At 52.6% G+C, this 69,991-nt stretch overlaps 10 protein-coding genes across 10 annotated transcripts; 6 read left to right on the top strand and 4 right to left on the bottom strand.

Moving 5' to 3' along the window:
- Positions 1-1,518: 1,518 nt before the first annotated feature.
- On the bottom strand, positions 1,519-3,407 carry MIND_00914900 (Glycoside hydrolase family 5 protein; the record flags this gene model as incomplete). The annotated part of the gene is made up of 10 exons (XM_037365784.1): positions 1,519-1,642; positions 1,694-1,896; positions 1,947-2,022; positions 2,074-2,229; positions 2,279-2,309; positions 2,359-2,371; positions 2,429-2,491; positions 2,542-2,950; positions 2,999-3,251; positions 3,305-3,407. 10 exons carry the CDS (start codon positions 3,405-3,407, stop codon positions 1,519-1,521), a joined length of 1,431 nt encoding a protein of 476 aa, XP_037217196.1.
- A 469-nt stretch (positions 3,408-3,876) lies between these two features.
- On the top strand, positions 3,877-4,876 carry MIND_00914800 (Glutathione S-transferase; the record flags this gene model as incomplete). Its single annotated transcript, XM_037365783.1, has 5 exons — positions 3,877-3,930; positions 4,075-4,378; positions 4,432-4,574; positions 4,617-4,667; positions 4,718-4,876. 5 exons carry the CDS (start codon positions 3,877-3,879, stop codon positions 4,874-4,876), a joined length of 711 nt encoding a protein of 236 aa, XP_037217195.1.
- A 460-nt stretch (positions 4,877-5,336) lies between these two features.
- On the top strand, positions 5,337-6,901 carry MIND_00914700 (3-carboxy-cis,cis-mucoante lactonizing enzyme; the record flags this gene model as incomplete). Its single annotated transcript, XM_037365782.1, has 4 exons — positions 5,337-5,455; positions 5,502-5,649; positions 5,698-6,030; positions 6,074-6,901. 4 exons carry the CDS (start codon positions 5,337-5,339, stop codon positions 6,899-6,901), a joined length of 1,428 nt encoding a protein of 475 aa, XP_037217194.1.
- A 4,048-nt stretch (positions 6,902-10,949) lies between these two features.
- MIND_00914600 (uncharacterized protein) lies at positions 10,950-12,266 on the bottom strand (the record flags this gene model as incomplete). The annotated part of the gene is made up of 5 exons (XM_037365781.1): positions 11,839-12,266; positions 11,763-11,789; positions 11,648-11,713; positions 11,539-11,598; positions 10,950-11,487 (listed from the first exon to the last, which is right to left on the bottom strand). Exons 1-5 carry the CDS (start codon positions 12,111-12,113, stop codon positions 10,950-10,952), a joined length of 966 nt encoding a protein of 321 aa, XP_037217193.1. The 5' UTR covers positions 12,114-12,266.
- Positions 12,267-20,814: 8,548 nt separating this feature from the next.
- Positions 20,815-23,037, bottom strand: MIND_00914500 (uncharacterized protein; the record flags this gene model as incomplete). The annotated part of the gene is made up of 7 exons (XM_037365780.1): positions 20,815-21,823; positions 21,871-21,938; positions 21,986-22,239; positions 22,295-22,429; positions 22,480-22,512; positions 22,570-22,775; positions 22,820-23,037. 7 exons carry the CDS (start codon positions 23,035-23,037, stop codon positions 20,815-20,817), a joined length of 1,923 nt encoding a protein of 640 aa, XP_037217192.1.
- Positions 23,038-35,900: 12,863 nt separating this feature from the next.
- On the top strand, positions 35,901-36,708 carry MIND_00914300 (uncharacterized protein; the record flags this gene model as incomplete). Its single annotated transcript, XM_037365779.1, has 3 exons — positions 35,901-36,011; positions 36,061-36,142; positions 36,191-36,708. 3 exons carry the CDS (start codon positions 35,901-35,903, stop codon positions 36,706-36,708), a joined length of 711 nt encoding a protein of 236 aa, XP_037217191.1.
- Positions 36,709-38,139: 1,431 nt separating this feature from the next.
- On the top strand, positions 38,140-38,559 carry MIND_00914200 (Carbohydrate-binding module family 1 protein/glycoside hydrolase family 5 protein; the record flags this gene model as incomplete). Its single annotated transcript, XM_037365778.1, has 1 exon — positions 38,140-38,559. The coding sequence occupies one exon, from the start codon at positions 38,140-38,142 to the stop codon at positions 38,557-38,559; it is 420 nt and encodes a 139-aa protein (XP_037217190.1).
- A 2,376-nt stretch (positions 38,560-40,935) lies between these two features.
- On the top strand, positions 40,936-41,512 carry MIND_00914100 (Glycoside hydrolase family 5 protein; the record flags this gene model as incomplete). The annotated part of the gene is made up of 6 exons (XM_037365777.1): positions 40,936-40,938; positions 40,996-41,008; positions 41,058-41,088; positions 41,138-41,293; positions 41,353-41,428; positions 41,474-41,512. 6 exons carry the CDS (start codon positions 40,936-40,938, stop codon positions 41,510-41,512), a joined length of 318 nt encoding a protein of 105 aa, XP_037217189.1.
- A 12,162-nt stretch (positions 41,513-53,674) lies between these two features.
- MIND_00914000 (tRNA-dihydrouridine(47) synthase [NAD(P)(+)]) lies at positions 53,675-56,432 on the bottom strand (the record flags this gene model as incomplete). The annotated part of the gene is made up of 12 exons (XM_037365776.1): positions 56,332-56,432; positions 56,032-56,283; positions 55,676-55,915; positions 55,462-55,624; positions 55,154-55,415; positions 54,785-55,105; positions 54,527-54,735; positions 54,376-54,478; positions 54,188-54,328; positions 54,064-54,136; positions 53,855-54,012; positions 53,675-53,802 (listed from the first exon to the last, which is right to left on the bottom strand). Exons 1-12 carry the CDS (start codon positions 56,370-56,372, stop codon positions 53,675-53,677), a joined length of 2,091 nt encoding a protein of 696 aa, XP_037217188.1. The 5' UTR covers positions 56,373-56,432.
- Positions 56,433-57,376: 944 nt separating this feature from the next.
- MIND_00913900 (uncharacterized protein) lies at positions 57,377-58,472 on the top strand (the record flags this gene model as incomplete). The annotated part of the gene is made up of 3 exons (XM_037365775.1): positions 57,377-57,534; positions 57,586-58,350; positions 58,412-58,472. Exons 1-3 carry the CDS (start codon positions 57,389-57,391, stop codon positions 58,470-58,472), a joined length of 972 nt encoding a protein of 323 aa, XP_037217187.1. The 5' UTR covers positions 57,377-57,388.
- Positions 58,473-69,991: the final 11,519 nt, after the last annotated feature.

Here is a 69,991-nt window from a genome sequence, read left to right as displayed (position 1 = left end):
CCCGATGCTGACACTCCACAGGAACTCACATGGATCCTTCCTAATTTTAGATTTTGGCACCAATAATGTCATATTAACATTTTAAAAAGTGTGGTGAATTATATAAAATGATATAATATCATCAAGAGATCTGATATTGACCAAAAGAAGACTACAAGAATACAAAATCGTGCCAACTACAACAATAAGTTAATAACTTCAACAGGGCATATGTCAATTTTCAAGGCATGCAGGCATGGAACAAGAACACACAAATTTATGCTTAATTGGCACGTGGGGTGACAGTAGGCACCCAGGTCGGAGGGATACACTGGGAGTAATAGATGTTGCGCTCGAAGCAGATTGATCCATCCACACACACTAAAACACAGCATCAGTAAATACTCAACTTAAATTGCAGGCTGAAGCGTGTGGCCACTTACCAGTTTCGCCAGTGTAGCCAATTCCACCACACTGTCCGTACATCTGCTGGACCGCGAAGGCAGGCAGACCGAGGGCAAGGAGAGAGCAGAGGCTTTGGAATCGCATCAGGACAATTTTGCGAAATGGCCTGGTTTGCGATGAAATATATAGCTCATTGCGGCGAATCGTCGCATGGGTATCGGTGGAAGGTGTTGAATGCGGCGCGTCATCCTGTGCGGACTCTGTTGTGCAGGTGAAACCGTCAACAAAACGAACATCCACACGTGAGCCGGTTGGTTCACTTCTCTTCGGATCCCCGATCACGCCATCACTCAATGAATGAACGGCCAAGGACTGGAATCGGGCTCAAAGCTCCCACGACGGCTCGTGCGGTACCGAAGGACGGGGAGGACGGCGTGCCAAGAGCATAACGCTGCCAGGAACAATGTTGAGAATCGTTGTCAGCCAAGCTTCTCGATCCGACCCTTATCGCTCTATGAATAGCCTGAAGCAGTATGGAATGATCCAGCTTTCGCAGTCGACCCCGCGGCAATGGGCATACAGTATACCTTTCTGGCCTGGACGAAAGTTGCCCTCACCAGTCCGACCCTCTTGCGATGATTCCCCGCATCGCAAACTATATCACTGGCAACCCAAGTCCAGGCTCAGACACCTGAGAGCCAACATGCACGTCTTTCTCCTCCTCGTTGCACTTGTCATATCCGCATCCGCGGGCACCGCTCCGCTGTGGTCACAATGTGGCGGCATAGGATACACAGGAGACACGGGTATGGCATTCGTTACCCTACAACGCAGGACGCTCACATGGCAGACAGAATGTGTGGACGGCGCATTTTGCGTGTATTATAACCCATACTACTCGCAATGCCATGTCGACTGGGGTAATTCTGCCAGTGCGGGTGCAACTGCGACATAGTAAGGTGTGTTGCTGGAAACATGATGGTCGAATGGCAGCTAACCTATGACAGCCGATGGGCGAAGAACAACCATTTCATGACATACTTAGTCGCGGCTTCTTGAAGTATTATGTCGGCAGAGCGTTGTGAATCAATCATTATTGGGAGGAAGCTACAATACACACACACACACACACATTCACCCCCGAGCTTTGACTGCGGCGGCATGCTGGCCAATCATCGCGTACACTGGGTCGCTGGGGTATATGGCATACCCATCATTCGGCGACGCGCCACCATTCGCTAGGTTCGAGCCTGCTTGCCTATCGATCGTGATGGTCAACAGCAGCCCCGACACCGGAAGTAGCACCTACCACACAAGATCCCCCGTCAGCCCGCTGCTCAGAACCGTTGAGTACCACGTTGCGTAGTTCCCTGCGCGCGTCGTTCCTGAGTTGGTTAGCCCGAACTCTTCCATGAGTACGGGCTTCTTAGTGCTGTTCATTACTGCCGCGTGGTCGTTGATCCATTGCTGGCCCCAGGCAACGTCGCCGGTGCCGGAGTGACCCCATGCATCCTGAATGCTCATGAACAAAAAGATTTTTTTGCTGAGGAACCATCACATACTGGATACATGTGGAACGTCCCGAAGTCGAGAGAGCTGATGAGCATGTTTGCCGCAAAGTCAACCCCTGCCGATCCCCTTCATAAGTTAATTCAAGTTGCTCAATCATGTGTGAAGGAATGGACGCACTGGTAGACGTAGTCGTAGTCGTGGCTTCCAGGCTGGTTGAAGAAACCCTCGTCGCCGATGGCCACGAGATGGTTCTTGTCAATACTCTTGATATACGACGATATATCAGCAGCCCATGTGGTTATTGTCGTCGTATTGCATGTTGCAGAAGCGACGCTAGAAGGACAGGTCAACGTTTGGATACGGAATATAAATCGGGACAAACCTCGTGCTTCCCGCGCATCTGGGCTCGTTCGCTTCAAAAAGATGAGTGCCTGGGATCCGAGAGCCAAGGCATTCACTGACCAAGCTCCCACGCCTGCACAAGGATGAGATGGACATGCAGACAAAATGCACAAGACCATATTGCACGCACCATAATAGTCGGCTCGTTGAGGTATCTGGTCACAATCGCCTGGATGTAGCTTTTGTATGCCGCCTGAAATGGCTGACGTCAAGACGGGCTCGGACTGGTATCGAGCGGCGTACGATGGTAGTCGGGTTCGTATAGAAAGTATCGTGCGGCAGGCCAGTCCCGAGAAGTTGATTCGTATAAACATCCATTCCGCCAAAGTCCGACCAGTTGTTCGTCAGTGCGACAATGAGGCGGATTCCGTGTGCCTTTGCCGCCGCGACGAGAGTGTCTTGCGCCCGAGTATCAGCTGTTGGCCAAGCGAGGAATGGGGAACGCTCACCAAAAGCGCCGAGGCCGTTCGCGCCGGTATTCACCGTCGCGGTCTTGCCGTTCCAGAGGTGGAAATAGATCCCGCTCGCGCTCGTCACCTCGTTGAAGCCCATCGTCCGGGTAACAGTCGCGCCGGAGTTTGCGATGTCGGCGAACGCCTGGTTGATATCGGCCGCATTGTATCCCAAGAGCGCGGGCCAGTACGCGTTGGAGCTGTTGGACCGTAAGTTATACTTCGTGTATACTAACAACAAAACAGACCCAACGACGGTGAACGGCGACCCGTTCAATGTGAAGCGCGTGCCGGAGGTTTTGACAAAGCCAGTTTGGGCAGGCTGTGACGCTGACGCGCTCGCAGAGGAGCTTGCTCGGGTGCTCGAGCTGGAGCTTTTCACCGTCGTGGACGAGCTCGCGCTGGATTTCGTTGCGCTGCTGACGGTTGTTGTGCCAGTTGACGGGACACATTGGTAGTAATAGTCATTGAGGACTGTGCAAGTTGTGCCAGCGACACAAACTGTAGAGTTAAGTGAGAATACGGTTGAATGCGACACCATACGAGCGACGCACCTGTGTCTCCAGAGTAGTTAATGCCGCCACATTGGCCCCAGACGTCGACTGCGACCGCAGCCGATACCCATACCAGGAGAGGAAGAAGGTCCTGTGAACGCATAATGCTGCAAAGCTAGACAAGACGACACAACGCACATATATGTCCAGCTCCGGGTAATTCTCGCGTCAGCGTCGGAGTTGGGTCGCGGTCATGAGCGCGGTAGTCAGCATTCGCGGTGCCAATAGGTGTTGGGCACGATAGCGGGCGCCGTATGCCTTGCGCTGCTACGCCAGTGGCTGGTGGTCCAAAGTGTTCGAAGGGACATGGACGTTTGCGTCAAAAGAGTAACGCGTCAATTTGATCCGAGTCACACCGCGCTGCTTCTTTTCTTACGCCATCATGACGGAGGCTATGGGCACACAACGACGGCAACGACGGGGGCGATAGGTGGGACCCGTGGACTCCAGCCTTCACGACACATGAAGTCCCGACTTTATGCCACCGGGAGGCCACTCTGTTGCCATCAGGCCTGAAACTTGGCGGAAGAAAAATTGTTTTCTGCGAGCACCTTCCCGGACACCGGCTATCTATGATGACACCGGAGCGCCACATCATTGACCCGCCCCCGATTTATCGCATATCGGTCAGCGACGGCGTACTTAGTGCTCAAAGCCCCACCCACTCGTCAACTCCGTGACCATAATGCTGGATTCCATCCCCCCAATAACCCTCCACTGGCTGAACGGCAGCCGCTCGCAGCGCATCCTTTGGCTCCTTGAGGACTCAGGAGCTCCACCTGCCATACACACTCAAGACCTACCAGCGCGACCCGCTCACGCGCCGTGGCGATCCAACCCTCAAATCGGTCTCACCCCTTGGGAAGTACCCTGTCATTGTTGTTGGCAACGCTGTGCTCGTGGAGCATTTCGGCGGCCGGGCCGACGCACCGGGACTCGTGCCGCCGCGCTGGGCCGCGGGACAGGAGGGCGCCGCAGGCGGGGAAACTGCGGCACGGCTGCGATACCGGCATTTGCTGCATTATGCCGAGGGTTCCCTGATGCCGCTGTTGGTTGTGAATATGATTGTCACTAGTGAGTTATCCTGCTTGTGGTGATGTTCTCAGTTCAGGACTGAGACCGTACAGACGTTCAGGCGCCAGAGGTTACGGCGACGATCCAGAAGGGATACACGGAGCCGAACCTCATGTCACACTTCCAATTCATCGAGGGCTTACTGTCGGACGGCGGCCATACCTTTGCGGATCGACCCTTACCTGCGAGTTGCCTTGTGAATGAGTCTGATACATGTACTTACAACAACGGCTTGCAGGTGCAGATATTCTTATCAGCTTCCCTCTCATCGTCGCTGTCAAGGGCAAAGGTATTCGCTCCCTCAGGGATGAACTTGACTTGAAATTTGAATGTTCACAGGCCATCGACCGAACGTGCTCACTCTGGACGCACATCCACACATCTTTGCCTATCATAGCCCATGTGGAGCTCATTCAGCAGGAGGCAGGTTATCAGCGTGCGGTGAGCAAGATAGTGAGCGTCCTCGGAGAGAACAAGGTCACGCCTGAAGATGACTAGATACCTACTGTATTACTAGTAGATATATTGATTGAATGCAATCTAGTCTTACGGAGACTTGTAGCTTATCAAGATGGTCATCTGCTACTTCAAGTTGATTTTTATAGCGCCAATCTACTGAAGTATTTTTGGATTACCTCCCAGATACATGATTCTCGCCTCTATAGAAGACCTGAACCATCCAGCGTTGTCCAAATCTTCATTTTTGCGTTGGCCGTTTGACTTGATACAGATATGCGCGCTCGCCGAGCACGAGCAGGGCCGCCAGTCCCCGCCACACATCCGGCGCATCAGTCCGATCACCGTTACGTATTCTCCTCATTCTTGCCTCTTCCCATCATCATCATCGCGTCTCCACGACGGACATCCGACCCAGCACCCATGACCCCGGCACTGACGACTGTGGGTCCGTCCTGGGAACCCCATCGCTCGCTTGACCTCCCGCCACGTCGACACCCAAATGCTCTGCGCGCTCCCTCTTTTCACCCTCGCAAGTGTCGCTGCGGGACTCGCCGCCCATGGTGCACAACCTAAACATGGCCAAGCGAAGCACCATGTGCTAGTGGGCAATTTCGGAAGGTACGTCATCCAGCTTTGCTCTCGTATGCCGCTCATTAGGTGCCAGCGAGTACAACGTCACACTCATGCTGGACGGCACACAGGATGTCGGGCTTGGATTCCTCTACGCGCTCGAAATTGACACGGAGAAGAAGAGTTTGGAGCTGGTCAAGACCTCCCCCGCTGCTGCCGCCCACCCGTGGCTGTCTGTCAACGTGCGTGGCCGCCTTTTTCCGTCTTTCCCTGACTCACTCTGTCCGCAGCGCAAAGCGGGGGTCGTCTACGGCTCAGGCTGGTCGAAGCCCGTCAACGGAACGAGGACATTTAGCTCTTACGCCATCCAGCCCGACTATTCCGTGTCGCTGCTCAACACCGTCGTTTCCTGTGGCACGAAACCGATCGCCAACGACTTCGTCCCTGAAGCAGGAGAGCATGGCGTCCTCTACGGGCTGGATTTTGTGAATCCGTGTGGTGAGGCGTGGGCGGTGTCGAAAAACGGGGCATTGGAGCGCCAGGTGCAGGCGCTGGGCTTTGAGGAAGGGTCGACGCTGCATGGGTTCGTGACGACACCGGATTTGAAGTACATGTACATCATGGTGCGTGTTGGTCATTGTTTCTGATCGCTCTATGTATCCACAGAACTTGGGCGGCAACAACGTCCACGGATACTCTCTCTTCCTCTCGAACGGCACACTGTCCTCACTCGCGCTCTACCCGCCCTCCGAAGTCGCAGCTGGCCCACGCCACGCCGTCATCTCTCCGTCAGGCGCCTACCTCTACCTGATCGACGAAGAAGGCCTCAGAGTTGACCAGTTCGCCATCTCTCAATCAAGAGGCGCACTCGAATTCACCTCGGTCTCGCTTGCTGTAACGCCCTTCGGCCTCGCGCCTGCCAACGCAAGTTTATACTGGGGCGATGAAATCGTCATCTCTTCTGATGGTCGCACGCTCTATGCCAGCACGCGCTCGCGTGTTGCTGGCCCAACCACACCAGGCTACATCTCTGGCTGGGCGCTTGACGCAACGGGCGCGCTTGTGTCGCAGGACCCGCTGTTCGTCAAGGGCACCCCGGGCGCCGGCGGCACGAGCAATATTCTCAGCGTGTCGCCATGGGGTGATGCGAGCAAGGACATGCTCGTTCTCACAGACCAAGACCAGGACTTTGTCGCGCTGTATGAGCTGCAGGGAAGGGAACTTGTGCTTCTCGACCGCGTCAAGTATGTAGCAGTTTTTCTGAGTCCCCTCGCGGATCCAGCGGCTTATCGATCTTTCGTAGTATCACGGGCGTCAACTGCTGTTCGGGGTCAGTGTGGCTGGATTGACCTGCAAAGATGTACACGTGTCGAGGTTAAAACAATGACCGGTTGTGTCGCCTTCCGGATGCCGCCCGGCTCCCGAATGCTGGATTCTAAGAAGTCTCGGAAGGCCACGGCCATCACCGCATTGGTGTTATCGCCAGCCTTATGAGGAGGCTTCGCCGGTAGGTGCTTTGTTTGCACGGCTACACGCCTTCACCTTCGCAGTTATGTTCATACCGGAGTGCTGCATTCAGAGGATAAGGGGTCCGCGATAACGAGCGACGCACAAAAGAAGTTGGATGTCGCCCTGCTTTTGCAAGCTCCGGGCAACGAGCATGCGCGTGCCTTCACGGGTGTTGGGGTTTCTGACGCCGGGACCAGTAGATGCAGAGCGCCATCACGGGCCCTGGCGCACCCCGCGCGCTCAAAAGTGATCCGCTCGCCGCATCATGGGCCATGGTGGCGACCAACTTGGAAGTGCGGCGCGTGGTCCTCCGCTCCTGCCGACCTACCTTCTCGACGTCGGAGTGCGAGCGCGCTGTCATGACTCATCCCGCCAGCGGCCCACGCCTCCCTCTGCGGGTGTAGGTTCTTTCCGAATTCTTCGTCAACATCAAGTTGTTGACCGTATATATAGAGGACGCTCGGCCTGGTGGTAGAAACTACCTCTTATATTGCGACTGATGGCATTTAGTGTCCCGGTCGAGCTGCTCTACAGCACCGAGCTCCGCTTCCGCGTCGAGCCTGCAGCAATGTCGCCAAACAACTTCGTCGTGGATATTGCGCCAACCGACATCATGACACCTCAGCACTTCGACGTTATGCAGAGCGGAACTCACCTACAGATCCGAACGGTCCAGGATGCATTTGGACTGTCGGTGGTTCTCTCCGCCACAACGGACCGGGTTGGGCCGGCATGTGCGGATGACTGGTTGCACGTGAACGTCGGTGGCTTCCCGTCTTCAAGTCCGCTTGCAGACATTCGGCGGTTTTCTGACTGTGCGTCCAGTACGAATTTAAAGACCAAGGTATTTGTCTGCTCACCGTCCGTTTTGCAGGGCTCGATGTCACGGTGCCTCTCGCAGCTTCATCGGAATGCCTCCCAGGGAGTCAAGGTGCTGGAGGCTCGATACCGTTTTGTGAATTTGAAGGTGCGGGCGGTTATAAATCCATCCGGTGCTTACCGGGCAATTAGACTCGGGTGCGTTCCAGCACGACAAAAATACTAGCTATCTGTCGCATTTCGCCATTGGTAGGGAGCCAAATCATATGTTAAATTTATGTAGGCGCCGCTGACAATTTGGTCCCAGATCCTTCAGGTTTTCTGGATGTGAATGCCTTCCTGCCGACGCCGAGTTGGACGTCCCCGTCCACTGCGAGTAGTGTCCTGGACAACGACGCTTTCGCATCCCCGGGACAATCAAACGCCAGACTGCCCAAGGACTTCCCGTGCACGGTTGGCTGCGCGCGGCGATTCTCGCGGAAGCACGACCGGTTCCGCCACGAGGTTACGCAGCACGGACGGCGCGCCACGTGGCGATGTGCCACGTGCGCCCGGTTGTTCTCGACGGCAGCGACGCTTGGACGGCATAAATGCAAGCTCCGTGTATTAGGGTAAAATGGTTGTTTAGACCAATGGCATGCATATATTGTCAGCGTACTTGTCAGGCAAAAGATAATCGTCAAACCACCGGCACAAGCTCGTGCTCAGTCAGCCAGGCCAGCAGGTGCTCCCACCGGCCCCCGTCTTGTCCGCCGGAAATACGTCGCGCACCCTGCCAGTATTATACTGTTCAGATCATATATTGATACATATAATCATAGCATTCATGGGGAAACAGGCATAATGTGTAGGATATTCTATTATATTAAATTTTAGCAGTGAAGGCCTTAAGTCATAAGCCCTTACATAAGGGCTTACATTACTTAAGGCTTAATTGGTGCCTGTCAGGAGCCTTAAGGGCTTAATGTCACATGTCACATCACACAAACTATTTTAAAACAACTGAGATGCCTTATCTTACTAGTGAAACTTGATATACAAGGGAAAAGCAGTTTATTCCAGAGTTTTTTTCACAAAATCTTCAAGCATAACTTGATATATGGGCCAGGCTTGTGGCTGCAATACATACTACAACTGACCTACAGAGGGGTAGAGCTTCTACCAGTAATTCCAGCTAGTATGTGGGTAGGGGAGAGCATGATGTCAGCCTAATTGCGGTGGATCATTAGCTGTAGCTGCACAGAGGGCTTTCTGAAAATTTCCTTTTTAGGCAATTAAGTGCTTAAGCCCTATGGCTTATTTAAGGGCTTAAGGCTTACTTAAGGCTTAATCGATTTTGGAGCCCCAAATTAAGGGCTTATGAACATCACTGAATTTTAGGACCCCAAACGACTTGTGGCCGTTTGCTCACATGCAAACAGCTGTAAGGGCAACCCTGGAGACTCCGACGAAAGCCTAGCAGGGGAGGATCCAAAGCGTGAATAAGACTACAGGAAATACACGGAGGGACCGACCTAGCAGGGGAGGATCCAAAGAGAAGAAACTCTAAGGGTCCGCCTGCTAGGGCGCCAACTATATACTGGTCGTCCGTAACTGCCGACGTAGAGCGCAGAAGGCCTGAGCGGCGTCGCAGGCTCTGTCCCAAGGTGATCGTTGGGAGGGTCTTGACGGATCGGTGATTGTGCGGGCGAAGGAGGCCGTGGACGATGGTCGGGGTGGGTCGGAGTGTCCGAGGGGGCGCCGGTCGGATGCGCCTCGGATGCGTTCGGAGGGTCCGAAGGAGGCCGAAGCGGGGGTTCCCCCTGACAACAGCTGTCAACTCGATTCACACCGGTGTGCAACTCGTATTAATAACTCTTCAAATCAAGTTGATACGAGTTGGTCACACTGCCTTGGCTCAACTTACACCCAACACTGATGTTGTTGCCATGGCGACTACTGATGTGATCAAAAGTGGCGCATAAATTCTTTTTTGTTTGATTTCAGGCAAATTTTAAGAACCAGTTTTTTGGTCAATGTGAGTGCTGACACTTAATCAAGATAGTATGCTTGTTCCATCTACAGCGAAGTCCTCCTAGTGCCCCAGGCTGCCGTACTGTGTTTGCTGAAGTATTGGGTTCGCGAAACCCGAGCCATCGCCGGCTGGATGACATTAGCGCCGGACCGCCATCATCGACGCAGAGCGTCGGGATTGTTCTACAAGATTCCATTGACTCATTAGCTAGAACTTGCTAGAGTAGTATACGTACTACTGTGTTACTCTGTAGTGGACATTGATCTTCCTCCTTTTCCTTCAACAGTGTTGGAAGAAATAAATTGCTAGTATTATAAGTGTTGTGTGGTGGTTGCCTGTTCAACGCGGGCGCTGACTCGTAAACAAGAGGAGGGCCCAAGGGGGGCGCAAGATGCCTATCACGGCTATGGGGCAGGGGGGGGGGAGGGTCCAGAGCCTAGAAAAAAAACTTTTGTGTTTGGTGTAGGGATGCTTCAAGAGGTACTTAGGAGGCCTTAGGAGGCCTTTCATATGTAGATCTTCCATGTTAAATGCCATTTTATACCTTTGAATGCAGTGAAACCCAGTTTTTTTGGTGAAGTGACTAAACTTGTCACAGTCTTTGATAGCATCAACATATCATCATGATGCAAGAAGCAATACAACTTTATATGAAAGTTCATTTAAAGGCATAGGAACATTATAATAGCCTAGTTACAATTTAATTTAATCACATTTTCCATTTTCAAGACCTCTATCGATCATTTTGATGCGATTTTGATCGCATCAGTCACGTTTTCGTGGGAGATCATTACTATATAAGGCAGGAGGGGGGAGGGGGGGGGTCCAGTGGGCGCAAAAAAAAACTTTCAGCCCTATGTATGTAATTTCCACCTTGCGCCCCCCTTGGGAGGGCCTTGGAGTTACTTTTGGTCTAATCGTCTGGGCAATTTCGGTCCTGAATCGGACCTGACTCCTGATTCCCAGCGGGAATGGTGGGCAACTGAGGGCGCCCGGCGCATGACGTGCACAATTGTGCAGGTCTCTAGCGTCGGTGGTTGCATGTTCGAAGCAGGCTCAGACTAATAGGATGTTCTCGTGTATCATTTTTCACGGGCAAACAGGCGCCAAGGGACGATCTTTGCAACGACGTACATTCCACGCGGGTGGAAAACATTAAGAGGTAACTAAGATAACTCCGCCCTCGATTTCCCGGCGAGGCTAGCGCGCGAAGGGGTACGCGTCCTTCTCCCTGTCGCGCGACGCGTGCTTGTAGCGCTGCGGCGCGAGGTCCGCCGCGTACAGCGCCGGCTGGGCACGTGTCGACTGGGCGCGCGAGATGGACGACGCGGCGTACGACGACGGCGCGGCCGCGGTCGGGGCGTCGGTGGAGATGCTGATGGCCGAGCCCTCCACGGAGACGTCGTCGAACTCGGCCTGCAGCCCCGCGCCGCGCGCCGCGAGGTACGCGTTCGGGGGCGCCGCGGCGACGGCCGGCCCGGCTCCGGGCGCGGCGGCCTTCTCGGGGTCGTGGCCGCCGCCGGGCTGCCGGACCATGCGGCTGCGGTGGAACGTGACGCTGCGCTGCACGTCGGCGCGCGCACGGGCCCGGCGGCGGAGGACGAAGAGCGCGGTGCCGATGACCAGAAGGATGAGCAGAACGCCGGCGACGATGCCGCCGATGACGGCGGGTTTGAGCGCGGGGCCGGGGAGCGCGGAGGCGGACGGGGAGGGGAGGGACGGGAGCGTTGAGCTGCTGCTGCGAGACGGGGGTGAGAATCGAGCGGTGGGAAGGAACGGCAGGGCGCACCTGCTGAAACCGGCCTGCGCGGCGTCGCCGACGTCGTCACGGTCGTTGGTGGACTCGATGCTGCGTGACAGGGGTGAGGCAGAGGGACACCGCGAGCGGGACAACGCACTTGTTGATTCCGGTCGGCGTCACCGTGAACAGCTTGCTCTGCGCGAACACGCGGAGCGGGTCGTCTCTGCACCCCAATCAGCGCTCTCCCCTGTGTTCGGATGAGAACTACGCACGGGTCGACGGCCGATATGAAGAACGTCCTGCACCCGCACGCTCAGCCTCCCCTCACAAGAGAACGAGCACACGCACCCAATCGCGAGCGGGACATTCATCACCCCGCGGCCCGTGCTCGCGGGGACGTCCACGACGCCCGGGACGAGCGTCGTCGCCCCGCCCACGGGCCGGTTCACCATGAGCGCGAACCGGGGCGGGTCGCCCGCGTCCTGCGCCGCCGACCACGCGACGGGCACCGTGCCGCTCCCGACGAACGCGAGCCCGTCCGACTTGGGCGTGTGCACCTTCATTGCGCCGACCACATCCGCCAGGGGCATGAAAAGAAGGAGGAGAAAAGCATAGAAAAGCATTCCGGAGCCAGCCCGGGGAGAACGAACGGAACGGGGCCCGAAGGGGGGAAGGGAGATGGTGGGCGGAGGGAGGGAGGCTCGCTCCCCGCGACACACGACACAGCGACGGCCAAGCGCATCCCCGTCCCACGCACACGACCGTCGACAGCAACGCGTGGCGGTGTCCTTGGCGACCGCGCAACCGCGCCGATCCTGCTGATGCCAGGGCTCGCGTCACATGCCCGGGCGGATCTCCCACGCAACGCGCGTGGGCCTGGGATTCGGAATTGCGCCAGTGGCGTCGAGATGGCGAGTTCGCGAACTGGCTGGCCGGAAAAAAAGGGGACAGAAATTCTAGTGTTGGCCTGTTATAATGATATCACAAGGTATACTAGACAGGGCTCGGAGCTTTGAATATTACTTGAATAAACTGATTTTTTAATTATAAAAGAAATCCCACTAATTATAGAATAGGTGCACAATAACCCTGATAAATATCTGGTCTACTATGATCTACACAGGGAAAATTCAAAACTTTCTTTTCCCATTAAAAGATGAATTTAATGTAAACATTTTAATTCTTCTTTCTATAGGGAAGAAAGATCATATATCTGAATTAGCATAAATAGTTGCTTTTCAAAGATATTTCCCTTGTATGGAAAGGACCTGTTTCAGGAAAAACTGAAATGTCAATTGAAAGTTCATCTTTTCAATACAGATTTGTATACCTATTTCTTTGTCGTAGAAAGGAAATGTTTTTATTTTTTTCACAAAGAAGCTATTTATATTCATGTTTTCATGTCAATGAAAATAACATCTTTATATCTTTGGCAGAAAGGACATCATTTGTTTCCCCTTTCATACAAGAACAAAGAGCATCTTTCTGAAAAAGTCAGAAAGATGATGTTTCCTTACCCCTTTCATGTGATCAAAAAGCACACCTTTCTCTTTGTCTTGAAAGATGTTCTTTCTATCTGCTAACAAAGGTGCATATAAAGAAGACCTTTCTAAAAATGGCAGAAATATCATCTTTTATACCACAAATAAAGAGGAATATAAACCACATATTTTTGAAATGAGTGAAAATATATTCTTTATAGTACACAGAAAGGGGTATTCAAAGCCATATGGAAAGGTTAGCTTTTCAATAACTTTTCCATCCCTGTGAAAGACATTCTTTTTGTTCTTACAGAAAGCTTGATAAAGAAGAGTCATTTATGAAATAATTAATATATCATATTTCTTGGTTGAGGAAACATGTATCTAAATATGTACATTCAATACATGTTTAAAAGGGAAAAGAAATTTTTGAATTTCCCGTGTGCTACATAGATTGCAATACAAGTCAGTAAACTTTAGATACTTACTCATTGATTTGTGGGAAAATTACGAGCACTTAGTACATATCGAGGTGTCAGCATGGCAAATAGCCCCAGATATAATGTTTTTATGGTACTGGGTGCAATATATCATGTACAGCTTTGTATCCCAATTAGTTTTAGTCACATTTTACAGCTTTTGATACCAATTTGGGGTTTTAACAGCAGTAACTCCACAAATGGAAATGTGGAGCAAATGAATCGCTAAGGCCTGTGCCAAACATCTGCATACATTCACATAACATGTGCTTAATATAAGAGTAATAGTTGTTCTAGAAACTCTTCTCTCTGATTTTACAACACTTATAACTGGGTATTGTAAGGGCAACCCCAGAGGCCTGAGATCAAGGTCCACTGGTATAATACATACATTTATTCCTAATTACTTGGGGAGCTTTTCCCTGATGCTTTAGTGATGTCTAGAGCCAGGCCCAAGCCCAAGCCCAAGCCCAAGCCCCCGGCCGTGGCAAGCCCCACCCCAGGGCCAGTACTTTTTTTCCCATTCTTTTCACTGGTTTAACAGAAAAGAAAACAATTAATCTGGCAATTTAATCTTTTGTTATTTTCTTGGCAAGAGCAGTGCACATGCACCTGGACACACTGCAAACTTAAAGGCAGAGTGGCAAAAGACTAGTTGCTAGACTGTATTTATATATGGAACAGCAGACCAAGCATGTCCTGCCATGCCACATGGTCCTATACACCGTGCTTACTGTGCAGGAGAAAAGTCAGCCCTTTGGCATTCTTGTGGCATAGATGCTCCAATCTAGGAAGCTTATTTTTACTATATATTTCTTTCCAGTTGAAGCTGTGTGCGCCCAAATGACTGGCCGCTGCATGCACAGTCGTCCGCAATAATAGCACAGTATTTACATAGCCACCTGTATTATATTTAAGCCAGAATGTGATTCGTTGCCCGTTGCACGTTTGCAACGGGTTCCCTACTCATCTGGCGACTTGAAATCCAACACAAACACGCAGTATAACCCTTCAAACGACCACTCAGGCCTGCTAATCGTCTGGGGCGCCGTTTTATCGCTGATATACAATTGACGCTCGAATCATTCTTCATCTCATCTCTAATAACTGATGACTCCTCCCATGTTTCCTTTGCCAAGCTTAATGACTCGAACTATGCTTCCTGGGCTTTTATGATGGAAGCCCATCTTACATCCAAGGAGCTGTTTGATGGACTTGTGGAGATCACTGTAGACGTCCTCGACCGCACTGGGGCTGCACGTCCTCAAACTGACATTGATGCTGATATCGAGAAGAAGAGGAAGGCGAGGTCGGTGAAGAAGATGAACCAGGCACGTGCAGAGATGATTTTGCACGTGGAGCCGAGCCAGTTCGCGCATATGCGCTCAAAGGATCCTCTTGATGTATGGCTGGACCTTAAAGCTGTGCATTGCGCTCGTGGTTTTGTTGCAGGCTTGACGCAGAGAAAGAAGTTTCTTGCAATGAAGATGACAAAGGGGCAGAGCATGACCAGCTGGATTGGGAAGGTCAATGAGCAGGCGTTCAAGATGGGAGAGGCAGACATTAGTGTCTCCGAGGACGATCTAATTTTGGCCATCACAAGTGGTCTTCCACCGGCATATGCAAGCACTATTGCCACACTCGACACCATTCTTCTGGTGCCACGCACGCTAGACTATGTCATTGCTTTGCTGCTTTCAGCAGAGACTCAAGTTGGCAGCAATGCTTTCCCACCTACCTCTTGCACAGGCAATACAATGATCCTGGACACCTGAAGCGGAATTGTCCTTATCTATGAAGCACAAGGCAGCTGGTGGATTTGCCCATGCTGCCATTGAACTAAATTCAGATTCAGAAGCAGAGTGGTAATTTCCTGAGCTTGCGGGGGTGTGTTGTAAATCAAGCTGCGCGCACCCAAATTACTGGCCGCTGCATGCACAGTCATCCGCAATGATAGCACAGTATTTACACAGCCACATGTATGGTATTTAAGCCAGAATGTGTTCCGTTGCCCATTGCGCGTTTGCAACGGGTTCCCTACTCATCTGGCGACTTGAAATCCAACAGTTGCCACCTACTTAAGCTCTGTTTTCCAATAATAAGGATGGCCATCTTGTGAGATTACATTGCATATACTGTTATGTGTGATATCAGCATAGTTATGACTTCTGTATCTAGCCCTGTGCCCTGTGCCCTATATGCTGGCAAGTGTGGCTGGTGCTTCACTGCATTGAGCTTGGTTCACCACTGGGTTCGCCACTGTACATGGTTGTTCAGCCTCTGTGCAATGGTTGGTATTTCCCTTGCCACTTTTTTTTTGTTCATTTAATTGCAGTATGGGCTGGTAGGTTTAGGAGATGGGACAATGTCTGGGCTATGTTGTGGATTGTACTGCCATTTGTTCAGTGTTGACCTGTGAGCACTGAGATTGCACTGCATATACTTCCTGCCATGTGTGATATCAGCGTAGTTCTGATTTCTATATCCAGCCTTACTCTGGGATGTGCTTGTATGGTACGCACAGGGGTCGAATAAGCTTGTATTTTTCAACAGACCCAAGGGTCAGCCTGTAATGTACGAACAATCACTCCGGGCCCACCCGTTCGACACGGGCCGGTGACAGAAACTCATTGTGTTTTTTTTTCAGTGTCGTAGCTTTCCTGATGGGAGTGAAGAGCCGCTAAGTGGCGGGTGCCACACAGTGTAACTGCCCGTGAACATGGCATGCAGGACAATCAAGTATGTGAGGAAAACAAATTTTGCCCTGGGGATCTCTTCTGATGTAAGACAAGACAAAAGACGCGTGTTCTTCCTTTCTCTGTGCCACGCAACACGGCCGCCTGCGGGGTCACCGCCGGCTTGTCCTCGTCCTCCTCGTCGCCGGCATGGGCACAAGCATCGTCTCCGCAAAGCTGAACGACGGCGCGGGCCAGTGTGTGCCGTCCTTCTCCTCTGTAAGGGCAACCTCGCGAGGCTCGAAATCAGAGTCCTGAGCAGAGGGGGAATCCTTAGTGAAACTACTACAACAGGAAGGGATGCTACAGACTCACCTGAGCAGAGGGGGAATCCTTAGAGAACAAGCCAAGGAGCCCTCTGCTCAGGTGCACTACTATATACTAGTGACCAGAGTAATGATAAAGTGACTGCATAGCGACGAATGACACAAGGGAGAAGTCAGGTGTCGCCAATGGACCTAGGTGAGTGTTGAGTAGCCCTCGAAGCTCCGGAGAGGCAGGCTTGGGACCGTGATGCCAAGGGAAGAGCCCAGGCATCCTTAGAAGGCCCAGGAAGGGCTTCGGGGGGTCCAGACTGCCTCTGGGCGTCTCCGCTTGTGACCGTGACCGTGACAGCCGGAATCGGAATCGGAATCGGAATCGATTCCGGGTGTGTGACCGTGACGTGACAGCCGGAAACGGAGAGGGGAGGTGTGGAGTGGAGAGGGAAGGAGTTGGTCTAGCCCAAGGGCCAGGGAGTATCGGAGAGGACCAATGGGAATAGCGGCCAGCCATGACCACTGGAGGGTAGCGACAGGAGGGTCACTCGGAGACGTCCCCGGACGCCTCCAGAGAGGTGGAGGTGTAAGGGTGTGCAGCCCGGGGCGCTGCAGTAGGCACGAGCCTTAACGGCAGTAGGCCTCACCCAAAGGAAGACCCGATGGACGGGGGGCCGTGGTGGCGGAGTGGGGAGTGGAGCCATGGCGAGGCTCAGCTATCCGAACGTAAGCCTGAACGCTGACGTAGGTTGGGGACACCCAAGAGGTCCAACGGGTAGAGGTTGCAGGGAGACATCGATGAGCGACAGCCCAGAGAGGCTATAAGGCCATAGGCTCGAGGTCTCAGAGGAAAGCGGTGCGTCCACATCCAGAGAGGTCTCCGATGGCATTAGTGATCCCTGATAGTGACTCCGGAGAGACTCCCAGAAAGGGGGTGGCCATGCGAGTCAGAGGCTGGGGACCACTGGATGCGGGACGTGGTGGGAGAAGTGGAGGAGGAGCGTCAGGGTGCAGGAATACAGAGACTCCGGTGGAGACACAGAGATGCGAGTGAAGACACGGAGACATGAGCGGAGACGTGGCGCTTGATGGGATTAAGTGACGGCATCAGGGTTTCCCCTGACATCCTCTTGGCGCTGGGGCTGCAGTCCCGACTGGGCCAGGGCAGGGGACGTGCTCGACGCCGCACAGATCCGGCCCGGCGCGGGCTGCTGCACGTGTCTGTTCTGTTCCAGGTGTGTGTTCTTAGGAGAAGCCTTGCACAGCCTGGCCTAAAGTCTGACAGGTTGAGTGGTATCCAATATTTTACAACACTTATAACCACCCGTTGCTGTGACACGATGCAATCAAGCATGGGACTACCCACGGAAATGGATTATATCTGCCATGGGTCTACCCACCGTGGGTACACCCACGAGGATTGAAATCCCCTCCCCAAGGTTATGCCGACCGTGGCATCAAGCCGCTTAGACACCCACAAGCGCGCCATCATCCATCACTATTGCCCCCGCCTGTCGTCCACTGCCGATGCTCGCCTGCCGGTGGCGATCTGCCCGCCCCTCGTGTTCGTCCCCTGGCTGATCCGCCCGACGCGTGCGCTCGTCACCTGCTGATTTCCCCGCCCTCCCAGGCGCGCCCGTCACATGCCCGCAATCCCCGCAATCATCTTCTGGCTCGTGATTTTCGCTCCCGCCCGCGGTCCGCCCAGCAAGCGTGTCGCGTCGCGCCGCGCGCCGCTTGTGTCCCCACTCCACGCGCCTCACGTGCACCGCCCCCCCTCCGCCCTGCGAGCGGGCCGCCTTGTCCTGCCTCCGCTTGTCGCGCGCCTCACATGCACACCTCACTGTGCTCGTGATTCCGGCTCCCGCCCGCCCTACGCCCCGCGAGCGCGTCGCGTCGCGCGCGCCTTGTCCTGCCTCCGCTTGGCACGCGCCACACGTGCACGCCTCGCTGTGCTCGTGATTTCAGCTCACGTCCGCCCTCGTGATTTTCGCTCCTGCCCGCTGTCCGCCCATCTGCCTTGCTCGCTTGCCCCCGTACTCCCCCTCCCCCCGCGCCCCCACCTATCCTCGCTCGCCGCAGCCTACACTCACCATGGCCTGCCCCCTCTGTCTTCATTCACCATCCATGCGCTGATTATCAGTTGGCCAGACAACGACCAATGATCATCAATCACATGCGATAAGCAACGCCATGGCCTGGTCTGCGCGCTGCGCTGCTCACTCTGTGTGCTGGACTTCACACAGCGATGGGGCCCATAATGAAAAGTACTCAATAATTTTCTGTAAATTAAAAACAGCAAAAGAGAATTACAGACCTTCATCATCGTTTTCATCTTCATTACCAATTTCAATTTGCTCATCAGCCCCGTCCAGTAAATCCCGGACCAATCCGCTCATTGCCCCCTCGAGATTCTTACTCCACTCACATGGTAAAACGCTTCACCCAGTCGACGGTGCAAATCGACCTGTCGCCAAGCATACGCCTGTAAACCCGATCGGACCTCCGGAGAAACCCCAGGCTCGTCGTTTCGCCCATCGGCCCGGTCCTTCCACTGATCTTGTTCCCAGCGAAGGGATCGAATAACGCGTTTCATTTCCTCCCGCACCAGCTTGACTTCCTCGCGCCATCGGTCGCGGCGAGCCTTGGCTTTGGACCAATCAACGCGGACAGCTACAAGAGGGGATGAGAATGTACCAACAGAATATCAATCACCTACAATCATGCAAATCCGACGCCTTTGCTCCATCGGTGGTCCAGATCCACGACACCGTCTGATTTGCTGGAGTGTCTGCCGGCTGATTACGTGAAGTCCGTGACGAATCCGCAGTCGCAAGCCTTCGGAGTGAGGCAACATCGTTTTCGGCGCCTGGCCGACCATTGATATCAGAGTCGAGAAGGGGCCGATACTGAGGGGCCATCGCTGTGTCCTGGAGTGCCACGAGGGCTGCCTGCGCGTCCCGGTACTTTGCTGCAGCTTTGGCAATCGTCTCCCCGACACGGCTGATCAAAGATGCCGACCGTGTTGCGGCTCGCTGCCCGACGGAGTTTTCGTTCCGCCAGTAAATCAGATGGAGCGGGTGTGGCGCGGAGCGAGCGGGCGTCGCGTCGCGACGAGCTTCGGCGCAAGTGAGAGGGGCGGGTACTGGTGTGGCTTGGCGGGCGCGATGAGGCAGCGGGCAGAGCCGCCGAGGTTTAGCTTGGCGGCAGAGGAGCGATCAGCGGGCACACGGGCAGCATCGGGTGCAATCCCGAGAGGACCCGCCCATTCGGTCGCGCGCCATCAGAAGACAGCGATGCCGCCCCCTGATGGTCATTCGGACCATTATTGATGGTGGTGGGCAGGCTGCCGAGCTGCCGGGCAGGCGCAGTATAGGGCTGGAAGGGCCATGGGTGTACCCACGGTGGGTAGACCCATGGATGATACAATCAGTATCCGTGGCTACAGCCAGGGTCTGATTGTATCAGACTACAGCTACGGCTCTTATAACTAGGTATTGTCTGAAGAGGAGAGACTTTGGACTATGAACAAATAAGCGCAGCACAGACATATGCAATACCAACAGTGTACAGGAATAACCCTGCGCAGTGGCGGACCCAGGCTCCATGCTGTGCAGCAGCAGTCACACACATCCGAGGGAGCTAGGCTGGACTTGGCTGACAAGAATGTTTTGCGCTGACTGATTTTCGGCACCCACTGGAAAATACTGGAGAAGCTCTCGATGACAACTACCGAATTTAGCTTGTATTCATTCTACAGTATGGACCCAAAGGTCAGCCTGTAATGTAAGGAATCCCACACTGACAAGCACCTGAATGCCTGCTCAACACGGGCCAAAGGCATACCATACCTGTTTATGCATATCATGTTTTCTTCGGTGGTGTGGCGTTCCTCATGGGACGGAGGTGGATGCATGCTCGGTGGGAAAATAGAATCATGCCTGTTGCGGAGCTGGAGTCGTATGAGTATCTCGGGTAAACGTGCGTGCCTATGGCGTGGAGGACAAATACTCAATAAACAGAGTCTGCAGTGTCCGTACCGATGTTGATGCGATCAGCCTGGAATGCAGAAACCCCGGTATGACGAGCAGCACTGCGGGCCGGACGCCTGTTGTACCTCTGTGCAGATATGGTGCTTTTTTGGCATCGTGGATAGCTATCGCAGCGGGGTGGCGCACACGCATAATGATACCTGGGGAGAGGTTCCGAAACCGCGAGTGTGGATGCCCGTGGACCAGCCGTGGACGGGTACGCGATAAACAGAATTCTGCACTGGGGATCTCTTCTGATACAGGGCAAGACACGCGTGTTCGTTCTTTCTCTCCGTCCCTACGTATACGTACTACGTGTCTACCTCTTCGCCATCACCTGCCTACCCCCTCTTCGCCCCGGCGGCCGCGGCCCGCGGCGTCGCCGCCGGCTCGTCGTCCGCGTCCTCGTCGTCCGACGCGGGCGCGAGCATCGTCTCCGCGAAGCTGAACGACGGCGCGGGCGAGCGCGCCTCCTCCTCTTGGCGCTGCTGTTGGGGCTGCAGGCCGGCCCCGGCGGGGGACGTGCTCGACGCCGCGCGCACCCGGCCCGGCGCGGGCGCGGGGTGCACCGCTGGAGGCGACGCGGCGAGCTGCCGGCGCAGGTCGTGCGAGCGCGCGCCGCTGCGGTGCGCGTACGCGCCGGCGCCGTTGGCGTTGGTGGTGCGTGCGCCGGCGCTGAGCGGCGACGCGTCGGCCCACTGCCAGCGCTGCCCGGGAGCGCCAGTTGCGCGGGGGATCGTGATCCGGGGGGCGGTGGGGAGGGCCACCTTGGTGCGGAGCGGCGAGAGGGCGGCGGGCGGGAACTGCGGCGGGCCGGGGACGGCGGGGAACTGCGCGTGCGGCGGAAGCCCCGCGTCGGCGGGGTACGCCGGCCCGGCAGCGGCGGAGAGCTCGGGCGTGGGGGTGCCGCGGCGGGACGCGTTCGGCGGCGACGGCGACGCGGACGCGGGCGCGGGCGTGTAGCCGGCGGGCAGCTGCGAGCGGCGCTTCGGCGGCGGGGCGGGCGCGAGCGTGACCGTGCTGCCGCGCCGGCTCGGGGTGGGCGTCGGCCCGCGGCTCGTCGCGGCGCCGGCGCTCTCGGTGGACCGCTTGACCTTGTGCCCCGCGGCGGCGGTGCGCGGCCCGTCGTAGCTGTAGAACGACGCGTAGCCGTCGTCCCTCGTCGTGGACGGCGTGGCGGCCTCGGCCTCGGGCGAGAACGTCTCCGCGTGGAGGTAGACGAGCGTGCCGGCCTTGCTGGAGCTGGAGCCGGAGGAGGTGCTGCCGGCGGAGCGCGGCTTCTCGGAGAAGCTGAGCGTGCGCGGCGCGGTCTCGGTGTCGGCGGGGGCCGCGCGCGGGCGCGCGTTGAGCCTGCCATCGTCAGCACACGTAGACGAAGAAGAGAGGGTAGTACGTACAACGCCAGGAGCGAGCACACGTAGAGCATCGGGCGGGGAAACGCCGCCGCGAAGCGGAGCGCCGTCTTCTACTACGCCATCAGCTCTACACCCCTTACTCAACACAGGCACGCACCGGAGACGCCACGCCCAGCACCAGATCGAGCACCGCCATGAGGGCCGTCGGCGCGCCGGCCTGGACGGCGACGGCGGCATACCCAGCATGGGGGGTGCGCGTGAGGAGCGCGTGCGCGAGCGCGCCGGCGAGCAGGACGTCGCATGCCGCGCCCGCGCCGAGCCACACCGCCGCGGGGACGCGCGTGGCGGCGGCGGCGAGGTCGGCGAAAAGGGAGGCGTGGAGGAGGGACGCGCCGAACGCGAGGCCCGCGCCTGTGTTGCCCGGTAGTGTCAGTCTTGTTGTGTAGAGGAAGGCGGGGCGACGCACCGGCAGCCACGAGCGAGAGCAGCGCGATGCCCGCGGGGGCGACGCGCGCCTTGGTGAGCGCGTGCACCCGCGCGGCGGCGAAGAGCTGCACCGGGAGGGCGATGAGCACGGCGAGGAGCGGCGTGCCGGGGAGGACTGCGGGCGTCAGCCGGGGTCATGCACTCCCATGGCCGTGGGGGACGTACGTGTAGGAATCTGGGTCGCCGCCGCGATCGTCCCTGCGCCTCTTCAGCACCTTCTTTTCTTTCGACGGGAACACGAAAGACAAGACGCACCGTACCGCGCCACGAGCGGCTCGTACACGCTCCCCGCCTCGACCACCAGCGCCGCCGCCGCCGCGGCCAGCAGGTACACCACCAGCGCCGTCGTCCCGCGCGCACCGGGGGCGGCGGCGGAGCGGAGGAAGAACGTGAGCGCCTGCGCCGCGAGCACGCCGAAGAGGAGCACCGCAAAGAGCGCGCCGAGGAGCAGGGGGCCGAACCTGGGCCCGTCAGCACCATGCCTGGGAGGAGGGAGGGGGCGTACAGGAGGTCGGGCCCAGTCATCTCTACGACCAAACAAAGAAGAGGAAAGAAACGAAAAAGAAGATAAAAAGTCGTCGACCCGCAACACCAGCGCACCGGGCGCACGAATTCGGGAACGGGGGGAGGGAGGGGGGAGAAGGCAAGGGCCGCGCAGGCCACGCGGCGACACGACGGTGTGGGCACGCGCTTGGCGCGCGTCGCATCGCAGGCGATGGGCATGGGAAGATTGATGTGATATGTGATACATGATACGTGTCGCGACGACCGCCATCTGGAGATCGCCCGCTGGCTGATGGCCGATGCCGATGCACGCGGTCTGGACCCGACGTCCCGTATGTCATTGCACACACCTTGCACACACCACCCATCTGCGGGCGGCGCGTTCGACCCCCCGCCGCGTCCCGTATAAGAGAAGTTGAGATAGGCACCACGTCTTTTTTTTTTTTGCCATGGCCGCCCTCCGCCCTTTTGCGCTCATTCCGGTGCACACGACCGCCTCTCCTCTCCTGCCTCTCCCGAAACAAATTGATTAAAGCCAAGAAAAAGGCTCCCAGCTCGACACCAGAAAAAAAAAAAAGTGGGGAAGAACATACTCCTATCAGCCTAAACCCGGCCCGGCAGCGAACCGGGCCCGGCCAGTCCCTGCTCCCCATTCCCTGTTCGTTCCCCATACCCCTAGCAGCGCTCATACAGCCCCGGCCGTTCACCCCCAGCTGCATATACAGAAGTGTCGGCAGTATTTTTGCACCGGCTGACCCGCAAGCCGTCCCTGACGCCAGACTACAGTCACCAGATCTGTTGCAACAACCAAAAATGGAATAAAAATGGGGGGGGCAACGAACGGCTGTACCGGTACGTGCTGTGGCCCGGCCGCGAACCGCGCTCCCCACACAGCGCTCCAAGTGGTGTGTCCGACGGCACCCCAGGCCGGGACGGCTCGCAGTGTTCACTTGAATGTGTACTGTTGCCCCAAATATACCATGAGGCTTTGCAGTTTTTTTTTTGCACTAAATGAATTATGTCGCATCCCAGACACCGTCCATCTCCTGGCCCCCGACCTATGCTGCACCTACATGAATGAAAAAAGGGCAGCGAGCAGGGCGAAGCAGGCGATACCAACATTGCGCAGGCAGAATGACCCTGCCCAGTGGCGAACCACGCTCCCTGCCATGCGGTACCGCAGCGGCCACACGACCCAGGGAGCAAGGCTAGACACAAGAACCAGAAGCGTGCTGATACCACACGGGACAGGAAGTCCGCGCAGTGCAATCTCAGTACTCACAGGCCACCATTAAACAAATGCCAGTTGAGACCAAATCCATACGGCCACGGCACAATCCGCAACACAACCCAGACACCGGCCCATGCACCCAAGTAGCCAAAACAGGGCGGCAAGGACAAGGGCAATAGATGCTAACCATTGCACAGGCTGAACAACCCTGCGGAGTGGCGACCCAAGCTCTCTCCCGTTAGTGCATATGGCAAATGGATTTTGCTATTGAAGTGCCATTCCGCCATGGCAAATGCCAATCGCCAAGTTCCATCGCCAAACGGCGAATAACACGTGATTTCCCGATTAGGTAGTGAAATAAATTACAAAATATCAGAGATTTGCCACTTCTGCGGGCCTCCAGCGGCCCCATTGCGCACCACATTCACCTTTTGAACCTCCTCGCGAGGCACAACACTATCTAGTGCTGCCTTGATCAAGTCGAAGCTGTAAATCTCGCCGCCCATCAAAGATAACGTGGCAGCTTTCTTCTTTTTCTTGGCTGCGACAGCAGTGACGGTCAGGTGCTCTGGCATCTCATCCTCAGAGTCTGATTGCTCGTCACACTGCTCCTTCTCTGCTTCCGTTTCAGCCTCTGCTGCTAGTGTTGTGTCCAACTCCTCGAACAGCCCGTCAACACCACACTCCCCTAAGCAACTTGATATTAGCGTTGTCCTCCTGGGCTTGTGACATCGGTCTGTCGAAGGTGCCATCCAGATCGCCTTGCACAGCAGATTTCTTGGGTTTCTTGTTGGGCGGCTTGCCCGTCTCAGGGTCCCGGACAACGACGAGTGCGCCAGAGTGTTCACCATCCTGCTCCTCGTCCTCGGTAGCGCGCTTTTGGCCAGCCCTCTTGTCCCTCATCAGTATATGGGCATCGGTGCGAGCTGCTGCTGGTGCGTCTGGGCATCGTTCAATTGATGCTATATGCTCTGCAAGCCGGTTCTCGCGATGCTCAAGCTCGCTGCCACAGTGGTTGCATAGAAAGAACTTTCGTTTTGAGTGGTTGGTCTGTGCCCGTGACTCCTTGTAATTGTTGGTATAGAAAGAATTGAGTTTGCGTCCTCCGCGGTTCTGCGTTGCCATGATGCCAGATTGGAACAGGCCGGAACACCAGGATCACAGAATTTAAAGGTCAACAGGCAGTCACGGCATGCGGAACAGCAAAAAATACATTGTTCATTGATTTAGGAAGTACAAGTTACATTGTTCCATTGGATCATTGTCCACTGATCCTGGCGATTGCCTGGCGATTCGCCACTCCTCAAGTTTACCCCTCAGTATTGCCATGTTTTGCCACCAATTGCCAGGGTGGCACGGCGATAGCTTTCGCCAAAGCCAGCAGCACTATCTCCCGTGCAGCAGCAGCGGCCACATGTGCACATTCCAGGGTGCAAGACTGGAGACAGGGATCGCAATCATACACTGCATATACCTCGTGAGATGTGCCAGCAGTATTTTTGCACCGGCTGACTTACGTAGCCATCCCTGACACCAGACCACATTGACCAGATCTGTTGCAACAAACAAAAAAGGGAAAAAAAAAAAAGAGGCAACGAACGACTGTACTGGTAAGTGCTGTGGCCCGGCCGCGAACTGAGCTCACCCACACAGCACTCCAAGACAGTGTCCAACGGCAACCCTAGGCTGGGATGGCTCGCAGTTTTGACTTGAACGTGTACTGTTGCTTTTAAATAGATGAATAAAAAATATAAAGAAAAAACTGTTGCACAGGCCCTGCCTGACATACAAAAGGACTTTACCACCCTTTTGACCCTGCGTCCACATACATACCCACGGCCAAATCCCTGCAGGGAACACAGTGCCAACTACAGATCAGTCTCTCTCACCCCAAAAAGGCAGAAAAAAGATGGACAAAGAGGGTATCATCATAGGTGATATAGGCTCGGCCCCATAGCAAACTAGGCCGAGGGAGGGAGGGGGGAGAAGGCAAGGGCCGCGCAGCCCATGCGGCGACATGCGCTTGGCGTGTACCTGACGCCGGATCGCGGGCCAGCCATGTTGTGGGAAGATCGATGTGATACTTGATGCGTGATGTGATGCACGTCGCGAGGGCGGCCATCTGGAGATCACCCGATGGGCGATGGCTGATGCACACGGTCTGGGCTCACGGCTCGAAACTGAGGGCCGAGTGCACCAACGCAGCGCTGCGGCGCATTCAACCCCCCGCCGCCCACTATACAAAATGACGGTTACTCCCCCTCTTTTTTTCCCCAGCTTCTGCTTCCGCACATCCACAGCCACCTCTCCTCTCCTCCCCCCTCCCCCAAAAACAATACAACCAAGGAAACAGTGCAAACTCTCAGGGGCCAGATTGACACCAGCAAAAAAAAAAGAAAAATGGTACATAACAAAACAACATTAAAAATCTCTGCTATAGATATAGGCCTGGCCAGGAAATGAACCGGGCCAGGCTTCGTGCCCTGCTCTGTGCTGTATCTACCGCCCAGTGCCCACCACCTTCCCCAGCATCACTCATATAGCACTGGGCGCTCAATCCTGGCTGTATATATATCACATCACGAGAAGTGGTTTGCAATCTTTGCACTGGCTGACTTATATTGCTGTCCCTCTCTCCTGGTGCCACCAGCCCAGGCTGCACCCAAACAAACACCGTCCCATGCAATGACTCAAGACTGGCATCACGTCTTGTCGGGGCGCATGACCATCGCTCCGCTCCCGCCCCTCTGCATAATAAAACCAAGAAAAATGTGCAAACTCCCAGATAGCCAGCAGCAAGAAAAGGCAGACAAAGAATGCCATGACACACAGATACAGGGCTGACCGGCCTCGCAGCGAACCGAGCCCTCCCACAGCCCACCCCAGCAGTGTGTGTGCATATAGCCCCAGGTGTTCACCCCCAGCTGTATATTGGGAGCCATGAGATTGTGCAGCTTTTGCACTGACTGCTTTATATCACATCTGCAACACAGCCCAGACACTATTGCATCTCCTGACCCCCCAGCCCAGCCCTCACTACACCTGACCAAATGAAAATAAAATAAAAAGCAGAGCAAGACCAGACAGAATGACCATACGCCATGGTGAACCAAGCTCCATGGCATTTAGCATGGCAGCAGTTACACGTTCCAGGGGGCAAGACTAGACACTAGAAACATAATAATGCTCATATTATAGCAGTACGTGCAGTACAATCTCACAGGCCAACAAATGGTCATCTTCATTGATTGGAAAACAGAGCTGAAAATGTCATGTTGGTGGACGAGAAATCTGGGGAGAAAAACAGCTTAATGTGATATGATGCACGTTGCAAGGGCGGCCATCGGGAGATCACCCATCGCCCAATGGTGATGGCTGATACACGCAGTCTGTGCTCACTGAGGGCCGCACACAGTACACCCACGACCCCCCACCACCCCCATGTAAGAACTTGAGACTGGCATTACATCTTTCTGCCACCCTTCTGAGCCCATTGACTGCCTCTCCTTTCCTGCCCCAGCCCCCCCACAAAAAGATAAAATAAAACCAAGAAAAGGTGCACACTGCACACTTCCCAATACCTAGCAGAAAAGAAAAAGTGGACAAGAAGTGCCATGGCGCATAGATATGGGCCTGGCTAGCCTTGCAATGAACCGGGCCAAGCTCTCCCACAGCCTACCCAAGCCGAGTGCTGACATAGCACTGGGTGGGTGTTCAACCCCAGCTATATATTGGGAGCTACGAGAGTTTACAGCTTTTGCCCTGGCTGCCTTCAAGCTATGCCAAGTACCTCCCCAAAACTGTCCCCTCTCTCCTAACCCCACTGCCCATGCTGCACCTGCATTAATGAAGAGGAAAAATGATAATATCAATCTTTATATAACTGGTAAGAAAACCCAGGCTATATGCCATGCAGCAGCAGCCGCACATACCAGAGAACGACACTGGATACAGAAATCACCACTATGCAGATGTGTTTGATCCCTATTGCCTGCCATCCAAAAAGACCTTTGCCACCCTTTTTACCCTACTTGTACACACCTACAGCTAATGCCTGCAGAAAACATAGTGTCGACTACAGATCTGTCTTTCTCAATACCAAATAAAAAATGGCTGAAGATTTCATCAACTGGGATGGGCTTGGCCCAGCAGCGAACCAGGCCAAGCTTCGTATACTCACCCATATTGTCCTAAGAGCAGTGTGTTCAACCCTGGCTATATATATATATCGGTAAGTGTTGCACTTTTTTGTACTAAATGAATTATGGTACTTCCCTAAGACAACCCAGATACTGTCCACTCTCTCCTCCTAAGCCCACCTGTCTATGCTGCACTGAAAGAAAAAAAGAGTGGCAAGCCTGAAGGCAATACCAATGTTACACGAGCTGAATAACCCTGATGGGCTATGGCTGATACTAATACATGAGTAGTAAGTACTCATTAAGGACATTGTGTGCGGCTCGCACTGTGGACACCCACTACCCTCAAGGCATGTTCAACTCCTGCCTCGCTGTCCAATGTCTATAAATCAAACAAGCATCAGCGTTTTTTTGTCACCCTTTCCTGACGCTCGCGCACCACGACATGTCCATATGCAAATGTCCTCCCCCACCCCCAACAAAAAACCAAGAACAAAAGTCACTGATTGACAACCAGGAAAAAACATTAAAAAGAACTCCAAGAACTGTAGAGATGGGCTTGGCCTGGCAGGAGAAAGGTCAAGTGGGTGGAAAGGATATCTATAGAGACAGAGAAAAACAGCCTCCTAAATTGGAGCACCTATGCCGCAAGGACACTAATATGCCTACTCTTCTCCCATGTAGTAAGCATAGTGCACATTATAGTGCAGAATGCTTCACCTGCCATGAATTTTTAAAAGAAATGAAAATTGAGAGAAAAAAATGTTGTTAAACTAGATTGCAGGCCAGCCACACTATAAAGATTGATGTGATATGTGTTGTGAGGACAGCCATCTAGGCATGATAGTCTACGCATAGGCATAGTGAACTGTCCTTCTCTTTTGCAAAAAGTATGGGAGCTCCATAAGTCAATTTAAAAGGGTAAATGAAGCCAGACTTTTTGTCAAGGAAATCATAAAGGGTCTCAGGCCCCCTTCATAGAGCAAGTAAATATGGCTAATTGGGGGCATGGTATGGGATGGGCGACGGGATAGCTGTAAAATCATTCTCCCCAATTTTACTGGTTAGTCATCTTTCCAGACCCAATTCTGCACATAAATAGCTAACTGCCCTGGTGTTAAGTGCTGTGCAAGAACCAAAAGGAAGTAATGGAAAGTCCAGAGGAAAACCGAGTGGCTATCACAACACTATATCGGAGTGAGCGACTACACATCTTGCAGGCCGAAAGCAAGTCTGAACAAATACGTGAACTCCTGAGGATACATTTGGAGAAGCCGAAGGTGATAAGGCTTAGAACACGGGGAGGAGTCGGACGAGAGCAGAGAGCGAGGCAAGAAACATTAATAATAAAACTGAAGTACAGGAGTGTAGAGTATAAGTATTGATACTAAGTGGTAAACATAAGGCATATGACCTTACAGGGAGATCCTGCGGGATAAGTACAAAGGCATAGTAAGTAAGGGGAACGAGAAGACATACACGAGGCAAAGGAAACAAGGCAAACGCCTAAAGGATATAAGCAAACAAGCTCAAGTCCAAATGGGCAAAGATCCGTGTTGATGGGCCAAGAGTCTAAACAGGTCCGAGAGAGTCTGTGTGCAGATTAACTGTTTGAAAGAAAATGCTCGAATACCTTCATCGCGTAAAAACCCTGTTGCGCTCTAAGGATAATCTCGGAGTGTCCGAAGATGTACAGGATATAACACCTGGATTTTGTTCCAATTTGAACTGGATATTACATGCTGACCTTTCAGTGCCTGGTGTGATGCAACAATCTTGTGTCATCTTCGTAAACTACTGTACTATTTCAATCAACTGTCTGTGGCTGTAACGTGTAATGCAAGATGTCTGCCGGACAAGGTGTCCTGGTTACTATAAAAGGAAATGCCGGCATCAGCTGGAATAAAATTTGCCCTTTTAGGGCTGTTTTTGATCGCAATCCAGCCGCAAACGTGGAGCAGAGGCCACAGGTGTCCATGCCGCAACCACGTGTAACGTGTAACACAGACACCTGATTAAAATAGTACAGTAGACCAGAGCCTGGTATGCAGCTAGCTGATTGTTGGCGTGTTGATGCCTTGGACATTGTCCACAGATCTGGTGCCAAATGAGTCTTTTTTGGCAAGTAAATCTTTGATTTACTGTATTTACCTGTTGACCCATAGCAACGGCCATCACAGCCGTAATCTGACAGCTATTTAGTACAGCTTCAAACCGTACTATAACTGTCCCGTGGGGGACTCCACCAGAAGCTCCGAAAGTACGGTGATAGCCACCCGTTGATGAGTGCCCATTTATTACCCTTATTAAGATTTTTATAAACCCTCCATTTACCTTCCAAATCCTTAGGGCATGTCACATGTCATCACGAGACCTTGAGAGTCGCACGTGAAGATGGCGTCATTGGTACTCATCTGCTAACAGACTGATCGTCGCCTCTCTTCCTTGCCTATCTCCCTTACCTCCCCAGCGCTATCCAGTTCTCTCTTTCTTTTCTATTCAGGCTCTCCAACACAGTGTCAATTGCTATCTTCTCTCCTCTATGCATTCTTGTGTTTGGTTCAGTGTGTCCCCCTCTTTCTCGACTCCTGCTTACCTATCTTAAGCTTGCTGTAGTCACTGGTAAGTACTAGCAGTGTTTGTTCCCCATTTCCATCATCTGCATTATCCAAGGCATGTTAGGGATTTGGCTTTTTGATGGCAACCAAGGCCCTTGCCAATGGCAACAAGGTAGGAGATCATTGGAACTATCATCATGCAAGCACTGGCAGGTGCCAGGTACTGAGAGCCCTTTAGGTTGTCGCAACTCTCCGCAAGCCTGAAGTTATTGCCGATCTTGCTTCCCAATATTCCAGAGACCAGTTGCTCGTCCTCAAGCTGGATGTCGTCAAACTTGATAAGATCAAAGCTGGTTTTGCTGCTGCCAAGGAAGCATTTGGGCGGATAGACGTTGATCGTAGCCTAAAGTATACGGTCGATCGTCCGCTCACGTCATCACAGGTTTTCAACAATGCCGGCTTCAGCATTATCCATGAAGTTGAAAGCACGAACAAAGAGTTGACGAAGAGAATGCTCGATGTATGTTCGAAGTAAGGCTCCCCACAGTCAACGATGGTTCTATCTGATTTGAGGCAGGTCAACTTTTGGGGAGCAGCACACGTTACACAGCAAGCAGTGGCCTTCTTCTGCAATGTAAACCAGCCCCAGGGCGGCCTGCTGCTCTATGTTGGGAGTCGATACGTCCCCCAGAGCCGGATTTTATTGCGCGTCGTTCGTATCCTTCTATCGCCCCCCATTGCTCCGGCTGAACTGGGACAGGAAACATGCAGGAGAAGCTCTGACAGATCTCGATTTTATGCCCAGGCTGGTTCAAAAGTAAGCATTTGTCGTATGCATTTTGTCCGCTCACGGTGTTTTCCCAGCTAACATGACCACCGTGAATGCTATTTGCGAGGACCCACACCCGGCATATGCCAAGAATCCATCCATAGTACGTTCCAAGTCAGTTATTCCCAACCTATCTGAGACATCAAAAAGGTCTGGGGTGCTTTCATAGGTCTTCAGCGGGGTGATAGCCCATTGCTCCAAGATGCAAATAAACTAATCGACAAATTTTGGGTCATGATGTCATCAGTAAGCTTGAAAACCCGCCATACCGCATTGCCTTTGGTGAAGATGCTAAGGCTTGCTTCAAAGCAAACTGGGAGACACACAAGAAGAATTTAGAAGAGAGTGAAGAGTGGGCCAAAGACCTTATATTCTAGCATTATTAGATAACGGTCACCTTTGCAGCAAGGGGGGTTCAAGATTCTTATCAGGCACATGGGGTAGGGGGGAGGGGGTCCCTGGGGGGTAAAAAAAACTTTTTCTATATGAAACATTTTAGCCTTATATGGGTGTAAAGACACCGAAAATATAGTATATACACTCTAATTTCTATGGTTCACAACCATTATACTTATATCTATATACCTTTCAGGCCTATGAGCTTGGATAGCCTTATCTGTCATAGGCCCATCATCAGGTAATTGATGAGAGGTGAACATATTGAACAGTGATATGGCCTGCCATGTGTGTTTGAGGGTTCCAGGTACATAGATACCTACACATATACACATGCACATATATATAATGTTTTGCAAAAAAAAGTTTCTCAAAGATTGAATTTTTTATGCCAATTTTTGATCGCATCAGCGGTCACATGACGCGAATTGTGGGAACATATTGCCTTATATGGCAGGAGGGGGGGGTCCCCAGAGGGTCGGAAAAAAACTTTCCGACCCTATATCCATGTTTCGAATCTTGAACCCCCCTTGCTTTGCAGTCTTTCCGTTGGGGGATAAGTATATGTACTTTCGGTTTATCGTCTGCTTCCAAAAAATCCCTAAGAATATGTCAGGCGAAATGTGCAAATGGAAAGAGACTCGCACAGACAGATTATTGCATCTCACCCCAGTTTACGCGATTTTGGACATTTTTGCACAGAACATTACAGTATATCGCTGATATGTTTCCCTTCGGCCATGATCATGGGCAATTTCTTTCTACTTCACATCGTGATTCGGATATGTGGAAAGAAAGGTTTCTCATACTCTCAGCGACCCGATGGCCGCTGTACATCACATCACATTCGTTCCGTATATTGGACACAAGCCCAAGCCGGGGGCACAGAGCGACAGACGAAACACGTTTGTGTGTATGGACAATGTCATAATAAGATATAGATATAGATGTAACACGATACAACAGCGATTTACAGGTGGGGCACAACAACAAATGAAGGACGGATCCGGATAGATGAGGGGCTTGTGAAAGGATGGAAAATAACTGGAACATACGGTCAGAGCATGACCGCACCTTGCAGGTTCGACCGCAAGACAATGCTAAGGAAGACTCGTCAGTTATCATCGGCGCAACAGCAACGAAACCCCACTCTGTGCACCATATGAGCGAAGCGATCAGCGAAACGAAAAAGTGGGCGCACCTTCGACGGCAGTCATGACAACCCTAAGCAGTTGGGTGTCCGTCGCGTTTGTTATGCTACAGGTGCGGGATGCATCGGCCACGGTGACAACAAAACCGAGATCAACGTACTGCGTGTATACCTCCCGATTCCGTGTGCTCGCGACACCCGAAGCCGAAGCAGCCTTCTGCGCCTGGGCTTTTTGTGCAATTCGCCCAAACCGCTTCTTGAAGTAGTCCCGGCCAGCAGTCGCGGACCCCTCTTCGCCCTCGAAGTCCTTCGCGCCAAGTCAGCGTCCAAGCCCGCGGAAGACCGCCCGCAAAAACGCACGGGAAAATATGTCTTGACATGGGACGTGCGAACCTTCTGGCGGAAGAGGTCGTCCTTGTTCAGGAAGAGAATCTGATCATCAATGATTAGTGAGGATGCGCCAAGATGAAGGGCTAGTACTGACCAGCGACGTTTTCTTAAACCAATTAGAATGGCATATCGAGTCCCAGATAGTCATGGCATCCTGCATCTGGTTCTGATAGTAGCGCGCATCAGCATGCGCTTCGCCCAAGGGCAATCACGACAGGGAAGAGCAGACCACTTACTGCTCCGCGATCTTCGATCAAGCACTGGTCGTAGCCACTCAAACTGACGAGGAACAAGATGGACGTGACGTCTTGGAAGCAGTGGATCCATTTTCGCCGCTCGGTCTTCTGTCCGCCGACCTATTTGACAGACACCGTCAGTCCCACTCTCGAACAACAGATGGAACCAAAATGAAAAGAAGAACACGCACATCGACGACCATTAGCTCCTCGCCCCGCAGTTTAAACACCGTCTCCGTGATCCCGATTGTCCGCGCTCGCGTGCGCAGGATATCTTGCTCCGTCGGCACGTAGTCGCCGGCAAATAGACGCGCGATGGAGTCTATCAGGTATGGAAGACTAAGATTCGAGTCGGGGCGTCAGTGCAAGAATAGCAGCAGTGTAACACGGGGTACGTACTTCTCCGGTAGAGCCACTTCATTGGCGCGAGACCACGCTTCGCGGATGATTGGTTCTTCCCATAGACGCAGAACAGCCTGGAGGGAAGGAGATAGAGATCGTCAGCAACAAGTAAGGTTGGCAGGCGATGGACGCACCCCAAGATATTTCAGCGGAAATGGTTGGCCGTCGTGCAGGTCTGGAGTGTTCTCAATCAACGCCACGTCGACCTTGGCAAGTTGTGAGTGAGAAGGAGAAGAAGAGAAGTATCAATGCGCGCACCGCCAGTCTGTCGGGGAGGACTCCCTGTTCGTCGTGGGCCACGCTGTCCTCACTGCGGTTCTCATCGTCGTGTCTCTCGTCCCGGACATCTGCTTCGAGCTGTCTTTGCCTCCACACTTTGGCGACTTCGCTCCCCGAACCACCACACTCCCCAGGTGCCCAGCCTTTCACGAAGCCTCCACGATCTTCAAGGTCATTTTCCATATAGACGGCACTGTAGCCGGCGTCCACGTCGAGCACAAGCCCCAGCTCAGGCAGGGTCTCGAGGATGGTGAGCAGGCCACGCGTAAGATTGTCGAAAACCAGCTGCCGGAAGTGCTCGATCTCCTCTTGGGAGAAGGGCACGTTGTGGATGAGCCGCATCTGCTTCTGCACTGTCGACTTGCCTGACTCGCCGGAGCCAAGGAGCAGAATCTAGGCCAGCGTAAGCGTCAGCCTAGTAAGCAATAATGGACGACTGCGCACCTTGTATTCATGCGCGCGCTTCGCTTTCGCAATCTGCAGCTCCTTCTCCGCCGCGCGATGCAGAAGCTTGTCCTGCTCGGAACCTTCAGGCGACGAGACACATCCACCCATTGTCTAGCGGGACGTCTGGTGGCGAAAGGAGGGAAAGGCGGGTGGGTGGGAATGCGGTGCAGTCGGAATACGCAACAGCCGAGGCTGAATCGCAGCTGAGGCTATTAGCGTCCCGGGCGGCGACGTGCTTGACACCCTCGTCGATCCGATTCAAAGTCGCAGATGCCGGGTTGGTAAAGTGAGGCAACGTGAGATGGTGGGTAGAGGCAAGGCGGGTGGTGGGCCGTGACTCCGTCCCAAGCGCGCAGAACCCGTCGATGGGAATCGCCCGGACCATTCATCATGCCCATTGAAGTGGAAGGAAAGTGCCACGCGTACCATGTCACATCAGTGATATCTATGTCACAAACACGGCATACGTTTACCGCAGTTACTTGGATGACCGAATGGGTGCTCCTGACTTCCAGGTGGGATGAATGAGGCAGTGCGAAGGGCATACGCAGAGTATCGATGACATGGACAGCGGTGAAGACGTCGTGGAATACTTGTAATGGTGTAATCACAAATCTCAAAACCACATATGCATCATTCCGCCACGTCATCCGGCGTTAGGCAATTTAAATCCGGAATCTCGGCGCAGCCAAGCCTTGATAATCAGCGACTTGGTTTGGCCTGAAAAAGGAGACTTGCTGACACTATATCTGTTTTTGTTTGTTTTTCCACCTTTTGGTTGTGATGTTGCCAAATATGTATATTTCGTACTAAGTGTAAAGCTCAAATAATAATGGCTTGGAAAAGAAATGCTCAATGCGACCTCCGTGAATGAGATACTGTACTAGTAGTCTTTTTGCATTTGGACTTGACATGTAAACTACTTCGAAATTCTCATCCACGGCAAATAAGTATGACGTGGCGATTCCAGTCCCACACCTGTCATCCGCACCGTCTCTCTTCTTCTCACCTCGCAGGTGGCGGCCATGGCAGACATTGTCTTCTACGACATCCCCTGCAAGTCGACCCACGTTTCAGCGTCGTGGTCGCCGAACACAATGAAAACCCGCTACGCGCTCAACTTCAAGGGGGCTCGCGTACACGACGCGCTGGGTGGAGTTCCCCGACATTGAGCGCGTCGTTAAGGAGCTCGGCGGGCAGCCGACGCGCATGAAGCCTGACGGGCGGCCGCATTACACACTGCCGATGATCCACGATAAGGCTACCGGTGCGTCGTTGACTTCGCCGGTCCGCGGGGGCTAACGAAGACTGACAGGCGCGGTCGTGACAGACTCGTTCAAGATCGCCTGCTACCTCGACCAGACCTACCCGTCTCAGCCTAGACTCGTGCCATCAAGCAACTTCGCCCTTGTTCGTGCCGTCGAAGACGCCCTCCAGCCGCTCCTCGCACCGGTCTACCCGTTCGGCGTGCCCGCGACAGAGCGCATTCTGAACCCGGCCAGCGCGGTATACTGGCGCGGCACACGCGAGGCCATCTTCGGCATGTCCCTCGAGGAGCTGCTTCCCGCGCCTGGGAGCGAGCGCGAAAGCACGCAGTGGGCGGCTGTCCGGGCCTCGTTTGATGCCATCGACGACTGGGTGATCCGCGGATGCGACCGGTACCTCGGCGGAGCGGAGGTGGGATACGCTGACATGCACGTCGCGGCCTTTGTGCGGCTGGTGCGGGACGTGCTTCCGGCGGACAAGTGGGCGGATATGCACAGCTGGCACGGCGGCCGATGGGAGCGCTTGCTCGTCCGGCTGGCGGAGCACGAGCTTGTGCCACTCGTTTGACGATTGCCGGGCTTGTTCCAAGTGATTGTCCATCGTTTGCCTAATAAGGACGTTGATGATGCTGCGAGACGAGCGCCAGTCGCGTCAAGCGCCCATCCAGAGATGTCGCTGAGTGATTGGGCCAGCAACGCGCGAACGGGTGCTAGCGTAGGGCGCTTGAGGGTGTACGACAGGTGGAGCTCTTTCGAGGAGCCAGAGGATGTGCTGCGATCGGCTGCCGTTCAGTCAGTGGAGGGTTATTGGGGGGATGGAATCCGGCATTATGGTCACGGAGTTGACGAGTGGGTGGGACTTTAAGTACCGCCCCGATAATTTACGCGTAAGCTGACCGATATGAAATCGGGGGCGGGTCAACGATGTGGCGCTCCGGTGTCTTCATAGATAGCCGGTGTCCGGGAAGGTCCTCGCACAAAACAATTTTTCTTCCGCCAAGTTTCAGCAACAAAGTGGCCTCCCCGCTGGCATAAAGTCGGGACTTCATGTGTCGTGAAGACTGGCGTCTATGGGACCCACCCATCGCCCCCGTCGTCGTCGTCGTTGTGTGCCACAGCCTCCGTCGTCATGGCGTAAGAAAAGAAGCAATGCGGTGTGACTCGAATCAAATTGACGCGTTACTCTTTTGACGCAAACGTCCATGTCCCTTCAAACGCTTTGGTACAACAGATACTGGGAGCAGCGCAAGACATACGGCCCCCGCTATTGTGCTCAACATCTATTAGCACCATGAATGCTGGCTACCGAACGCAGCCCAACGTCGACTCAGAGTCTCGGACGCTGACGCGAGAATGACCCTGAGCTGGACATCCTATATTATCGTTGCGTTGTCCTCCCCAGCTTTGTAGTATTATGCGCTCACAGAACCTTGCTCTCCTTCTGGTATGGGTATCGATATATCGGCTCCCATTGCAGTCGACGTCTAGGGCCAATGCGGCGGCATTAACTACTCTGGGGCCACTGGTGCGTCGTTCGTCCGGTGTCGCATTCGACTCTATTCTCACTCAACTCTAAAGTTTGCTGCGCTGGAGCAAGTCATCTAGTCCGCAATAGAGACGTTGCGCCATGGCCATTGGAGACATTCAATGGCTCCAATGGCTCATTAAATCGCCACTTACAGTATTTATAGAGATTATTTCTTGACCAAAATTTGAGGTTGACTAGATAATAAGGTAATGTATTCTTCCCCAAAATCTGGTTCCAAAAAGGCGAAAAAATGCAGCCATTGGAGCCATTCAATGGCTGTGGCGCAACATCTCTAATGACTATTACTACCAATGTTCCATCAAGGCACAACGACTTCAACGAAATCCAGTGCAGGCTCGGCCGCCACGGTGAAAAGATCAAGCTCGAGCACCCAAGCAAGCTCCTCTGCGACTCAGGGCGCGTCAGCAGCTTACCCAAACTGGCTTCGTCAAAACCTCCGGCACGCGCTTCATGTTGAACGGGTCGCCATTCACCGTCATCGGGCTCGTTTTGTTGTTACTATACCCGAAGAATAGCTTATGGTCCAAAAGCTCCAACGCGTACTCGCCCGCGCTTCTGGGATACAACGCGGCCGATATCAACCAGGCACTCGCCGACGTCGCCAACTCTGGCGCGACTGTTACGCGGACGATGGGCTTTAACGAGGTGACGAGCGCGAGCGGGATCTATTTCCACCTCTGGAACGGCAAGACCGAAACGGTGAATACCGGGGCGAATGGCCTCGGCGCTTTTGGTGAGTGTTCCCCATTCCTCGCTTGGCCAACAGCTGATACTCGGGCGCAAGACACCTCTCTCGTCGCGGCGGCAAAGGCATACGGAATCCGCCTCATTGTCGCACTGACGAACAACTGCATCAGTAAAATAGCATAAAGGTCTTTCTGGTCTTTGGTCTTTGGGGAGGGTCTTTGGTCTTTGAAAGTAGGTCTTTCTGGTCTTTGGTCTTTGGTGCTTAATCTTTGGTCTTTTTTCAGAGTCTTTGGTCTTTTTGAGATTAGTCTTTTCTTGAGGTTGGTCTTTGTTTGAGATTGGTCTTTTTCAAGAACAATCTTTTTTGTGAAAGTACTTTATATCTGTATATGGATAGGTATAAATAAAAGCCCATTGTTTACAACTTTATATTCTACTTCAAGTTGAGCCATAGAGACAACTTGAAATGCATGGACAAGTCTAAGCAATTTGCCAGCATAGTGAGCACACTGTCCATTATAATATAAATGACCAAATACATACTACATTCAATCATAAACATGCACATGAACGTTCTATAACTTCTATTCCGCATCACCTGGGCTGTTTACTCGATGAAATATGCTAAGTCCGAGCCGAGGGTGATGACGAAGCTGCAATGACAAACCGGCCGGGTATGGTCCGTAGCATCACGGAAGCTCCGCAGTCACTGTCACACATCTACTTTTTTACTTCCTTCCCTCCACAATCCTCCCCCTCTCCGAACGGTGCCCAGAAGAAGTACAGGAACCGACATGGAGCAGTCCAAGGTGCGTACCACCCATAGAACGAGAGCATATACTGATATGCTGTATACCTGGTCGCCCGAGCTGGCAAGCGATACAGATCGCCAGCTGTTGCTCTGTGACAGAAGGCCAGCAGGGCCATTCCCTCGCCGTTTTCGGCCACATTCGGTGAGCGAGCAACACTTCCCCAATCCTGACTCATGTTACTACAGCACCATGGTCCTCGCATCCGCCGCAGACTGCCTGCACGTCGGGACCGCTGTGTTTTGCGGACAGTGGCGTTCTGGCTCATCTGCCGCGCTCGACCAAGCCTTCAGCGAGACAACGCCGTCGTTGTCCCGCAATCCCAATCTTCTTCCGGTGAGTGTATTCGCCAGTGTATTCGCCTTGTTTTTCAATTCAATTTGCTCAGCGCGTGTGTTATATGATGTTCCACCCCCACCGCCACGTCCCTCCTTGTCGCAGGCTCCGCGGCGCCGCGTCTCCTCACCCTTCCCGCCCGCGGCTGATGCGATGCGATGGGCGGGCCGCGCGTCAAATCTGGGGCCGAACCGGCCACGAGCGGGCCACGACTGGCCTCGTCCGGCCGAGCTCAGGCCTGTGGGCGGGGAGCGGGCGGCGGGAGACAGCCGCTTGCCCGTTCAGGCTGAAACATGAAGTGTTGGGAGCGACATGTTCTTCGCGCTCGACGCTGCAGTTTTGGTGAGAATCGGCGTCAAACTGGGCGCAGGGTGGGCGGGGAAGTCGACAGCTTGGGACATGTGTTGTCGTATGTAGTATGATATGTATGCAGTCATTTATGAATTTAATATTTCTTTCATTTATTGCATCCTGAACACTACTAGAGCAGCTTTCATGGGCTTTTATCAAGTCTTTATGGTAGTCTTTACAAAGAATCTAAGGTCTTTCCAAAGACCAGGACGCTGCCTTGGAAAGACCTAGTGTCTTTTGAGTCTTTTGGATCTTTCAGGTCTTTTTGGTCTTCACCAAAGACCCCAAAGATCTAAAAGACTTTTATGTGATTTTACTGATGTGATCGGACTTTGGCGGAATGGATGTTTATATGAATCAACTTCTCGGGACTGGCCTGCCGCAGAGTATATACGAGTTTGGTGGGAGTGGGACTCGTGCCAGTCCCACTCCCAGTGCTGTTTGACAGCGGTATCAGAGTGGGACTCAATGCAAATCATATGCATGATATCATAATCGTCGGGCGGCCGGGGTTTTCCACCCCGGACCCCGACCAGGGCCTTGCCCTGGACCCACCCTGCTGGGAGCAGCCGCTTGCCGCGGGGCCCGCTGTGCGGAGCAGGCTCTTCCCCCCTTTTCACATGGTTTTCACCAATATCAACTTCTTTTGCGGCGCCGGCCGCGACGGCCGGGGTTTTCCACCCCGGACCCCGAACAGGGCTTCGCCCCGGACCCCACGCTGCCGCGGGCTGCCGCTCGCCGCGGAGGCTCGCTGCGCGACGCCGGCTAAGTCCCTCCTCTGATTTTGCATCAGCCTGCCTTGGAGACAATCACAGCAATCAGCCATGAATCCCACTTTGATGGCGGGAGTCCCACCGATTGGAAGGGAGTGGGACTGGCACGAGTCCCACTCCCACCATTCTCGTGTACCCTCCCTGCCGCACGATACTTTTTATACGAACCCGACTACCATCGTACGCCGCTCGATACCAGTCCGAGCCCGTCTTGACGTCAGCCATTTCAGGCGGCATACAAAAGCTACATCCAGGCGATTGTGACCAGATACCTCAACGAGCCGACTATTATGGTGCGTGCAATATGGTCTTGTGCATTTTGTCTGCATGTCCATCTCATCCTTGTGCAGGCGTGGGAGCTTGGTCAGTGAATGCATTGAATCTCGTATCTCAGGTACTCATCCTTTTGAAGCGAATGAGCCCAGATGCGCGGGAAGCACGAGGTTTGTCCCGATTTATATTCCGTATCCAAACGTCGACCTGTCCTTCTAGCGTCGCTTCCGCAACATGCAATACGACGACAATAACCACATGGGCTGCTGATATATCGTCGTATATCAAGAGTATTGACAAGAACCATCTCGTAGCCATCGGCGACGAGGGTTTCTTCAACCAGCCTGGAAGCCACGACTACGACTATGTCTACCAGTGCGTCAATTTCTTCAAACATGATTGAGAAGCTTAAATTCTTTAAATTCTTTATAAAGGGGATCAGCAGGCGTTGACTTTGCTGCGAACATGCTCATCAGCTCTCTCGACTTCGGGACGTTCCACATGTACCCGGTATGTGATGGTTTCTCAGAAATCTTCTTGCTCATGAGCATTCAGGATGCATGGGGCCACTCCGGCACAGGCGACGTTGCCTGAGGCCAGCAATGGATCAACGACCACGCGGCAGTAATGAACAGCACCAAGAAGCCTGTGCTCATGGAAGAGTTCGGGCTGACTAACTCGGGGACGACGCGCGCAGGGAACTACGCGACGTGATACTCAACGGTTCTGAGCAGCGGGCTGACGGGGGATCTTATGTGGTGTGCTATTTCTTGTCTCGCTGCTGCTGTTGACTGTCGATAGGGAAGCGGGCTCGAACCTATTAGCGACTGGTGGCGCGCAGTATGTGATATGCCCCAGCAACATGGCATATGCGATGATTGGCCTCATATCGCCATAATTAAGGCTCAGGGGGTGAATGTATGTGTGTACCATAGCTTCCTTTTAAATGATTGATTCACAATGCTCCGAAATAACAAGTACAAGCAGTCGCGACTACGTATGTGTTTCATGAAAGACTCAGAAAGAGTTTCCGTTCGCCCAACGGCTGCCGTAGGATTAGGTTCCAATCGACCGTTATGTTCCCAGCAACACACCTTACTATGCGCGAGTCGCAGTTGCGTCATGCTCTTGGCACGCCGTCCTCCCCGTTCTTCAATGCTGCACGAGCCGTCGTGAGAGCCTTAACACTGGGGGCATGGCCTACGGCGTGCCGGAACACCGCGGGCCGGCCGCGTGGCTGGCCGCGCACCTACCGCGGGCTGACCTCTTTCCACCCTCATGACTGTGGAGGTTCACAGAGGTGTCAGCGGAGAAATTTATGAAAGAGAATGATGGCCGCATTTTCAGCATGCTGCCGACACATGTCTCGGTGTCAATTTCATGCTCTTTGTTGCAAAAACTACATTAGCTGAGATTTTATGAATTATGCTCCATATCCCATTCTCTCCCATGCTGTTCAAACGCAAAGCTTCACCAGAACGATCTTCTTCACCTGATGCTGCCACTTCCGAATCCGATCGACGAAAAGAAGCAACGCCCAGCTCCTCAAGGATCAACTGTGCCCGAGTCAGCTGATCCCGCTTCTTCGACATCTAAAGGTGGACCAACCTCCGCCCGAACGTCCTGCAGCCAGCGATGCCAAGAGAAAGAAGAAGAAGAAGGCGCGCAAACCTAAGGGACCTGCTCCCATTGTGCCTGATGACCAGGAGCAATTGAAAACACGAACCCAAGTGTGTACCATTCCATGTTAACGTTAATTTCACCTCTGACTATATTGTAGACCACTTTCCGGGCTTGTATCCGAGCCTTGATTGGTGCCTTGTCGGCGACGTCACCAGTTGGCCGGGCCGACGATGAGGTCACGTTCTTCAAGTCGCGCTACAAGGAGGTTGATAATCTAGCGGAACATGTGGGGCAGCTTGTTGAAGAGGCTAAGAAGCCGATTGGTGAGGCAAAGCGGAGGGCGCAGCACCTTCTTGAGGAGGTGAAGGAGAAGGCACAGGTTGCAAAAGGTCAGATTGCCAAGGATCTTTCTTTGATTCCCCATGAACACATCGGAGCTGCCTTTGCTGCCGTCGCAGGCGCTGGGCTTCGGCGCTTCCTTCCCGACGTCTTCGGCCCCTCTGGCTCCCCTTATAACCAACTCCACCGCCATCTTGCAACCATCACATTCCAAAACAGTGCTCGCGCTTTCCGGCCTCACGAAACTTGGTGTCTCCATTCGGATTTCTGACGACACAAACTTGCTCCACTCCTGGTACGACAACTATATGCGGTACCTTGGCAAAGTAAGTCGGCAACATGAACACAATCCTGATGCTCTCGAGTCGTCTGCTGACATGGATGCCCGTATCAAACGGGCGTAATACTGTTTGTCAATTTTTTTTACCCTTCTACAATAATCTGAACACATCATCTTAGCTTCGCGATGAACGTTACGCTGCTGCCAAGGCATTCGGAGTCCGCAAACCCCTCCTCCGAATGATCGGAAACCCGGCACTACACTCAGACGATGAGGCTCTAGACCCCCCAGAGGTGGTCATGAGACACAACGAAAAGCTCATCTACCGCTATCAGGCATGCGGGAAACCATACCGCCATCCTGCTGCCAGCATGATACTGCATGGGCTAGATGACAGGGTGATGGACAAGTGGAAGCGCAGACCTACAAAAGTGTGGGGCAAGCAGTGAGTAGTTGTAATTTCCGGGATGTTTTTCTTATTGCTATTCAGACCTCGTCTCCGCAGGACCGACACACTGAAACCCGCATCAAGACTGTCACTCATCCATCCCGAAGCTCAATATAAGCTGAAAGACTCGATTCCTTCTCCCCCGACTACTACAACAAGACAATGGATATTGACGAGAAGGCCCTCTTCGCAACAAATGGTTTAGCCTTTCCAGAACTCCAGTATTGCATTACCGAGCATGCCGACAAGTGGATTGCACTTGGTGCTGAGGCATTTGCGACGGAGTATACGGCTGGTGCATTGGCACAATACAAGATTCCAACACCGCAGGAGATCGAAGACGCACGCTTGGAGCGTGAGCGGGCAGAGGCAAGCGAGGATGAATATGAGACGGACTTAGATGACACTGATTTTGAAGATGCGATGGAGCAGGAAGATGTTGAAGCAGAGTTGCAGGATGAATAGCCTGAGAGCCGCTATATTTCTTCATGTGTTTGTAGACATTGACTGTAATTATTGACATGTCCTAATGCCATTGCGCTCTGCCACCTTGTTGACGTCTTCCAGCTCCTTCCAGCTCTTCAACGGGATATGTGAGGCACTCAACCGGCTCGGCCCCCGGTCCCGGCGTCTGCTGTGGGCTGCACGCATCGCGCGTCTCCTAGCTCTCCGCTCAAATGGAGCACGATTCCGTTGTTCTCTTCGCCCATGCTATCCGCAGCGCGAGGTCTCTCGCCATAGCTGACCTTCCCGATCGACGTGTTGCGCGTGAGAGCCTCGCTCGTTGCGGCGCCCCGTCGGTGGTGGTACCGGCGGAACCGTCATGGCGAAGGGATTGACTGCGAGCGTGCGCTGTTGCATGAACGTCGCTGGCCTCGGAAAGTCCCGGCCGGGCAGCGCAGACCTAAGCGCTGAGTCGTCCCGCGTGAAACTCGCTGGGGATGGAGGGGCATATTGCCTCGTCTCACCCTGGAGGTCCTGAGCCGGACGCGTGAGAACTCGGCCGACCGGCCCCGAGTTTCGCACAGCAGAGATCGGCGAGCGCAGGGCCAGCCGTTGGCCCGCTGATTTCGAAAACTTCAGCGGCTAGATGGCCACATTTGCTCTACCTGTGCTGAGAGTATATACGAGAATAGTAGGACTGGGACTCGCACAGTAGGACTCAGTCCTACTTTGATGGGTCCCAGTCCTACTCCCGCGGCCCCGGAATGGGACTCGCATCCCGCATATCAACCCCAGGTGATGGATCGACAACCATCGCATCAACGGGGTTGCGGCGCCGGCCTCGATCGACATCGCCGTCTTATTGCACTTCTGGCGGGCCATCCAAGGGGCGATAACTGGCCCGGCATTTGCACCGCAGCAAACGAAGCAGTCGAACTTGCTGCCCAGAAGATCCAGGTCAGCGCGGCGGCCGGGGTTTTCCACCCCGGACCCCGACCAGGGGCTTCGCCCTGGACCCACCCTGCCGGGGGCTTCCGCTCGCCGCGGGGCCCGCTGCGCGGAGCGTGGCATCTCTTTTCAGCTGATTTCATTATTTTTTGACAGGGTTGCGGCGCCGGCCGCGACGGCCGGGGTTTTCCACCCCGGACCCCGACCGAGGGCTTCGCCCCGGACCCCACGCTGCCGCGGGCTGCCGTTCGCCACGGAGGCCCGCTGCGCGGTGCGTGATCCATCTTTTTATGATTGATATTCTGATTTTCGTTGACTTGTTAGGGCTCGGCTATGTGTTCTCGGCGCCGCGAGAATGGGACTGGGCCATCAAAGTGGGACTGAGTCCTACTCTGTGAGTACCACTCCTACTATTCTCGTTACTGCTCCTGTGCTGAGAAATTCAACCCGAACGGACCAGAATTCAGCTCGCCGCTCACCGATGTTGTGCAAACCATCGTCAACAGCGAGCGCGGCTTACGCAGGTCAGCAGTGCGCGGGGCGCCAGCGCCAGCGCCAGCAGCTGCGGCGCGCTGGGCGGGGGAAGCAGTCGTCGCGGCGGTCTGCAGCAACGTCCACGCGCAGTGCATGGACAGTGCACGTGGTGATGTGGCAGGTGCCACGAATGGCATCAGTAAAACTACAGGTTGGTGAGATCTTTGGTCTTTGAAACAGATCTTTGGTCTTTGGAATAGGTCTTTGGCAGTCTTTGTCTTGGGGAGGATGATCTTTGGTCTTGGGCCATGGTCTTTGGAAATGTTTTGGTCTTTACAAGTTTTGTAAAAGAAAAATGAATTGGGCTGGAGATAAAGTTGGCTATTGGATCAATACACTTGATAGCATTCTTTAATGGTTTCTCCAGAGGTTGTATAGACAGAGACATGCTAATTATCATGCTGAATGGAGACATTGGAGCAATAGAGGGGATAGAGGGCCTGTTCACCACTCCCAAGAGCTAGGTTGGTTTTGTTACTACTGCCAATCAAGAGAGTGCCCCCAGACTTGGACTTTGAATCACTTGTACTGCTAGTGGTAGTGTCACCCTATAAAACAGGTCAGAATAGGGTGACCAAGACAAAAGGACATACAGCTTGATGCCAGGCCCACTGGCATGGGCCCAACACAGAGTTCTGGTCAATGTGTCCATTGGTTTTGCCGTGGTCACTGGTGGAGGACATGAGAGTTCGACGAAAAGGAATGACAAGTTATTCCGGGGATAGTCGGCTACTCCGGGCATCCAAGCCGTGGCCTAGCGTAACGACGGAGCTTCTGCTGATCATCAGCACATGGTGACGTGACGGACGTGACTAGTTTTTCGTCGCTCTTCCCTCTCTCCCACCACTTCCCCCAATCCCCCATGCATAGGCCGGTGCTTACCCCACGGTGACATGACACCGCTATGCTGAAAGACACTCACTGGCTGAGAATCTAGCGCATTGCAGCTATTTCTCGTGTGCGGCGCTATTTGCTCTTCCCTCCAAATCGTTCGCTAACCTGCTACCAGTGTATATTCTTCCCTGCCCCAGACATCTGGTATGTCTAAAACACCGCCTAGACGCTCACTGACGCTCCCTACCGCAGCTGCTATGCCCCCTTGGTGTTACCCTGACGCGTGCCGCCCCCTCCTGCTGCGCACGCTCGGCGTGTCTGCGCCAGTACCTCGACCCCCGAGAGGAACGGCTGTATCAGGTGCGTGTCTTACTGCGAGTCTGCGACGTGTCCATACATGTAACGCTGCTCAAACAGGTCGGGGACATCGTCAACCCTGCCGTCTCGCCGTCGCTAACGCCGCGGGCGCCGGTGCCATCATCCTAGCCGCTCTTTGAGTTGGTAAACGGGGTAAATGGTTCATCTTGAAGCTGTTGATATTACTGACTGAGTCTCCATAGTGCTCCCGGCGTTGTTGGCAGCCTGCATGGGATAGTGCAAGGTGAGCTTAAAAGTCCCTCGGCGCGCAGGTTTTGACATGTATACAAAGAAACCGAACCCCAGGGCGAGCACGGTGATGAATTGGGCGCTGTTGGGGACCCTGTGGACGGTTACGAGGGTCGATGCGGTTACAGTTAGATGCGGCCTGTCGTAGGGCATGCGTCGAGAGCACGGACTGCAGCGCCGAGTATAGTATGTCATTTACCCATGTAGAATACGTTGTTTGTATAGTAGAGCGTGCAATATATGAGCTTTTTAATTTACATATGGTCTTGAGACTTCCAATTAACATCTTTGGCAAGCCATTTACAATCTTGGTCAAGACCAACTAGGTCTTGGTAAGACCATTTTGATCTTGGGAAAGATTCCCAAGACAACTGAATCTGCTTAGCCCAAGACCGCGGTCTTAGGCGTCTTTGGCGTCTTAGGCATCTTTGGCATCTTGCCCAAGATGCCAAAGATGCCTAAGACCGAGGTGTAGTTTTACTGATGGGTTAGAGTATGCAAACGTGGTTTCTTTCATGACTCATTGTAAATGACTGTACTAATATTAAATATACCTGAACGCCAGTTATTAGACCTGAGCCCGCGGCAGGCCCGCGGTAGGTCAGATATGAGCCCGGAGTCAGTCACGGGGTAGAGCCGCGTGTTCCGGCACGCCGCAGGCTGTGCCCCCAGTGTAAGCCCGATTCTAGTCCTTCACTGAGTGATGGCGTGATCGGGGATCCGAAGAGAAGTGAACCAACCGGCTCACGTGTGGGTGTTCATTTTGTTGTCGGTGTTACCTGCACAACAGAGTCCTCACAAGAGTTTCGACCCCTTCCACCGATGCCCATGCGACAATTTTCCGCAGCATGCTATATATCATCGCGAGGCCACTCTAAGCTAGCAAAATTGTCCCGATGCGATTCCACAACCTATTCTCCCTCTTTGCTCTCGCTCTCCCTGCCTTTGCAGTCCAGAGTATGTACGGACAGTGTGGTGGAATCGCCTGGACTGGCGAAACTGGTAAGTGGCCTCAGGCTCCAAAGAGCCTGCAATTTCAATTATGTACACACTGATGCTGTGTTTTAGTATGTGTGGCGGGAACAATCTGCTTCCCAGTCAATCCTATTACTCCCGATATGGTAGCAGCTCGGAGATTGAGATGAAGGAGCGGGTGAGATTGAGAATTTGAGATCAAGGAGTGGGCGAGCTTAGAGGGACAGTGGTGTATGAGACTTAATACTGGTACGTACTGCTCCATGGATTGAAAGAAACCTGTGGGAGAAGGTTCTTATAGTTAGGAATCATTATCTCTGCTAGTACTATATTATTTAGAGACAGATATTTACACTGAATTATCGATGGATTTGGCTGGAACCAACCAGAACAATACATAATTATCCATGCTCTCAGTAGAAAATGTTTCTAACTTAAAAAAATTTGTATTGTTGGATTTTTCTAGCATTTACTGATGATTGCCTTTTTTGGAAGAGTATCATTGTAGAGAAGAAGAGGAAGAAATAGCTGCTTTCAGGTCCAATATGCAGTCTGAGAGCAACCCTGGACCAGGGTAAGATTAGTACTATTAGTCAGTACATAGACTGGGAAAATAGCTGTGATCATCACCAATGCGGAGCATTGGGAGCGTTCAAAAAATATTCTGTTCGCCAGAACCTACTAGAATACTTCATGTAGTATAAATAGCTATATGCTTTGTTTATAATATAGACTGGTTCTCCTCTCTTTTCTTCAACACACCTTACTATATTTGAATATCCTGTAACTATATAACATAAAAAAGGCAATCACCCACCAATACCAGAACTGTAAGGGCAACCCTGGAGGCCTGAGATCAAGGTCCTAGCAGGGGAGGATCCAAAGAGAAGAAACTCTAAGGGTCCGCCTGCTAGGGAGCTGACTATATACTGCTTGTCCGTAGCTGCCGCTGTCGGGCACAGAAGGCTTGGGCGGCGTTGCAGGCGAGGTCCCAGGGCGACCGTCGGGAGGGCGTTGACGGAATCGGAATCGGACCGGAATCGGACGCGTCTCCGGGCTGAAAGGGAGGTTCCCCTGACAAGAACAATAATCGAAGAATGCAAATTTTTTGAAGTTGAAAACCTTCTATACTGGTAGCAGGGATAAAATTATGTATTGTTCTGGTCAGTTGCAGCCAAATCTACCAATAAATGCAGTGTAAATATCAGTCTATAAATGTTGTAGAGATAAATTAAAAATTCTATACTGTTGTTTTTTTCTATAAATTGGAAATACTTTTCAAAAGCAGTGGGATCATTATGCATTATGGCCTTCACTTGTTGCCAAAGCCATCAAGAAATACGACCATACTGGGAGTACAGTACACTATACTGACTGTTTATCATTTGTGTTTGATCTATTCCTTATATTTCATATGCAAACTTATTGTTATTATAAACTGTACTACCAATTTGTGGAGAATGACAGGCACAATGCCGAAGTTTCACTCAGAGCGACAAGTTCTCGGGAGTGAGAGGTTGTCAGGAGTGACAAGTTGTGGGGAGTGACAAGTTGTGGGAAGTGACAAGTTGTCGGCGAATGACATAGCGAGACTTGTGGCAAAAAGAGCCCACATTTCTCGCAAATGTCAAAGAAGCGCAGAGTTTCTCCTCGGAGACCGGTCTTTTTTCTCGGGCTATTTTTTCCCCATTTCGAGCGCCATACACGTGCAAATTAAACATGAACCTGTATGTTCATCTTCCAAACCTGTATCAGTATGCCTTGAAAATTGACATATGCCTTGTTAAAGTTATTTTTGTCCTCTCGAGATATTCCTTTCAAGTTGGCACTATTTCGTATTCCTGTGGTTTTTTTTTTTGTCAATATCAGATGTTTTTGATAGTATGATGATATTAAGTATGCAATGGACACATACGTTTAGAACCAGTACTCCGACTCTACCGGCTCTGCCCGCACCGAAGCTGCCGTCTTGATAGATGGCCACAGGTGCAGTGCAGCCATACACATGGGCACCTGCAACGATGGTCTTGGTCGCTGGGAAGGGTTGACGATGGGAACCGGAAAAACTTGTACGTAATAATCGATTGATTTCACATGTGATACAAATGTGATATGCAAGATGGTGATTCCCAACCCGACGAACCATCATCCCGCGGCGCTCCCCGGTACTACCATCATTGCACGCACCTGGACCGGCGGGCATGCTCGCATGATTACTCATTCACTCAGAAGGAATAAGGAGCTTCGGGCATGATGACTCATGCCTCTGTAATCTTTGTGATCATCTGCCTGTTTAAAAGGACTCCTAGCCGTGTCTAAACTACTCCTCCAGGCCTCATGTCCGGCATCATCCTGTACGACATCCCCGGCCAGCACTCCGGCACCGTGTGGTCGCCGAATACGATGAAGACGCGGTTTGCACGGCACTGCTTCCGGTGCTTCTTCTGACGCGGCGCAGATATGTTCTCAACTATAAAGGGCTGGCCTATACCACCACGTGGGTCGAATACCCCGACATCGCCGCCGTCCTGCCAAGAGGTCGGCGGCGCGCCGACCCGGATCCGCCCGGACGGCAGCCCATTTTATATGCTGCCAATGATCAAGGATCTCTCAACCGGTTTGTTCTGTGTTGCTGCCGTGCTACCCTAACAAGTTCCAGGGAAAGTGATCACCAACTCGTTCGATATAGCGCGCTACCTCGACGAAACGTACCCCACCGCCCCTAAAGCCCTTCCTTCCGGCGACTAGGGTTTGCTCCGCGCCGCAGAAGACGCGCTCCAGCCGCTCTTCATCACTATCTATCGCTTTGCCGGCCAAGCGACACACGACATGCTCAATCCCGCGAGCCAAGAGCACTTTGGTCGCATGTATGCCACCGCGTTTGGCACGGCCATGCAAGACTCTGGGACCGCGGAGCAGTGGGCGGCGGTAAGCCAGTCCTTTGGTACGATAGATGGATGGCTCCGGGCTAGCGGGACAGCATATTTCGGCGGTGGGGCGCCAAATTACGCTGACTTTCTTGTTGCGGCGCATTTGCTATTGTTGCGGACGGTGTTGTCAAAGGCGCGCTGGGATGAGATGCGGAGCTGGCACGAGGGGAGATGGAATAAGTTGATGGAGTGGATGAGGACGTACGAAGCCGTTGTGTAAGCACGAAAGAGTGTGACACGATGTGACACGATTATCACTTTTTAATCTTGACACTTGAAAAAACCAGCAGAGACTGCCACTAAAAGACAAATTAAAAATAACGATCAGGGTTAGGGTAGCAAAAAAAAGTGTAGCCGGAAACAATTATATTGCAAAATAAAATAACTCAAACAGTTGATACCGTTTGCGAGGAGTTCCAAAAACTTTCCCCAACGGGGAATCGAACCCCGCGCTCAAGCGACCATTACGTAAGCGATGAGAAGCTCATATGTTACCGATACACCATCGAGGAGATAGTAGTCGTGAAGACGAGGCGGATACCCGAACAGGTTGTGCGCTAAGTCGAAACATTCAGGGTTCCGTGTTTATCGTATATTACCAATACACAATTGAGGATTATAGAAAGAAATAAGTGCTCTACCTTTTGGAGATGAGGGTAGTCTTGACCTCTGCCTGTTTGTGTTGCTGTTATTAGTGATGGCCAAGTCCGGTTCGGTCCGGTTCTTGGCCGATTTTGGCCGAACGTGAACCGGGGTCCCGGGGGTGCTAGGTATCCTGGAACAGACCAGTGATCCTTACCACTTGGGATCTTTGCCATGACATTCCACCTCATTTATTTTGCTTAAAAATCTGGTGAAAATCATGTTGCTTAAAACACGACTTGGGCTGCATGATCCTATATATGGTCATGGAGGCAGAGTAGAATATGTAGGCTAGGAACTTACGTTTGTATGTACAACTTAAGTAGGTATCTGGTTACACCAGTGATAAGCTAGTTTTATTTCACCCCTAACCGTACTTGAAGTATTGATGAGTTATTTTAAGCATTTATGAAATTATTATTCATGTCCGGGTTTTATTTTATTTCAAACTTGAATTTTAAACAACAATATTGAATAAGTACGAGGGCAGGAGCTTTATGCTTATTGATTCTTGCCAGCCCTGTTGTGTTTCGCGCTCTCACCAAGCTTGCACCTGTACACCCAAGCATAGCGTCCGGCTTGATATCACAACGCTCAGCAGAGACAAGCGGCTGCGACCAGTGATGTGGGCCTCTGCTGCCATGGAGATAAGGTGCGTCATCACACCGGTGTGCCCAAGCGGCGCGATAATTGCTTATCCATCTTCCCGCGCAAGATCGCATCGTGTGGCGCATTTAGACACGTATGACAATCACGCAGCCATCGTTGCGGCTCGTATGGTAGGGTACTCGACATCTCAACAGGGCACAGGCGGCTCTCACACCCCGGGCTCGGGGTGCCCGCTATAAGAAGCGAGAGCGCGCTTTGGGCCCCGCCCGATGTACCGTCGTCGATTCTCCCCAGGCAGGTTTAAATTTGAATTGATCAAGGCCCGCTATATTTGACAATGTTCTCTTCATCAAGGCCCATGACAACCGAGATAACTCGCCCTAGGTCCCCGATTCGGCGCCAGATAGTGACCACATATGGGGTGTTGACCAAAACCATCTCCCCTCCGCCGGTGGGTCAAGTCACGACAACGACGTCGACTACCGCAGTGCCCCCGCCGCCTCCGCCGCCCGTCACACCCAGCCAGGGCCCGTCAAGGACGACCCAAGTCTCGAACACTCCGGCGCATACTTCTAGAACGGCTCAGACGTCGGCTGTGGCTCCTAGCACCGTTCCGAGCTCCACATCCACTCCCTCGGCAGATATCAGCACTCCCGTTGGAGCATCAGCTTCCCTCCCCAGCGCATCTTTCGCACCGCTCCCACTGTTGTAAGTTCCTCCATTCATCTCGCTGAGGACAGGATGCATGACCACCATCAGGCCTCCAACAACATCAAGCGGGCCAGCATCCTCTGTATCAAGTGCGCCACGCGCATCCGCAGCCGGCATCAGCCGCGATGTGGTCGTCGCCGTTGTTTGCGGCAGCCTCTTCGGCACGCTCCTCCTCGCCGCCATTGCATTCATCTTCGTCAAACGACTGCGCAATCGCGTACCACTGAAGCCTGTGCCATTTGAACTGCCTTGGCCGCAGCGCCTCGCGCGGACCGGGCTGGGGAGCATCCGGCGACTAAAAAATCGGGGATTCCGGGGGAGCGGTGCCGCTGGGACGGCAGAATCGCTGCTGCCCCCGCCGTCGTATCATTATGTTCTCCAACGGCGCTGAGCGCACAGGTGATATGTAGCCAGAAACTTCAAATTGTGATACACGAATGTTGTTTTTGAGTTACTGTGCAATGTAGTCAGTGACATTGCCTGCTTGCGGGGTTAACAGGACCTAACTCTTTTTAGATGAACCTGTGCATGGCGAGGAAGAAAGAAGGATGGCCAGCTGGATCCGGAGAAGTTAAAGAGCTGTGTTGCCTGTATAGATGGGTTTCAGTGCACTGTGACTGACGCTGACCATTGACGCTGTTCTTCCAAACAACCGATTTTGGGGCTGCTTGTTCGCCACATGCTCAGTTAGTCCTTAGCACTTAGCATAACGTGTGCACCGTATGTTTTGCACAGAAAAATTCGCGACCCCTGCGCTCACATTTATTCAAAAATGTTTCAAGGGATACACACATTCATTTTTTGTCCTGTTCCATTGAGAGTATGCGGTCACTTCACCCCTGGCTCTCATAGGCATTGCTTCGGTGCTTCGGGACAAAGCTCCACTCTTCTGGCGCGGGGCCGAGGAACATCTCCGAGATGCGCACCCAGTCGCGGCTGTCCCCGCTCGCAAGCAGTGTTTCTGACAACAACTCGTCAGTCTACAAGCGGCATGAACAGGGAGATGACCGCACCTAGATCGTCCCGTCCACGGAATGCCCCCGGGCGCTCGTTCATCTTCGCCGGCAGGACCTCGAGGATGCCAAGCGGGACATAGCGGTACTGGAACGACAGTGCCTCGCACAGGTACCGCCGCGTCGTGTTCACGCCCGCGGTGTCGGTGCCAAAATGTCTGCCGCTCGTTAGAAAAAAGGTGATACGCTAGCATTCCCCATGGACGCACGTCAGACCGAACTCGGCGTATTTCCGGATGCCCTCGAGTCGCTCCCGCGACGAGATGTCCCACTCGCGGTGCTCTGCGGCGCGTTATTTCAACGGTTTGCGATGTAGGTCAACGCAACACACACCATTGATCTCAGTGAATATCCATGGCTTGATCAGGGCGCCGCGTGCAACCATCACGCCGTCGACACCGCTAGCGGCGACGGTGTCCCAGTACGCTGTGCCGGAGTAGCAGTCGCCGTTGCCAAAAATAGGAATTCGTGGTACTATCTTGTATCAATCGCAGATAACAAAGTGCAGGAAAATCACAGACAGTCCTCGTCCGCTTCTCTTGCACGGACTGCATCCACACAGGTCTTGATGTACTCCCAGTCCGCGAGCTTCGTATAGCGCTGCTGCCGTGTCCGTCCGTGCAGCTATTGCTCGTCAAATTCGACGATGAGTATAAATGTGAAATGCCACACCGTCATCGCGCCGACGCCCATCCAGCCCTTCTCACCCTCCGTCCCCGCACTCCCCTTGGTGCCCTCGCCCAACATCCGCGGCATCAACTTGTGCACCGTGTTTCGCCCTTCCTTCACCCCCGTGCGCATTTTTATCGTCACTGGGACTTCGCCAAGCGCCCGGGACATGCCGGCGACAAGGCGCGCGAGACGCGCCGGAGTATCGAGTACTATATTGCGTGAGCCACAAGATGAATGATAAAAAAGTTGATGGCCTACATGCACTTCCACTCCCACTTTTAAACACCAAATCGATCGGACACCCACAATTCAGGTCCACGAAGTCCACTCCCCCGCCCTTGTCCACGAGCTCCCGTCCAATAACCTCTGCAGCCCCGACCACGGCGGGGACTTTAGAGCCGGCGATCTGTATGCCGAACATACGCTCGCTGGGGTGTCGTCGGACCAATGACCACTCCTCCTTGCCGCCGGACAAGAACGAAGTCGCCAACCCCATTTCGCCACACGTGATGTCTGCACCATACGACACGCAGAGACGCCGGAAGGGCAGGTTACCAACGGTGGTGAGTGGGGCGAGATCTGCAATGCGGTCTTAAATCGCTGTGCTTCACTGGGAGAAAGCCGCACATGTTTTTCCCTCCCACTGTAACCTCTTCTTCTCTGTCCATCGCATCGGCACATCTGGGGTGTCTTCTGCTGCCTCCAATGGCGCGGCGTCGCCAGTCCGCTTCTCGACAACATCATCATCGACCTCCATAGGTCCTTCCTGCTCCGCCTCCCCAAATATCACTGCACCACCCTCCGTTACCCGAACCGGCGCTTTCGTCGCACGCTTCGCCAGATCCTTCGTGTCCTCCTTGTGGTACGCGCTCATTATCGGCAACGCGTACTACCCGCCATATCAGCGTCAATTCGACAGCGACACCACGACACACCTTTTTTGACCGCAGCGCCTTCTGCGCCTCTGCATTCAGCCGGTTCATCTCCGCTCCAGCAACAGCCATACGCGCCCGCTTGTCCTCGTCCGTCACGAGCGTAAGGACGCCACTCTCGTTTAGTTTCGAGTGGGCCGACAAGTACCGACAGCGAAAGCCGAATCTCGACGGCTATGAGCAGGTGGAATGCAAGCGGAAAGGGGAGATGACACACTGACACACACCCAGCTCGTCGAATAGTGGACACCGTGTCTCGCTCTTGACTGCTGCTTCTCCTTCGGTCGCTGTAGCCCCACCATCCCTCTCTGTTTTCCCTTCTCCCTCCATTGGTGATTCATCTTGTGACTCGAGGGGCAACGGAACTGACATCCTCTTGACATCCTCGGCGGTGGGGAGTCGTAGCTCGGGTGGCTGAGAGGCAAGGTAGAGGCTGACATCGTGGTTGTTTCGACATCTAGGGGACGTAAGCACTTTTGTCTCTCGACAACGGAAGGCAAAGATGGGGTCAAAAGAGAGATTCAAACGAAGCACAGCGCGGAAGGGGAGGGGAAGAGGTTAAGCGTTACGCACTTCTCGCCATATTCGCACCCCCCACCGCCCGCAATGGCATAGCATAGTTGCACACCCGCATCCCGCACCTTGCCGAAGCGCCGCCCCGTATTCATCCCGCTGCGCGCCTTTTTCTCTGCTTTCCTCTCTGCCTTGCTCTTCCGTGGCTCGTCACGGGCGTCGCGAGAGTCGCGAGCATGGCGGCGGATGTTGCCGGACCCCTCAGCGGCGTCGTCGTCAGGTGCAGGTTGTGCGGGGCGATGTAGGAGGTATCTGAAAATGGGATCTCAGTGGAGAAAGGGACGAGGAAAGGGGACGCACTCGGGTTTTATGGGCGCGGTTCCCGGTTGCTGCGTCGACATTCGCGTTTCCTGCTTGTGTGGGATGAGCGCCGCGTCGAACGCACGAGCGAGTTGGAGGAGAGATGAAAAGAGGTGACACGTCACGCTGACGTAGCTAATCGATCGCAATCGCGAAAAATTGATGTCAGCTGTCAATCTTTTTCAGCAACGCCCACTTCCAGTTTCCATAGCCTTCTAGTAGGCCATGGCTTAACTCTGCGTGTTGGATGATAAGCATATCGCTCCTAGAATGTAGGTTCTGTATTTCCGCCTATTTGCGTTTTTTTCGAGTTTTCCAAGGGGGGCGCAAGATGCCTATCACGGCTATGGGGCAGGGGGGGGGGGGGTCCAGAGCCTAGAAAAAAAACTTTTGTGTTTGGTGTAGGGATGCTTCAAGAGGTACTTAGGAGGCCTTAGGAGGCCTTTCATATGTAGATCTTCCATGTTAAATGCCATTTGATACCTTTGAATGCAGTGAAACCCAGTTTTTTTGGTGAAGTGACTAAACTTGTCACAGTCTTTGATAGCATCAACATATCATCATGATGCAAGAAGCAATACAACTTTATATGAAAGTTCATTTAAAGGCATAGGAACATTATAATAGCCTAGTTACAATTTAATTTAATCACATTTTCCATTTTCAAGACCTCTATCAATCATTTTGATGCGATTTTGATCGCATCAGTCACGTTTTCGTGGGAGATCATTACTATATAAGGCAGGAGGGGGGGGAGGGGGGTCTGAAGGCCCAGAAAAAAAAAACATTCAGCCCTATGTACATAATTTGAATGTTGGGCCCCCCTTGGAGTTTTCTTCTGCCAGTGGTTTCTTCAAAGTATTCAAGTTTGTTGCTCAATGAAAACAAATTCAGGATCCTCATGAATCTAACAACAACATCATCATCGATATCGTGGCCCCTGAGCCACTGAGTCATACTTAGTTTGGCTTCGCCGAAGCCGCTAGATGGCCCTGATCATCATTCAGGAACGGTCACGACATCGCCTCTTGTCTCTCAACCACCACCACCTTTTTCCATGTCCTCTTCCGAAGGCGACGTCGGTGCAAGTGCCAAGATCGCGCTACCTCCCGAGCTCCAACGTTACATCCTAGAGCTTGTTGCCTTGGGCTCCCCTGTGCACGCGCGTGGTCTCTTGTGTGTTGCTTGGCGGGTGAAGGAATGGTGCGTGGCATCCTGGGGGTACATACTCGGGAGTGGCTGATTGCTTTCTAGGGTGGAGCCACTGCTCTACCGGACGCTCGTCGTCGGATGCCGCCGCGGCCCGGATCTCCCGCCTTGCGATTTCGCCACGCTTGCGGCCTTCTCAAACGCCCGGCGAGGCGCGGTTCGTAACCTCCTGATGTTTGAGAGTCTCGCAAAACTTCCTGCGTCAGAACTCGCAGATCTCCTCGAGAGTCTCCCCGGGATCGAAGACCTTTACATGGCCGACAACGAATTCGACCGCAAGTGGTCACCGGCCCACCCTAATCCTGGCACACTGCGGGCTTTCAATAATCTATCACTTCGGCGCCTGCATTGCCTTCTCGGCGCGACCTTCGATCTCACAGACCCAACTCTCTTTACTCAACCTGCGTTTGCCAAACTCACGCATCTGGAGGTGTTCGACCGGCTGTTTTCGTGGGAGGACGACGAAGATGTCGATGCGGTCATCGCCTGCTGGAGCCGGCTGGCGGAGCTCCCGGCTTTAACACACCTCTCCCTCGAAGCAATCCCCAAGCCACCCTTTTGTGCGCAGATCCTCCAGACGTTCCCCCACCTCAGGGTATTCATCGCCCATGCGAATATGAGCGAGGTTCGCCGCTTTTTCAGACTCGCCGGCCCACACGCAGCCGTGGTGCGGCAAGACCCGCGCTTTATCGTCCTGCAGATCGCGCATTGGCGCGCGGACTGGGAGAACGGCGTGCTGGGCGGGGAGGACTCGTGGGCGAAGGCCGAGCAGGCGGTGGCGGCAGGGTATATGGTGCCCGAGAACGATCGGTGAGTGTCGGTCGTTGTGACAAGCCCAGGCATAACAAAAGCAAGTGCTGACTGATGCTAGACTGCTGCAGAGGAAGTTCGTCTTGGGGCACGTGGATGCGCCGGACGAAGATGATGACTAGGATTGCCGGGACCTTGAAAAGACGATCATAATCATCCAACGTCAAATTCTATTGATATTCAACGCACTGGTCAAGAGCCTGAGGCACATGGTACGCAATGATCCCGGGCGATCCCGGAGTATGCGTATGTAGCTGGCGGCAAAACGATTGAATGGCTCGAACACAATCTCACCGTAACTCAAAGCATGCCCTGTCAAGCGAATGTCGATTTGGACGCGGGCACTGGCCGCGCAAGCGCTTGCGCCGAACACCCGACTCGGATTATCCGCAGACGTCGGCACTGGCAATAACTCGCCGATGACCAGTGAAGCATGACGCGACTGACTGGCGGAATCGATATACTTATCGAGGTAACGTCTAAGTTCCCAGCTTCGGGGATGCCTAATTATAAACCGCTGACGCACCATCGCTGACGTGCGCGCAGTGAGCTTGGTCATTGGCGAGCGTCTCGGTGGTATTCCGAGCAGATGGTCCGACTCATCGGCGCCGCCTCTGGAGCGCTGTACTCTTAAGTACTCGCACTCCACCGGCTGTTGCGCAACACTCACCAATGGCCTTCGCTGATAAAACTAACGTACTTATAGATAGCACAGCGCGAAAGGTGCCGGAGTCGACAACAGTGTGCATTGTCGGGGCGGGCCCGACTGGGCTCGCGTGCGCGCTGGGGCTGCAAGCGAAGGGCGTGTCGTTTGTCATCGTGGACGCGCTTGGCGCGGGGCACAATAGCTCTCGCGCGATGGGCGTGCAGCCAGCAGGAATGGAGGTGCGGCATTAATATCGGCTATGGGGCCTGACTAAGCAAGTTTACTTACTCTCTCTCCACGTTAACAGGCGATACACGCGCTATCCCCACCACTCGCGGCCGCCCTAATTGCTGATGGCGTACCTTGTGCAACCTTCCGCACGTGCGACGTTTACGGCCGAGACATTGCCCGTGTAACCTTCGGCATCCTCGCTGCCTACACCAAATTTCCCTTCGCGCTTGTCCTGCCACAGCACAAATTCGAACTGCGCATGCGGGAAGCGCTCACCCAGCCAGTCTACTGGCAAAAACGCGTCTCGGGCCTGCGCGAGGTCGCTGACGGCGCCGCCTACGAGCTAATCTTTGACTCTGGCGAAATAATCAGGGCGCAGTATGTTGTCGCCGCGGATGGGTCAAACTCCACCATCCGGACTCTTGCCGCTATCCCTTTCGTCAACCCAAACACGGGACACGTCTCTGCCGCATCACCCGCTGACCCCGCCTTCATAGTCGCCGACGTCCGCCTCGCCTCGCCAATCCCGCCGACCATCCCTATCGATGCGGTCCAGGTAATGATCGGCGGCGGCGGCATGGTCCTCTCTGCCCCCCTCCGCACCGACACAGCCGATGCCACCCACAGCCTCGACTCGTTCCGGATCTACTTCGGCCTTCCTGGGCCAGAAATCCCCCCGAAGCACCCGAGCCGGGAGTATTTGCAGGCGCTTCTGGCTGCGCGCGGCCCCGGGATCACATGCGCCGAAACCGTCAGAAGCCGTGCCGCAAATCGCCGAGGTGTTTGACAGCACGAGGTACCGCACGCGCTCGGCACTCGCAGCGCGGTATGCCGTTTTCTCGGCGAGCGGCGCGGCACACGTGCTGCTGGCGGGAGACGCGGCCCACAAGCACAGCCCTGCGGGTGGGCAGGGAATGACGCTGGGTATATGCGACGGGGCTGCGCTCGCAAATGCCATTACACAGCACGTGTCGCGTGGCGGCGGCAGCGCGTTAGCGCAGTATGAGGTGCAGCGGCGAGCAGTTGCAAGGAAGGTCATTGCCATCGTGGATCAGATCACCGAGGTCGAGTGTGGCAAAGATGATTGGGTGGCATGGGGGCGGAGCTATCTCATCTGGGCACTGATGAAGTTCCCGTTGGTTCGGAAGACTATGGCATGGAGAATGAGTGGGTTGGGAGATATCCATACAATGGAGGTAAAATCAGGCTAGATTATGATATATCAATACTTAGTTACCAGTGATCAACAGGAAACATATGTGTTGACATGAAACTAAGGCAAAAATTGATGTGCTTGGCACAGCCTTCAAAGAATTTCTTTTTGAGTGTTTGGTGTAATATACTTCAGTCCGCAGAAATTCACAAGGGCATCTTGTGGCCTTCTGTCAAGATTCACACTTGCTATTGGCATCACAAGGAGGAGATACCCAACCTGCAAGAATTCTCTCAAGGATTCCACAGGTGGCAGTAACCAGAAGGGTGGCGAGAAGAAATATACCCATTTACATGTCCTCCTTTTACTCTTGATCACTGATTTAATTGACTTATTATTTAATCAAGCTCTTTTTATAATACTAAAGCCTATCAGAAGTAAATACTTTAATCTTTTTGATGGTCGAATAATTCATAACTTAACTTCGACTAAGACACCTGCTAAGCCCAATTATCTACTCTAATTAGAATGAAGAGCCTACTAATCCTAATTAGCAGAGAACATATGAAAATGCCTATGCTGCAGTAATAAATCTTCTATAACTGCAATAATTTCACAAGTTGAGATGTTAGTGACCTAAGTTTATGACTATGCTGCACATATAAATATTCACTACAAGATAAGAGGCCTTAGGCTGCAACTATAGTACTTATGCTATACTGCACCTTTAACAAGACCTGGGAAACTGCTTTCTAGAGAATCTGTGCGGCATCCACTTGTGAGTCATGGGCGGTATAGTAGCATTGTCACATACAACTTCATCAAGCATTATGCAACTTGTCAGACTTCGGGTCAGGCCGTGCAATGTCTCTCCTAAGAACGCCCGCCCAGAACAGAACAGATGGATCGTCGGGCCTGCAAGCAGAGTGAGCGGGGTAGATCGGCACCGGAAGGGCCCATTAACTCAGTCCCTTGGCGTGGTCGGTGGTCGAAGGTTCAAATTGAGTCGTGTCAGGCCCAATAGGTCGGTGATTCCTCCTTGCCCAGAGAGAAGTAGTTCTTCAGATGATCTAAGCAATAGAGTAGATGGTACGCTATCGCGCGTTTATATATATGGGCCCGCAAAGGGGGGGGATTGGACACCCTGGCCTCTCCTGCTCCTCCTCGCCCCCGTTTCTGGCCGCAGAGGGGATGATCGTACATAGGGATGCCAGCCGTTGCCGTAACGGCAACGGCCGTCGATGTGACGGGTGGGCTACGGTGACGGCCGTTGAAATCACGGCCGTCGGAGCGCATAATAGAGAGCCCGACGGGACGGGACGGCCTCCGGCTCTAATTCCATCAATTGACCACAATATCACCGTTTTTAGACCCAATATGGCTGATAAATGACCCGCTGTCATGAATGCAGCTCCAGATTAGGCTCGACACCACATGCTGACCTTCGGCCAGGCCGGGCTAGGGCCCGGCGTGACGCGACAAGGTTACATCATCTCTTTCGATGGGACCGCGGAGGGGGTTGAGAAGTCGGTATGCACCTGGCGCATTGTCCATTTGTTGCTGCCTGCAAAGTTATCGCAGATCGGCAGCAAATCACTGTTGCAATGGTGAGTAAACAGGTGATTTGCTCTATGATACCCGTTGACCCGTACCAACGGCCGTCGCGGCCGTAATTTGACGGCTGTTATGGCCTACACCCGAACCGTAACCGTCCCACACACTTTTTGATGCTTATATTGTTCTATAGAGTAATTCTTTATTAAAATCTGATAGAAGTAGTTTAGAGGACAGTTCAGAGCTCAAACAAGTCCCCCAAGCTGCACTGGGTCAGCACAGAGGTGGCTCTAGTATATCTACAGCCTTCTCTGTACTTATTTCTAGCTGATTTATCTTCCAGCTAGTCTGTACCTCTTATGCAGAGGCTGGCTTACTCTGCAATCCTAGGGAAGCAGGTACCTCATACCTGAATTATCTTCTCAAGGGTTACCCTAAGTGCTCTAATCCTTGTTACTGCATGCCTTGCAGATTATTTTCCTATAATGATTAACAAAATTCTTACCACACTTCCTAATAATATCTAAGGTGTGTAATTAAGTGTTGCACTGCTTTGCTTGATACTCCTATAGGTACAGTAATGTACGCTACACTATTATTAATAAAGTTAATGCTACTATTAGGCTTGCCTAGAACATTTCCAATGTGTGCTGCAACCTTGCTAAGGATGCTATCTATTATCTCTAGGTGCAGGAGGTTATCTCCATCAATGATTCTTATCTCATTTTGCTGATGTGCACCTATTTCATCTAGGAGAATTATTATTTGTTTAATATAGCTCTCCTAGATGCTTGCTTTGTAGAGCTTATATCCATCGTGATATTGACAACTAGTATAAGGCAGATGCACTTAACTGGATTAATTAGTACAATGCTAAGGTGTCAGCTACTGCTGAAGCAGATGTGATTAAGCAATTTATTTGTAAACATAAGTAACCTCTCTTAGGCTATAAATAGTATTAAATACGAACTTATACCAAAATCCTATATTTAAATAGATATGATCTACTTTCACCATATCACAACTATTTCTTGCTTCCTGCACTCACCTCTGTTAAAGATACCCTGCTTCCTTGCTGGCTTACGCGAGAGCTGACCCGTAATAGTTGTAGTTTGCACCTCCTAGTAGTACAGAGGCAAACCGTAAAGAGTTGTTACCCGTTACCCCCCATCATCTACCCTGGCGACCGGTCGGGCATCCCGGCGCCGATCTGTTGTATCAGCATCAGCCACGTGCCTCGTCGCACGCCAAGCCGCTAATTGCAAACAACCTCTAGTGCAGTTGGCAACTACTTGTTGCTACTACAGCCTCCAGCCTTTATTTAGTCATACTCCTGGTCATCTAGGCACTCTAAACCAATTTGTTTACAGGGAATAGTACACCCTCCTTCTTACAGCTGCTATAGCTACTTCTATGCAAAAGATGTGGACAACTGCTTCCAAGTCACAAATGTCACATTAGTTAAAAGAATAATTAATTATTTAAGAGGCTTGTAGAGCCCTATTAGTGATGGGATCAATGCTATTTATATATTGTTTACAATGTGGAACCATTTTTGATAGAGATCAATTGTTTTGATGATTGGATGGTGTTACATCAATGTGACATGTGATTACATCAATTTCCTTGCCCTGTATTACAGACTGTTCCAAACTATATGACGAATCATCGGCCTGAAGAAAAGGTGATTTCTATTGCCATATATGGTATTAGCTTAGTCATATCTAGCAATTTGGCTCTTTAATTTAACATTTACTTTCCAGGCTTGTGACTTCTGGACAACTGTCCACATCTTTTGCATTACAGCTGTGGACAACTGTCCACATCTTTCTTGAAAGATGGGGTATATGGGGTGCTTTTTATTCCCTTAGTGTACTTAAGCTTTATTTCTGTGAACACTGCAACTACACGTTTGAGATTCTCAAAAAGAACCTACTACAAGCCATAGTATTAATCCTAGTAGAGTTAAGTAGAACATGGAGAGCTGGAGCTTTAGTAAAAAAAATATAGGTGCTGCTATAGAAATTATTTCTATTATGTATGACTACAGTTACCCCTAGATATTACTACAAACCCCTCTAAGATGCTCGGCAGACCTGCTTAGAGTGTCAGCAATATCCTTATTTTATCAATTGTTTGCATTTAGGATATTGAGCGCTTTTTCTATCAGATGATTATACGTGTGGCCAGGCACAGGACTGTTTCTAAAGATTTTCTTTAAAAGTTAGTAGCAAAAGTTGAAGTTTTATTGAAGGTTTTTGTCTTCATAAACCCTGATGTTTTAAACTCAATTTTATCCTAAGAAATACTGTCACGCTGAGCTTTTGCAAAGGAAAAACTTCGGCCTCCTTTGAACTGTCTGAGCGTATCTGAGGTGCATCCGATAGGCGCCCCCTCAGACGCTCCGACCTATGCCAACCCTTACCCTCAGCTTCCTTCGCCTGCACAATCACCAATCCGTTAAGACCCTCCCAACAATCACCTTGGGACAGAGCCTGTGATGCCACTCAGGCCTTCTGTGCTCTACGTCGGTAGTTACGGATGACCAATATATAGTTGGTGCCCTAGCAGGCGGACCCTTAGAGTTTCTTCTCTTTGGATCCTCCCCTGCTAGGTCGGTCCCTCCGTGTATTTCCTGTAGCTTTATTCACGCTTTAGATCCTCCCCTGCTAGGCTTTTGTCGGAGTCTCCAGGGTTGCCCTTACAGCTCAGGTAGGTCATTCTCACTTCTTTTGATCCCATCTGCGTCCGGATCAATCGGAATTTTAACAGGACTATGATAGAAGTCTGGTAGATTCATCTCACCCTGCTATTGTATGCCAGAGGCTACATACTATGACACCTTTGTATGCTCACATTCCGCCTTCTACATCCTTCAGAGATGACTATTTGGAGATGGAACACAGATACACACCAGCAGCTGTTTATCTTGCTGCCCCTATACACTTGCAGTGCTCAGTGAATGCACACGTGATCTGGCTTTGCATTTCCTCTATCAGTGCCATCGTGTAATAGTCCGCTGTGATGGTTTTTATTATTGTAAAGTGAGCTTGGTGGGTTGTACTTGAAGATGTTGTGCTAGGAGGTTGGCCAGGAGGTGCACAGCTCACTAAGCCAATATGCAAGAGTTTGCTGATCAGACTTATACCAGCAGCCATGTTGTTCGGAGCTTGGAGGCTGTGTGGCAATGAATGACATAGCTGTCATTTTTTGCCAGAATTACAGATTTTGCATGTATCCTTCTCATTATAGGAAGTGACATAGAACCATGGTCTGCTCTCCACCCTCATAAGATGCTAGAGAGTCTCAGCACACCATTTACACAAATATAATGGATCTAATCCAAATTATCTAGAAACAGACTAGATACTTGACTATACCCAAATATCTTGGTGCACATTCACCTAGATCTAATTAGTGACTGATCTAGAGATGGACTAGATATCTGCTATACCCTGCCTTGCGTTTTGAATCAAAGACTTGGTTGATGGAGAACTATTCATTTAGTGTTGGTTATGAGAATTTCAAAGTAAGTATCTCAATAAAACAACTTGGAAATATATACGTAAATGAATAAGGAGTTCATGTTTACAAATCGGGTAAAGACTATGAATTTGAATAATAATAATATTATGGTGTAAGATTGCTCAAATTTTATAAAATATGTATTGCTTTTCTTACTCTATACTTGATAAAGGTTATAAATGACTTTCCTTGTGTTATAACTTGGAATTTCAACTTAAAAAGGCATCAAAGGTAGTAAGTAGTAAGTAGGAGAATTATATAACAGTTAACTAACCTTAGATAGCCATGCAGAACAAGAAATTATTAATCTTATTTGACAACCCAAAAAAGGAAATTTGAATTGAAATCTTCTGGGCGGAAATTGCTTATCATAGTGCTATTGTAGCATTTGGGATTGCGGCAAGGAACCGGTGTCCAGTTGGGATCCAGTGATTACAAGGGCCCAACACGTCGGGATCCTGCTCACGTCGGATGATAGTCACGGTCGTCTGATACGCGTTGCCCAATGTTGTTATTAGCCGTGTGTGGCCAGCCGCAGATCCCGAGAAACCGAGAAACCGAGAAGAAGGCCATTGGAAGACATACTTGACATTTGAACATCTTCTCCTGACATCCAGAAGCCCTCTGCAGATGTGCGTGATCTTGCCAGCTGAGTGATGACTTCTTTCGTAGAAGCCAAATGTCAGTGCATGCATCATTGGCCAGAGTGCAAAGGATAAATCTATTTGGTACACCAATCTGTCACAGTACACGGTGTCCTGCTATTTGGTACACTGTTGATGATCAAATTTCCCTCCATGTGATATGCGTGACCAGTGTGACACAGCTGCCAAGTGTGACACATCTGACATCAATCTCTCCTTTTCCCTTCTCGGCCTGCTTCCCGGTCTGCTCAAAATAGAAAGATGTCTCAATCTGGTTCGAATTCCTATTGATAGATCTTATATAATACTAACTTTTTGTCACATTAATAAGCTTATTTTATGTTCAACCATGCTCGTTGCACATATACCCAGTTCCGGGGTGATCTACCTCTTACTGCCAATATTAGAGATATTGCAGTCAACAACGACCAGGTTTTCGTCTGGACTCGCACTGGTAATTGGAAGGAGTCCATTTTCGGCACCTATCACCCCATTCATCAATGCCATATCCGACTTGGAATGGAGAACAAGTGGGTTTCTGAGCGGACCTGGCGGACTCAAAAAAAAGGTAAGCATGCTCTCTTTGGACATAAGCAGTTAACAGAAGCTCCCAGAACTTGAGGCCTGTGTGCAAAACCATTGATGTTACGGATCCACTTCGGACCCGATTTCGCAGGTTGAGTAGCTCTTGAGAATACTTTGGGTTGGTGTCAGCAGCAAGTAGACGCCGACAGTCACTGAAGAATGATATGGGGAGTATCACAAAGGAAGGATCATCGTGGGGTGTGACTGCAGCACGGCGGAAGTATAGCATCTCCTCAATCGCGTTAACCACGTCTTCAGTAAGCCAGTGCTCTCCAAGGAGACATCCAAGGTCAAACAGCGGAATATTTGTGACATGGAAGCCGGAAAGAGCCTCCAAGAATCCACAGGACTTGAATTCTTCAAGCAATGGAGGGCTGAGAAGTGAAGCTGATATGACTCGATAGAGCAATTGCGCAATAGCTTGAAGGGAATCAAGATGGTTGATTAAATTCTGGATTAACCGAATCTAAAATTTTAATTTTTGGTCCATATAATACTTGAAGTGTTGAGAATATACCTTGGCTAGTCCATAATGAAAACACTCCTGTCCAATCCAGACAAAGACAGACCGTGCACTCTGATGATTGAATGCGGCTTGCATCGAAGAGGTGATCGGCTGCAAGTCGGCAAGGCAAGGAATTTGTTCATGAAGGGCAATACGGCTCTGAAATGTGGGAATATCAGGGCTATACTCCCACTTCCAGATCGCTTTTGGAGGGAAGACCACAGGAAGCTGGTTTTTGGCTACAAAACGGCTGGCTGCATCAATTGTGAGTTGTGCAAACCACTGAGGAGAAAAAAGCTCCTTTGGATCAGCAACCATATACTGGTTGAAGGCGTCAGCAGAAAAGCTAGCAGAGGACATGGCAAAGGGAGGTGAAAAATTTTCAAATTTTGCAAATCTACACGACTGAGGATTTGCGCGTCACACTTGTCACATCCATCAATCATCAATCATCAACAGTGTACCAAATAGACGATCATCTATTTGGGGCACGGTGTACTGTCACACTTGGTGTACCAAATAGATTTATCCAGAGTGCAAACTCTGTCTTGAGCCACAACGTTTTACCTCGTGCCGTCGCTCGTCTATCTATCCGCTGCTTCCGGGCGTGCGACGGACGTCCGATAGTAGCGAGCCCATCACCTCCCATCACGCATGCGGACTTTTAAATGCGCTGATCTGACGTCGGTTAGCGGTAGGTCCCGGGCCCGGGCGGGACATCACGCATTTGTTGCTGCAATTTCGTTGCTTCCGAAGTTTCCTCGCAAGGCATACAATAGACCATATTCGCAACCCCTCGGCAAAGGCATATTCTCGTTTTTGATGCTCCACACGCCAAAATTTGGATGCCCCCATAAACGGCAATTCGATCAAACTCACTCTGATGTCGGGATATGGCGCGTTGAGGGAGCTGGTTTTCTGTAGATTATACCATACAAAAGGTAGAAATTCGATGTGAAGTAAGTGCTATAGCATATATAATGTGAAGGCACTGGTTAATTATGTCTGAAATATAAGCATGTGATGAAGGGTATGGAATCGGCGCGCGAAGGGCGGGACGTGGCGCAACAATGTCACGATCAGTAACACACCATTTGCGGCCGTAGCAACAGGAAACGGAAATGATTTCGTGTCGGGGAAGGGGTTGCGAATATGGTCTAGTCTTGCGAACACGAATTTTGAATGTAAACCACACACCAGCGATCGCATTCCGTACGCACATAAACAACTCAATGACCGTGACCAGTGACGACCGGAAAGTCCACAGCGGCGTCTTCCGCGCTGCCCTGTCAGCACCGCCATTTGCTGCCGCGAGGCTTCTGACCCAACTAAACCAAAAACGCGCTATATCTGATTTGAGTGTTTTCGATCGCAATGAGGCAGATGTCGGCGGCGCACTGACAGCCCGCGCGCCTGGCAGCACTGCGGCATGTTGCGTTGCGGTAGATAAGGCGCGACCGTGATGTCAGCCATGACGTCCTGGCGCACAGTCCTATCGCAGGAGAGATAATCGCGGTTGGTGCGGAAAACCCGCCCCACGATTGAACTGTGTTGACTGCTTCACCGACTTGGCACTTGAGGAAGCGGCGCCCACCGGTTATCGCGCCGAAGGTCACGCTCTGGGGACCAACCGGACTCCGGTGAAGCTCCGGCACCCTTGGCGTCGTTGTCCAGAGCGGTCTCGCTCGGTCCCCGTTCAGCATGCCCTCCGTAAAAGCGGCGGACGAGCGGCTGTAGAAGATTTTGAGGCGTGGAACACGATGCCCGAATACACGTAACTTGCGCCTTGCGCTGCCTGCCACAGCCAACTCGTTGGCGCAAGACTCGGAGTCGACCGACGCAGAGATTCCCCGACGGGCGAGCTGTCGTAGTGAGAGACGATCGGACCGCAGATTTGATGAACGCCGGAAGTATATTCGCCGTAAGCACATGCCATTATCGTTCGCTGATAACACGCAGCCTGCAGTGGCCAATGGTAGGTAGACCGATCGCCGTCTCTTCGTGCCGGAGTCCGCATTATGTCACCAGCCAGCCAGACAGCGGGCTCCACCGTCTGACAGCATGCCTGCGAGCAATCACCACGCCACGCCACACCCGGAAAGGCGAATCGCCCATTCGGGCACTGAGCGGCGTTGACAGATGGATCCTTGGCTGTTCGTCACGCCGTATATACTTAGAGGGCCGCATATAGAGACGCACAACTCTGGGGTGGTGATCGCAGGTCGTTGTCAGTTCCTGTCACGGGCATCTGACTCACCATCATGAGCAAAAATATCTGTATTCGGGAAAACTCACCTCTGTGCGATCGTGGAGCGCTCCACATCGTCGCGGAGTGGGAAAGCGGCGATGGTTCTTGCGCAGGAACACGTGCCGCGCCTCGAGGCGCTCGAGGAAAAGAGGCGTTGTGGAGCACCAGTCGTGGCGCGGAGCGCGAATTGGAATTGCCCGGGGGTATGGCGTGCATCGAGATATTCGGGAGAGGAAACCTCCGAGCGTGTTCACATTCGCACGGCCGGCGTTCGACGCGCCTTGTTGGCGCGGTAGAACCTTTTGACGGCACGAGGAGTTGAGACTGGTAGATGTGGCAGTATCTTGATGAGATAGTGTGGTTTGGTTGTATCATCGGCCCACGGCGTCGCCGTTGCCACTAGCCCAGTCGGACAATAGCCGGGCGTGCCTAAGGAACAGCCGGAGGCGCACAGAATGATTAACGCTGACCTCAGGCTGTTCAACTTGAAGGGGACATCATGATTGAACTGCCAGCAGTCAGCGAAAGGTGAAGTTGAGTGCCTCGTTGC

This window comes from Mycena indigotica, assembly GCF_014461135.1.
Source record: "Mycena indigotica strain 171206Taipei chromosome Unknown Mind.scaff0008, whole genome shotgun sequence".
Lineage (NCBI taxonomy): Eukaryota > Fungi > Basidiomycota > Agaricomycetes > Agaricales > Mycenaceae > Mycena > Mycena indigotica.
This window is presented reverse-complemented; position numbering and strand designations above follow the sequence as displayed.